Source organism: Schistocerca nitens, chromosome 10 (genome assembly GCF_023898315.1).
Source record: "Schistocerca nitens isolate TAMUIC-IGC-003100 chromosome 10, iqSchNite1.1, whole genome shotgun sequence".
Classification (NCBI taxonomy): Eukaryota; Metazoa; Arthropoda; class Insecta; order Orthoptera; family Acrididae; genus Schistocerca; species Schistocerca nitens.
The window spans coordinates 42,305,790-42,377,878 of record NC_064623.1 but is presented as its reverse complement, the minus strand read 5'-3'; the positions used below and the strand labels follow the sequence as shown (position 1 = coordinate 42,377,878).

At 43.2% G+C, this 72,089-nt stretch overlaps 1 pseudogene; it reads right to left on the bottom strand.

The window, feature by feature from the left end:
- Positions 1-41,188: 41,188 nt before the first annotated feature.
- Positions 41,189-41,306, bottom strand: LOC126210726 (5S ribosomal RNA; annotated as a pseudogene).
- Positions 41,307-72,089: the final 30,783 nt, after the last annotated feature.

The window sequence follows — 72,089 nt, the reverse complement described above, 5'->3', positions numbered from 1 at the left end:
CCCATTGAGCATGTTTGGGACTGGATGAAGCGTCGTCTCACGCGGTCTACACGTCCAGCACGAACGCTGGTCCAACTGAGGCGCCAGGTGGAAATGGCATGGCAAGCCGTTCCACAGGACTACATCCAGCATCTCTACGATCGTCTCCATGGGCGAATAGCAGCCTGCATTGCTGCGAAAGGTGGATACACAGTGTACTAGTGCCGACATTGTGCATGCTCTGTTGCCTGTGTCTATGTGCCTGTGGTTCTGTCAGTGTGATCATGTGATGTATCTGACCCCAGGAATGTGTCAATAAAGTTTCCCCTTCCTGGGACAATGAATTCACGGTGTTCTTATTTCAATTTCCAGGAGTGTAAGATAGCATGCAGCTATTTACTCGTTAAGTAAGAGAGAACCCCGACGTGTAACAATCATTATGGGTGAACACCTTAACAGTGTTAAAGACATTAAACAAAGAACATTACACCTATGGCAGCAGCAGTAGCAGCTATACGACACAGGAAGGAGGGTCTATGGCTTCCTTCCTAATGTTCAGGAAAGGTTAAGAATGAAACATTTTACACCAACACCAGGTATTGTTCATTTTTTAACAGGAGACGGTCCCTGCCCTATATACCATGTGTACCGGTATGAAATGTGTATTTGTGAAAATTAAACACTAATTTTGTATTGAAAAGTAAAAACAATTTATTCAAAGTACTGACCACTGCTTTCTATACATTTTGACCACCTCTCTGGAAATTTGTGGACACCACGCAAATAGAAATGTTCGTCTTTTGAAGCAAACCAATCAGACACCCAATTTTCGACTTTTTCTTAGGAATCGAAGTATTCCTCAGCCAATACGTGTCCCATTGATGAAAACAAATAGTAGTAGGAAGGGGCCAAGCCTGGTGAATACGGCGGGTGGGGTAGCACTTCCCAGCCAAGTGGTTTGATTGTATCCTGAACCAGTTTTGCTTTGTGTGCACGTGCATTGTCGTGTAAAAAAATTACTTTGCCATGTCTTCCGACCCATTCTGGTCTTTTTTCGATCAATGCATAATTCAAATTGATCACTTGTTGTCTGTAGCGATTAGTATTCACAGTTTCACCAGATTTTAGAAGCGCATGATACACCACACCTTTCTGATCCCACCAAACACAGAGCATTGTCTTCTTGCCGAATGGATCTGGTTTTACAGTCCATTTTGATGGTTGACCCGGATTAACCCATGATTCTTCCAGTTTAGGATTCTTAAAATAAATCCATTTTTCATCGCCAGTAACAATTCGATGCAATACTGATTTTCTTTCATGTCTTTGAAGCAAAATTTGACAAATGTTTTTTCGGTTTTCCATCTACCTTTCACTCAATTCATGTGGCACCCATTTTCCACACTTCTGGATCTTTCCCATATCTTTCAAACGGTCAGATATTGCTTGTTGTGCAACATTTAGCATTGCTGCCATTTGCTTCTGACTCAAAGTATCATCTTCGTCCAATATTGCTTGCAATTCAGCGTCTTCGAACTTTTTTGGTGGCCTTCCACCTTCTTCATTTCTTACATCAAAATTATTATTTATGAACGGTTGAAACCATCTTTTGCATGTTGCTTCCGATAGAGCATGATCACCATATGCCTCGACAAGCATTCGATGCGACTCTGCAGCACTTTTCTTCAAATGAAAACAAGAAATTAATGCTTTCCGCACATCATCACTTCCTGGTACAAAATTCGACATTGTTAACACGATGAAAACATATGTTCTTTGCTCCATGACTTGATATATACTAAATATCTTTGACAGATGTCATACCAACCAAACAAAAAAAATTTAAGGCTCGTTCACAACAAATGTTCCCTATCGACAAATTTGTATCTTAACGCTCATTTCATACCAGTACACCAGGTATATCTATAGGATAGGGAGCCGTCCTACACATGAATAAGTCTGTGGTGCCCCTGTAGGGACGCCTGAGCATATTGTCCTGGAATTCGCAGAGTTCGAGCTGGTTGCCTCTGAGGCAGGGCAAGAACCACAAAATACACCAATAATGGTAGTATTAAGAAACACGGAAACACAACATATTACGAAATCTGGTTGACCAAGTTTCACGGTTTGCAAAATTAATATTTGAATAAAGTTACTGAATTACTTCAGAGAAGCCGTACTCCTCAGGACTTACTGAGGAGTATTGTGCATCATCAGTTGCAAAAACTAACAGTCAAACCCCACGGAGAACGGAATGGCGGGTTCTAGTCTTCTGGATTGCCGTTGGCGAGGGTGTCTGCCCGCCTATCTTCAATGGGGGACATACACGGTCTGGGGAACGCAAAGAGGGCAAGGTGGAAGATGATGGAGGGGCTCCCCAGTCTATGGAAACATAGACATGAGCGATGCCCCAAGGGAGGTTTCCAATGGAAGGGTTGCCTTCTTGCAGTCCAAACTAATCCCGATCGAGACACATAAAATCAACCAGACACTCAGTTGTAATTTGGAACTGTACACATTGTTAACACTTCGTAGGGGAACTCGGGGCAGAACGGGATAGCGAGGCACAATGGGAAATAGATCTTTTGTAGACTGGACAGTGCTGCAACCTGTTGTATGGGCATGTAACTATTTCTCCTAATGGAAGGGAAGTGAGGGCAGCCATTCTGATTTAGTTTGAAGTGCGAGATCTAAGTGAATTGTTGTTCGCCACGTTACCGCTTGCATTGTTCTAACGTTTGGTGAATTTCAAAGCCAAGTAAGCTGTTAATTGTTAATTGTATACCCTAAAATGACACATTCCCTTAAGGTGCATGACATTTGTTATACTTTGGTTATTTAATGCGTTTAAATACGTTAACCTCAAAAGTGCTCTTGGGGCGGAACGGGACGGGGCAGAAATGCGATAGTGTCCCATACTGCCCCGTCACATTATGCTGCAAGTAGAAAGCAAACCCAGCCTGGATGTTCATGGATGCCAGACTCGCCCAACCACCTATGTTCGCCGAACAACTCAGCTTTCCACGAGCGGTTCTAGGCGCTTCAGTCTCGAACCGCGCGGCCGCTACGGTCGCAGGTTCGAATCCTGCCTCGGGCATGTATGTGTCTGATGTCCTTAGGTTAGTTACGTTTAAGTAGTTCTAAGTTCTAGGGGACTGATGACCTCATTTGTTAAGTCCCATAGTGCTCAGAGCCATTTGATCCTTTTATCCTTTTTTTTTCAGCTTTCCAGATATCGCCCAAGGCTCTCATTCGAATCCCACTAATCTGTCAAAATACTCAGCGGACTACAAGACGAGAAGGAAAAACCGTCGTATTAAGAGATTCTCCATATAAGAAGGAACTGTAGAATGCTGTCGCACGTAAAGTAGGCCTACAGAAAGGAGTAGGGTGCACAAATATGAACAATGTCAGGACAGAGACGTCAGTTGCAATGCAACGTAAGGCAAAAACATCAAACTGTACACTCAAAAAAACCAAAACAGGGGACATCAAAGACCTTTAGAAAAATAAAAGGAAGAAGATGATGGAGAAGAGAGAATCAGAGAGATAGGATGCTGAGTGTCTCTACTGTAGGGACTTCGTTTCCAATGAGGGCTGGGTCGCATGCCAGAGTGGGCACACAATTCATGTGCTGGCATAGACAGTGAAGATGAAATACTGATTTGTGACTATTGTCGAAAGGGCTAGTAGTTAGTGGTTTGGTGGTTATTAAGCAATGTACATTTTTCAGAATGACATTAATATATTTTCTTATTTTGAAGAATGACCTTTTAATTGTTTAAATTACACATTCCTTAGTCTGAATTCCCTGTTATAGAACAGTTTGTCATAGTTTAATACGATATTCGTAATTCAAATTCAACGTTTATCCAATAATTTAAGGGGCTCCGGAAAGGCTCAAAATCATGAAAAGTTCAATTTTTACTTTTTTGCGTTTTCTGAATCTGCAGACTATTACCTTTTAATAGATACATAATTTATTAAATTCCGAAGACTACAACTATTTTTAAATTTTTTTTTAAATGTGTTCTACATGGGCGTGACCCACTTTGGCGCTGTTAAACTGCTGTCAAATGGTGTTATTATTAACGTCCGTGTTCATCAGGTACATTTTAGTGATGTGAGATAAAGTATATGTTGTGGCTAACCTGTGATGGTTCAATATATATCGCTGGTGTGATTGTCGATTGTTTCAAGTTTATTTACTCTGTCGTTATCTCGAAAATATTCGTAATTAATTCTGTTTCTTGAGTCTCTGTTTTGTTGAAGTATAATAATGAGTAAAAGTAAAGTTACTAGAAATCCTCTGAAGGCTTTTAAGAAAAGGAGAAATGTTGGAAGGCCAAAGGTATTTAGAAATATGGGAATGAAGATAGGTTCTAACATGGTACGAGCGATGCTTGCTTTAGACAAGGAACGCCTTCGGGCTGCAGACAGGGCTGTAAAGAGTCTAGAAATACAAGCAAGAGTAAACAGGAGGAGGAACAAGAGGAAGCTGGAGGAGGAGTTTGCAGAGGATGAAGATAATCCATCCTATGGACCTGGAATGCACTAAAAATTTAATCCAATCTTTGTCGCTCGATTCCCAAAACTTTTATTTTCTCATAATAATTACATGTTTTCTAAGGATCTTCCAAACATATTTGTTTCAAACTTTCAGTAAATGTTACACAGTACCTTCTGCATAATTTAACACAGCCTTTTTTCCAAAAAACTTTATATTTCTGAATATATAAATAAAAAATTGCAAAAAAATGTTGTGAATTTTCATTACAATTGAAAAAAAAATCATCTTTAATAACTGAACTAAAATTTTGTAAAATCCCTGTGTTAAGTTGTAGCCCATATTCCAATAAATAATCTGTAAAAAGTTCAACTTCCTACCTCAAATACTTTGTGAGGAAAGATGTAATTTATAAGCGTTATTTTAACATTGCAAGTATAGGGCGTTCCGGAGCCCCTTAACAAAAAATACCTTTATCCTATTCTGCACGGTTGGTGGGGCGGAACGGGAAATATGCAAGACTTTCTTTGAAAAATTGTAAAAAATGCAAAATGTATTGTTTTAAGTGATTTTTAAAATAAGGTACATTAGATTACACTACAAGGTATTTTTTATGACTTTAAGAAGTGTTTCCTTGTGTTCCCTTATTTTATAAATGGTTCAAATGGCTCTGAGCACTATGGGACTTAACAGCTATTGTCATCAGTCCCCTAGAACTTACTACATAAACCTAACTAACCTAAGGACTTCACACAACACCCAGTCATCACTAGGCAGAGAAAATCCCTGACCCTCCCGGGAATCGAACCCGGGAACCCGGGCGCGGGAAGCGAGAACGCTACCGCGCGACTACGAGCTGAGGACCCTTATTTTATAGAAATTGTTAAACATTAAGTATCCCGTTCCGCCCCGAGTTCCCCTACATACTGATTTTCTCTATGGTCTGTTTGTTTGTAAAAATCTTTGCTTTGGTTATGTTAGCGCAGAAGCGCAAGTTTGTAGTAGTAGTAGTAGTAGTAGTAGTAGTAGATTTGTTGTAAATCAGCTTTGTATACACAGCAGAAGCGCAAGTTTTGTTTTAGATTGTGTAGCAGTAGATTCTTTTGTAATGTAGTCTTTGTGGTAAATAAGGGTGGTGGAGGGAAGAAAAACAAATGCAAAACGGCAGTGGTTTTTTAAGATAGTAAACGGACCACCTCCTCGCGGTTAGGGACGGACAACGCTCTCGGAAATCCGGAGCGGCTAAGTGGCCGAGAACTGTAATACATTTGCCCATTGTAAATAGCAAGTTAGGTAGTAACCACTGTATAATGTAACAAAGTAGCTATTGTTTACAACTTACCACCCACTTCTGTATCTAGATAGTGGGTTTTGTATGTTATAGTAAATTTGTAAAAAGAAAATTGTTGCCAAATACGGCGCATTAACAGAATCAGACGGCCGCGCGGGGTAACCGAGCGATCTAGGGCGTCTCGTCACGGTGCGCGCGGCTTTCTCCGTCAGGGGGTAGAGTCCTCCCTCCGGCATGGGTTGTGTGCCATCCTTAGCATAAGTTAGTTTAAGTTAGATTACGTATTGTGTAAGCTTAGGCACCGATGACCTCAGCAGTTTGGTCCCATAAGACCTTGTAACACCATAGCTCTAATGCTGTACTGATTTATTTTGCTTTTGTTTCATTTAATATTACATCGTTAAGCTCCTGTAAATATTGTTTGATTGAACGATAACACAAAACTGTATATTCCTTTCTTTGTTAAAACTTTGATGTCATGATTTGATTATATGCAAAGTAGTGTATCTGTCATTTAAATTCTTTGTCCCATTTGGAGGGAACAAAACTTACTGTGTATAATTGTAATTCGGTGTGAATAATTTTTTGTAGAAATGTTAATATGTTGTAATTAATGTTTGTTTACTGTTATGTTAACTGCTGATCCTCACTTAGGGTTCTTAGTTAGTTTGTATGTAAAAGGTGTAGTGGTTCCCCTCGGGAACGGAACTGTGTAGCGCGCGCAAATTGTGGTTGGCCTATGTATAAAAGGTGGAACGAGAGTCAGTCGGGGACGAGCTACGAGTCGGGGACGAGCTACCAAACTGTGCACTGCCATGTAAAAATTGCATATTGTGCTGGTTCCGAGAGAAGCTTTTCTGCTACTTTCCAATGCCTCGGATGGATGGATAAATAGCTGGAACTATTCTGGAATTTGTATCTATCATCGCCACCAAGAAATGACAGAGTCCAGCAATTCTGTCTGCGAATCCACCTACCAACATGCAGTTGCCACCACGTTGCGCAATCACTGTAACGTAATACTATAATGATGTACAGTGAAGGATCAGCTTAATGTATGTGTTATTGTGCTCAAATATAAGGTAATTTATATCTGAATTTATGTACCTACCTTGATTTTTCTCCTCATCGTAACACATCTCAGGTTCCTCTCCGTTTGAACTAAAGTGATTACCGAGTGTCCCTACTGAAATGCCTCTTGAATATAGTAAAAAGAAAGTTAAAGTTAATGTAGCTTGCTGAAAATAATTTTCCCAGTAAAACTGCTTATTAATGTGCTGATGCCAACTTCAAAATTATAAGTTCTGAAGATTGAGGCTTATAAGGTTTTGCTTGGTGAATGATCACATTACTGCCTGTTGTAAATCGCAGAAGGTGAGTCAGTATCTTACACATATGTTAATTTTGTCTGTCAATGTAGTAAAAGTGGAAAACTGCAGTTGTGAAAAGTTATATACTCATGTTTGCTAAGTGTTTGTCTCTCTTGTGTATTGGAAGTGCATATTAATAATATAACAGGATCCACAGTTTGTCTATTGTGTTAATGCTGGGTAACAAGTAATGGGAAGACGACTAATTATGAAAACTATAATTTCTTTATTCAAATGATAGTGAGAAGCAACCTGTTAGTTGATTCCAATTAACTTTCTTTTTAAATAGTAAAGTATTTAACCGAGAGAGACTTAACCTATAGCCAATTAATGATTCTGCAGTGAATAATAATAATAACGTTATAAAGACCATTCAGTTTGTATAAGCCCTGAAAGTGATAGTGTTTTTCTGTACCTGTTATAATTTTGCAAATAGTTTGTGCTGCTCTAAGTGTTAGTTTCAATCTTACCGTAAACATATGTATGTGTCAGAGTTCACTGCACTCGCGTGTGACAAAGTATAGAGTGTGTTTATCCATTAAAGTTACTAATAACTACTTTCTTAAACGAGAACGTTAATATTTCTGTTGCCTAATTAGGCTGGCGACCGTTTACCATTATCAGTTAAACAGTGCAGATATTCAAAATTTTGTTTGTTACTGTTCAAACATTTACGTAATTCTGACTTTCATTTCCGATAAGCCAACTACGTTAGGTGCAACACGGTCGACATAACAAAATTCCTCTCAGAGGGTAACACTGCTCTGTTGCTCTATACCATAATTGCTTTACCAAAATAGTTTTATTTCACAACCTGTTTCCAGTTTTAAGGTTATGGTACAGTAGTAGCAGACGGGAGTGTTATAACCTTACCACATATTTCCAATTTTCCAGGATCAGACTGCGTCTGACGAAGGTCAATAGACAAGAAGTGCACATTAAAACCAAGAACTACGCACCACGAAGGAATTATTGGAATCGGATGGAAATCAGTAGAAATGAAGTACCTGTACAGACAAACAGATGATTATAGTTTCAGAAATAATTGGATGATTTACTCAAAAGATACGTCTTCAGAAGTGGAGCAAGTCAATAAGGCGTTCATTCGCCTCTATTCCTCATGTCAGCAATCAGTACTAACAGACGGGTTTATATTGTCCTGAGGATTTTCGTGGAAAGTTCTGACCATATGGCGAGTGAGATCGTCAGAGACCCGAACTGGGTGGAGGATCTGCCCATAATGCTTGCTCCAAACGACCTCAATAATAAAGTTCCTGGAAAATGAAAAGTGTGTGCCGGACCGAGACTCGAACTTGGGACCTTCGCCTTTCGCGGAGATAATGAATTTCATTCTGGAAACATATTCCTAGCTGAGGCAAGTCCTGTCTCCACGATATCTTTTCCTCCGGGAGTGCTAGTTCTACAGCATTGTAGGAGAGGTTCTGAGAAGCTTAGAAGGTAGGAGATGAAGTACTGGCAGAATTAAAGCTGTGAGGACGGGGTGTGAGTCGTACTTGGGTAGCTCCGAGTCTCTGTCCGGCACACAGTTTTAATCTGCCAGGAAGTTTCATATCAGCGCACACTCGTCTGCAGAGTGAAAATTTCCTTCTGTCCTCATTATTCTTCGCCAGGTTTTGCTGGCCTTCATAGCAAGCCATCCAGGGCTTATACACTCCTGGAAATGGAAAAAAGAACACATTGACACCGGTGTGTCAGACCCACCATACTTGCTCCGGACACTGCGAGAGGGCTGTACAAGCAATGATCACACGCACGGCACAGCGGACACACCAGGAACCGCGGTGTTGGCCGTCGAATGGCGCTAGCTGCGCAGCATTTGTGCACCGCCGCCGTCAGTGTCAGCCAGTTTGCCGTGGCATACGGAGCTCCATCGCAGTCTTTAACACTGGTAGCATGCCGCGACAGCGTGGACGTGAACCGTATGTGCAGTTGACGGACTTTGAGCGAGGGCGTATAGTGGGCATGCGGGAGGCCGGGTGGACGTACCGCCGAATTGCTCAACACGTGGGGCGTGAGGTCTCCACAGTACATCGATGTTGTCGCCAGTGGTCGGCGGAAGGTGCACGTGCCCGTCGACCTGGGACCGGACCGCAGCGACGCACGCGCACGGATGCACGCCAAGACCGTAGGATCCTACGCAGTGCCGTAGGGGACCGCACCGCCACTTCCCAGCAAATTAGGGACACTGTTGCTCCTGGGGTATCGGCGAGGACCATTCGCAACCGTCTCCATGAAGCTGGGCTACGGTCCCGCACACCGTTAGGCCGTCTTCCGCTCACGCCCCAACATCGTGCAGCCCGCCTCCAGTGGTGTCGCGACAGGCGTGAATGGAGGGACGAATGGAGACGTGTCGTCTTCAGCGATGAGAGTCGCTTCTGCCTTGGTGCCAATGATGGTCGTATGCGTGTTTGGCGCCGTGCAGGTGAGCGCCACAATCAGGACTGCATACGACCGAGGCACACAGGGCCAACACCCGGCATCGTGGTGTGGGGAGCGATCTCCTATACACTGGCCGTACACCACTGGTGATCGTCGAGGGGACACTGAATAGTGCACGGTACATCCAAACCGTCATCGAACCCATCGTTCTACCATTCCTAGACCGGCAAGGGAACTTGCTGTTCCAACAGGACAATGCACGTCCGCATGTATCCCGTGCCACCCAACGTGCTCTAGAAGGTGTAAGTCAACTACCCTGGCCAGCAAGATCTCCGGATCTGTCCCCCATTGAGCTTGTTTGGGACTGGATGAAGCGTCGTCTCACGCGGTCTGCACGTCCAGCACGAACGCTGGTCCAACTGAGGCGCCAGGTGGAAATGGCGTGGCAAGCCGTTCCACAGGACTACATCCAGCATCTCTACGATCGTCTTCATGGGAGAATAGCAGCCTGCATTGCTGCGAAAGATGGATATACACTGTACTAGTGCCGACATTGTGCATGCTCTGTTGCCTGTGTCTATGTGCCTGTGGTTCTGTCAGTGTTATCATGTGATGTATCTGACCCCAGGAATGTGTCAATAAAGTTTCCGCTTCCTGGGACAATGAATTCACGGTGTTCTTATTTCAATTTCCAGGAGTGTATTTCAACAAGGTAATTCCCACTCACACGTGTCTGCCTCGTTAGCTGAGGAACACACATCAAGGATTTACTGGATGATTAATTTTGGTCTGGGAAATGATGATGAGGAACCGGCTGCAGAAGAAGAAAATGTGGCCGGCCGAAGTGGCCGTGCGGTTAAAGGCGCTGCAGTCTGGAACCGCAAGAACGCTACGGTCGCAGGTTCGAATCCTGCCTCGGGCATGGATGTTTGTGATGTCCTTAGGTTAGTTAGGTTTAACTAGTTCTAAGTTCTAGGGGACTAATGACCTCAGCAGTTGAGTCCCATAGTGCTCAGAGCCATTTGAACCATTTTTTTTGAAGAAAATGTGCTTGCTGAACTGCCACCAGTTGAAGGTGACAGTGAAGGTGCTAAATTGTGCTGCTGCTAAAGACTCATTTTTTGAATGCTGTAATTTATGACTGCAATTATCTGTCACCTTATTTATGTCATTTCATTGTAGCCATTTTTGTTACTGTTTTTGGTGAATAAAAAAAAAGTGGTCAGTGCGGCGGAATGCGACGCCAAGCAGCCCGGGTTCGATTCCAGGCTGGGGCAGGAGATTTTCTCCGCTCAGAGACTGTCAGTTATGTTGTCCTCATCATCACTTAGTCCCCATCTCCGACGCGCAAGTCGCCCAATGTGGCGTCGAATGCAATAAAAACTTGCCCTCGGCGGCCGAACTTCCCCGAATGGGGGACTCCCGGCCCACAATGCCATACGCTCATTTCCATTTTTCCAACCCACACGTACTTGCCGAACCCTTCCTTGGCGACCAGGCTCGCAGTATCTCTCCTCTCGTGGCATGTGTTACAACACATCACCTGTAGCATGGAGCGGTCATCGCTGGACAGAGATGAGCGCGCTGACGATGTCCGCCGCATTCCACGTGTGTGGGGGAAAGTGACGGAGATGCAGGGCGATCATATTGAGCGGCATTTAATACGGTGAACGATTGTCAATAACATATTTTACGAATTATAGCAGTGTTGTCAGTACTTTATCCAACGCATGTATTGTTGTTGTTGTTGTGGTCTTCAGTTCTGAGACTGGTTTGATGCAGCTCTCCATGCTACTCTATCCTGTGCAAGCTTCTTCATCTCCCAGTACCTACTGCAACCTACATCATTCTGAATCTGCTTAGTGTATTCATCCCTTGGTCTCCCTCTACGATTTTTACCCTCCACGCTCCCCTCCAATGCTAAATTTGTGATCCCTTGATGCCTTAAAACATGTCCTACCAACCGATCCCTTCTTCTAGTCAAGTTGTGCCAGAAACTTCTCTTCACCCCAATTCTATTCAACACCTCCTCATTAGTTATGTGATCTACCCACCTTATCTTCAGTATTCTTCTGTAGCACCACATTTCGAAAGCTTCTATTCTCTTCTTGTCCAAACTGGTTATCGTCCATGTTTCACTTCCATACATGGCTACACTCCATACAAATACTTTCAGAAAAGACTTCCTGACACTTAAATCTATACTCGATGTTAACAAATTTCTCTTCTTCAGAAACGATTTCCTTGCCATTGCCAGTCTACATTTTATATCCTTTCTACTTCGACCATCATCAGTTATTTTACTCCCTAAATAGCAAAACTCCTTTACTACTTTAAGTGTCTCATTTCCTAATCTAATCCCCTCAGCATCACCCGATTTAATTTGACTACATTCCATTATCCTCGTTTTGCTTTTGTTGATGTTCATCTTATATCCTCCTTTCAAGACACTATCCATTCCGTTCAACTGCTCTTCCACGTCCTTTGCAGTCTCTGACAGAATTACAATGTCATCGGCAAACCTCAAAGTTTTTATTTATTCTCCTTGGATTTTTTAATACCTACTCCGAATTTTTCTTTTGTTTCCTTTACTGCTTGCTCAATATACAGATTGAATAACATCGGCGAGAGGCTACAACCCTGTCTCACTCCTTTGCCAACCACTGCTTCCCGTTCATGCCCCTCGACTCTTATAACTGCCATCTGGTTTCTGTACAAATTGTAAATAGCCTTTCGCTCCCTGTATTTTACCCCTGCCACCTTCAGAATTTGAAAGAGAGTGTTCCAGTTAACGTTGTCAAAAGCTTTCTCTAAGTCTACAAATGCTAGAAACGTAGGTTTGCCTTTTCTTAATCTTTCTTCTAAGATAAGTCGTAAGGTTAGTATTGCCTCACGTGTTCCAACACTTCTACGGAATTCAAACTGATCTTCCCCGAGGTTGGCTTCTACCAGTTTTTCCATTCGTCTGTAAAGAAATCGCGATAGTATTTTGCCGCTGTGACTTATTAAACTGATAGTTCGGTAATTTTCACATCTGTTAACACCTGCTTTCTTTGGTATTGGAATTATTATATTCTTCTTGAAGTCTGTGGGTATTTCGCCTGTCTCATACATCTTGCTCACCGGATGGTAGAGTTTTGTCATGACTGGCTCTCCCAAGGCCATCAGTAGTTCTAATGGAATGTTGTCTACTCCCGGGGCCTTGTTTCGACTCAGGTCTTTCAGTGCTCTGTCAAACTCTTCACGCAGTATCTTATCTCCCATTTCGTCTTCATCTACATCCTCTTCCATTTCCATAATATTGTCCTCAAGTATATCGCCCTTGTATAAACCCTCTATATACTCCTTGCACCTTTCTGCCTTCCCTTCTTTGCTTAGAACTGGGTTGCCATCTGAGCTCTTGATATTCATACGCATGTATTAGCTCGCCTTCATTTGAGAAATTTACTTCCCGTTAGTAACTGTGTTGTAAGTGATTATATTCAAAGGAAATTGATGTGGGAAATCAAAGTCCATAAACAGGTCCATTAGCGGGGGCGATTAAATGACCGATAGCACAAATAGTTTATCTGTAGTACGATTGCACCTAACGTCCTGTAGATACGCTGATAGATAGCATGGTAACGTCTTTCAGAATGCCCCCTTTCCATCCACTACACCTGTACGCTGATTTTCATCGGGAATGAATACGACACGAACCTAATGAATGAAAATCACTCTTAATCCATTTATCTAATTCAAATTTCCATTAACCACTAAGAATCGGATGTAGTCTATGCTGTCAGTGCATAAAACATTTTTCTTTCATTGTGAAATTTAATTGCAGGTCCAGTTGTTTTGATGTTAGACGGTTGACGTTAATTTCTCTGAAATCTGGAACTGACTAACTCTCTCAGAAAAATACATATTGCATTAGATTTTAAACTCTTCCTTGAAGATGAAAAGTCCATACATTCAACACGCACGCTGATTTTCAACCTACGCTTAGAAATACAAACTTGTTTTCGTCAGACGTACTATTCCACTTACACAGCCAAAATTTTCCTAAAAATTGTATACCAAGTCCACTCATCAGAAAACCAAACATATCACGAACGTTCATACTGTTAGTTACGCTGACATTGTTTATCAACAGTCACAATTTGCTTTCGCTATAGATACTTTAAAAGTAAAGTAAAAAATAATTATTACAAAACAGAATTTCAGGCTGAAAACAAATGTGCACACAGCTCCAAAACATTTGCCACTCTTACAGAGTACTGACTGCGTACCCACCAAATTTTTGTGAATTCTGTCCGTGATCCTAGACTGGCGCTCCCGAGTAAACAACGAAGCGATGCCGTTCAAACAAACCAAGAGTGCCATGCCAACACATAGCACGGTTCAGTCCTACGCTGCAATAGCTAGCACGACAGGTGGAATCCATAACAGGCAAGGAATCAGACCAGCCTTCTGGCCACCCACAATAATTAAAGAAATAGGGCGATCAATCAACGATTAAGTTGGACTAAGAGTTCCGAGCATTTGTGATATTTTTTGTGAGTGTGGTGACAGTTTTGTGGACCAGTCTATGCGGACTGTTGCCGACCGCTGGGTGGAGCACTTATTTTTTTAATTTTTTATTTTTTTTTGGGTCATCAGTCTACTGACTGGTTTGATGCGGCCCGCCACGAATTCCTTTCCTGTGCTAACCTCTTCATCTCAGAGTAGCACTTGCAACCTACGTCCTCAATTATTTGCTTGACGTATTACAATCTCTGTCTTCCTCTACAGTTTTTGCCCTCTATAGCTCCCTCTAGTACCATGGAAGTCATTCCCTCATGTCTTAGCAGATGTCCTAACATCCTGTCCCTTCTCCTTATCAGTGTTTTCCACATATTCCTTTCCTCTCCGATTCTGCGTAGAACCTCCTCATTCCTTACCTTATCAGTCCACCTAATTTTCAACATTCGTCTATAGCACCACATCTCAAATGCGACAATGCTGTACTCCAGATGTACATCCTCAGAAATTTCTTCCTCAAATTAAGACCGGTATATGATATTAGTAGACTTCTCTTGGCCAGAAATGCCTTTTTTGCCATAGCGAGTCTGCTTTTGATGTCCTCCTTGCTCCGTCCGTCATTGGTTATTTTACTGCCTAGGTAGCAGAATTCCTTAACTTCACGGACTTCGTTACCATCAATCCTGATGTTAAGTTTCTCGCTGTTCTCATTTCTACTACTTCTCATTACCTTCGTCTTTCTCCGATTTACTCTCAAACCATACTGTGTACTCATTAGACTCTTCATTCCGTCCAGCAGATCATTTAATTCTTCTTCACTTTCACTCAGGATAGCAATGTCATCAGCGAATCGTATCATTGTTATCCTTTCACCTTGTATTTTACTTCTACTCCTGAACCCTTCTTTTATTTCCATTATTGCTTCCACGATGTACAGATTGAAGAGTAGGGGCGAAAGGCTACAGCCTTGTCTTACACCCTTCTTAATACGAGCACTTCGTTCTTGATCGTCCACTCTTATTATACCCTCTTGGTTGTTGTACATATTGTATGTGACCCGTCTCTCCCTATAGCTTACCCCTACTTTTTCAGAATCTCGAACAGCTTGCACCATTTTATATTGTCGAACGCTTTTTCCAAGTCGACGAATCCTGCTTCCATTATTAGCCGTAACGTCAGAATTGCCTCTCTCGTCCCTTTACTTTTCCTAAAGCCAAACTGTTCGTCACCTAGCGCATTCTCAATTTTCTTTTCCATTCTTCTGTATATTATTCTTGTAAGCAGTTTCGATGCATGAGCTGTTAAGCTGATTGTGCGATAATTCTCGCACTTGTCAGCTCTTGCCGTCCTCGGAATTGTGTGGATGATGCTTTTCCGAAAGTCAGATGGTATGTCGCCAGACTCATATATTCTACACACCAACGTGAATAGTCGTTTTGTTGCCACTTCCCCCAATGATTTTATGAAATTATGATGGAATGTTATCTACCCCTTCTGCCTTATTTGACCGTAAGTTCTCCAAAGCTTCATCTAAATACAGGCATTTGGATAAGTCAGCAGTGACATTTTCCTTTATTGTTATTTTATCCCCCCCCCCTCCCTCAAATGGACGGGGTATGGGCTGGCAGTGAAACAGCAACGCACTCTTCAGTCAGTAGACATTACTCAGTAAGTAATATGCGAAACACAAAATAAGAAGATATATTTACCTTGATTTGAAGTTTTTTATAAGTAATGTCAATGTGAGAATGAATGAATTAATGCTACATTCATGAATAATTCAAAAACAGTGATAGAGTTTGGTTAAACGACACAGTTAAAAAAAACTTTAAAAACACTTGAAGAACACTAAACACTTGAAAAACACTGAATACACAGAAGACACACCTGCCACTGAAAACGCTTTCACCAAAACTGGAAAATGACCTCACCTGAAATGGTAGATCATTGATGAATAGAATGATGTGGGTGTGGATGATGACGATGATATTTGGTTAGTGTTGCACTCAAATGTGTAGTTATCAGAACCTGTACGAATTCCCAGTCTTTTCACAATCCAGTGTCACCACTTCCCCGAATGATGATGAAATGATGGGGCAATGCGAACACGCAGTCCCACGGGCGGAGAAAAATCACCGCTTGGTCGGGAATTTAACACGCTATGCTGTGATCCAGAGGCACCAACGGAAGGCCATAGAGTACAAGCTGCGGATGTGGGTATGAAGTGAGATAGGAGTGTTGTGGTGATGAGGACTGATGACTTATAACCGGTTGAGTGGTGGTGATGAGGCAGGGCTGGCTGTGGGGGACAAGGAGAGGGGAGGGTGTAGGTGTTGATATCGATGAAGCTGAAAGGAGATGGAGAAGAGGAAGAGGAGGGCGTGTGTGATGGCGAGAGGGCTGAGGGCTGAGGGCTGAGGGCTGAGGGCTGGGGCGAAGCCCTTGTGTTGGGGGGGGGGGGGGGGACTGAATAGAGTGGTTTCAGGATTGGTTACATGGGTATACGCCGCATGTAGGGAGTGGTTTCACGATTGGTTACATGGGTATACGCCACATGTAGGGAGAGCCGAGGCAGCACACTAGGATTCGAGAGAAGAGGAGACACAATAAGATTGTTGGAGTCGATTGTGAGGATGTTGCAAGTTATTCAGAGGTGTTCAGTGTCAGTCATGAGAGGTGAGGATTTTGTGACTTACTAAAGGTCTCGTGTGTTGGGAAAGTAAGCGGCTGCGGAAAGCAAAGTGCATATGATAGTTTCGAGAATGTGAAGGGACTTGGGCGGGGTGTGCGTCAATGCGACCTTTACATAGCAAAGGAAGAGGTGCATCAGGCATTTTATGCGTGAAAGACGATGTAGCGGTGTAGTCCCTATGTTACACCATTTAGTAGTTTTAGTCCACTGTGGGCTTCCTTTTGGATGGTTAGCAGTTGCCGGTGGAATGGTCGAAGGTTAGACCGAAGTGTATTAGTGTGTTACTTAGGTGGATAGGGCGGTCGTAAATGCTGAGGTGGAAGCCTTGGAGATGGAAAGTTAGTATTTCCTGGAGATAAGGACACAGGGTGACGAAAGTCGTCTCATCAGTATTCTGAAAGAAGTGGTCAAGAGGAGACGGGTTGTGCATGTCAGCAGAATATAAGAGATTAGGAGAGGAGAGAGAGTGGTTCGTTGGGGCACTCGTGCAGTGAGGTGGAAAGCCGGAAATTGGTATTATTAACATTGACATAAGATGGGGGATGGTCGCCGGTGACGGATAAGAGCTTGTTAAATGAGCACAAGATTTTGTTTGAACAAACGAGAGTATTTGCGAAAACAGCTTTAACAGAAAAACCTGCTTTGCGCAAACAACTTCAATAGAAACACCGGTTATGCACTTTGTGTGGAAGCGTGCACTTGATAAAAAAGAGAAAGTAGAAAAGAGTACAGAGGAAAACTTGTCTTAGTTTACTGCGTGATGTGGGGGAACTCACAGTTTTACAGAATTTTAGTCCAGGACAGCCACTTCCGATAACTTTTTCCATTTGAAGAAAGTGATGCCAGCGTGTCATCTTCATTTATTATGCTGATTACAGTGACAGATAATGGTTATGTCATGTGAATAATCAATATGAGCGATATACTCTATAAATATGACACATTCCAGTTCAAAATGTGACACACCTGATTCCCAAAAGTTACACTCCTGGAAATTGAAATAAGAACACCGTGAATTCATTGTCCCAGGAAGGGGAAACTTTATTGACACATTCCTGGGGTCAGATACATCACATGATCACACTGACAGAACCACAGGCACATAGACACAGGCAACACAGCATGCACAATGTCGGCACTAGTACAGTGTATATCCACCTTTCGCAGCAATGCAGGCTGCTATTCTCCCATGGAGACGATCGTAGAGATGCTGGATGTAGTCCTGTGGAACGGCTTGCCATGCCATTTCCACCTGGCGCCTCAGTTGGACCAGCGTTCGTGCTGGACGTGCAGACCGCGTGAGACGACGCTTCATCCAGTCCCAAACATGCTCAATGGGGGACAGATCCGGAGATCTTGCTGGCCAGGGTAGTTGACTTACACCTTCTAGAGCACGTTGGGTGGCACGGGATACATGCGGACGTGCATTGTCCTGTTGGAACAGCAAGTTCCCTTGCCGGTCTAGGAATGGTAGAACGATGGGTTCGATGACGGTTTGGATGTACCGTGCACTATTCAATGTCCCCTCGACGATCACCAGTGGTGTACGGCCAGTGTAGGAGATCGCTCCCCACACCATGATGCCGGGTGTTGGCCCTGTGTGCCTCGGTCGTATGCAGTCCTGATTGTGGCGCTCACCTGCACGGCGCCAAACACGCATACGACCATCATTGGCACCAAGGCAGAAGCGACTCTCATCGCTGAAGACGACACGGCCCCATTCGTCCCTCCATTCACGCCTGTCGCGACACCAATGGAGGCGGGCTGCACGATGTTGGGGCGTGAGCGGAAGACGGCCTAACGGTGTGCGGGACCGTAGCCCTGCTTCATGGAGACGGTTGCGAATGGTCCTCGCCGATACCCCAGAAGCAACAGTGTCCCTAATTTGCTGGGAAGTGGCGGTGCGGTCCCCTACGGCACTGCGTAGGATCCTACGGTCTTGGCGTGCATCCGTGCGTCGCTGCGGTCCGGTCCCAGGTCGACGGGCACGTGCACCTTCCGCCGACCACTGGCGACAACATCGATGTACTGTGGAGACCTCACGCCCCACGTGTTGAGCAATTCGGCGGTACGTCCACCCGGCCTCCCGCATGCCCACTATACGCCCTCGCTCAGTCCGTCAACTGCACATACGGTTCACGTCCACGCTGTCGCGGCATGCTACCAGTGTTAAAGACTGCGATGGAGCTCCGTATGCCACGGCAAACTGGCTGACACTGACGGCGGCGGTGCACAAATGCTGCGCAGCTAGCGCCATTCGACGGCCAACACCGCGGTTCCTGGTGTGTCCGCTGTGCCGTGCGTGTGATCATTGCTTGTACAGCCCTCTCGCAGTGTCCGGAGCAAGTATGGTGGGTCTGACACACCGGTGTCAATGTGTTCTTTTTTCCATTTCCAAGAGTGTATATACTGTTGCCTACGGCCCAGCCGCCAGCCACACAGCGGTGAAGCGCGGGTTGCCGCTCTTTCCACACTCTAACAACACAACCGCGGTGGACAAACCTCTAGTGGTAAATTCATGACCGAAAAAGAGAAGCCTCCGAAAAAAAAGTAGTAGGCTAAAAGCAAGAGAGCCTAGGAGCTGTACCTGTGATTCAAACTGTGGCAAGTACACATAAAAGAAACGCAACTAAGGAGACTGATTCTGATCCCATCACCTCTTTGAAGAGTGACGTTAGCATTGATGATATCCATCAATTTGGAGAATCCACCCAGATTCTGTTTTAGTGACGGACCCAGCACATTTAAATTGGTGTGGTTAAATCTTGGCTTAATTTCGAAGGGACAAGAGAAATTTCTACAGCTATAAATACGTCTGCACCATACAAAATGTGCTGTAAACTGACCTAGAAGTTATGCTTCTAAAATCTGTGGACAAAGACAAAAAGAACTTTAATTAAAAGAATAAAAATATTATCTTAATAATGTGGTATGATAAGAAAACGGGCTATTCCTCGCGTTGCTACTGGGGTGGGATATATCAGATGAGTAATTAGCTTTCTGTTTAACGGTCTAGTTGATCTCCATGAAAAACTAGAAGATAGTTTGTCTTTTATGTATCTCGTGTTTACCTATTACTGTAACTAAGTTAGTATAATTACAAACAGTTCGTGCCAATGGTTGGCTGAGTTTATAGTATTAAACACAGAATACCAATTAAGAAGTTCCTGCAATTCTCAGTGAGATACGTTTCATGCAATACATATCATATAAATGTCTTCCAAAGAAATACCTCAATTACACGTATGTATCGTTTTGTATGTTCTCTCTCTCATTTTCAAGACTTCGACCTTCAGTCTTCAGGGTACATAGTAATATTAAATCTGAATCATATTTTGGACGAGGCGTGTCATATTAAACAATTTCAGTCCAAAAATGATATAAAATTTTCCTTTTTCCTAGACCACACTTGCAAGCTTAAAGAATTATAGTCTCATTTTGGAGCAGGTTATATTTCCTACCATTAACAACATTTTCCAAAGATTTGATCTTTATCTTTCAAAAATTCAGATTAATTCGCTGATTTTGTGTTACATTTAGGTAACCTATATCTTTTACGTGTGTAAAAGATATATATTTCCGTGATCAAAGCTTTCGATCGTAAAATAAAATTCACGCGAAGGTTCTGTCTTAGTTTACGAGAAAGATATACTCTTGTGAGAGTGAATGAATATTCTTGAAAAATCTGTGTTTGCATGGCTATCATCACATAATACTTCATTGCTCTTGAAATACAGCCTGTCGAATCCCAGTGTAGTCCAGCTGTCAGTATTAGAAACAGGGGTAACTAAAAGTACGAACACTTTTCGAAATTCCTGCTGGAATATGTAAATTCTGCCAGGAATCTACATTACTGAACTGCTGTCCTGGAACAACGTAACAGTGTCAGGTTTCCTATGTAACTGATTCGGGAGGCGCAATAACATGATTCCCAATATTTTATGTAATTATAGGCCGAATTTAAAAATTTAAAATGCTCTCACTATCTATTCATAATCTGTAGAATACAGGATCCGCCTTTACGCAAACACACTGTTTTTCTTTTTACCTAAACATATTTCAGCGCCTCTGTGCCATCACCAGTGTGTGTAGAAAGTGAAAATTGTTTAGGATGTGACTGATCTATTAAATTAAGGCCTGTTTTCTTACGTGGTTTTACATTATATGGTTTTGGAGGACCAACTGTATGGGGTTCTGCGCTGATAGCTTCTCATCTGCAAACCAAATGATGTAAATGTGAATCTCATTGGCCCCTTGATTAAAAAAACATGATTTTGGCGTGCCAAAATGTTTTGAGCACACACTTATTATTATTGAGGTTTTGTTGTGACTGATCCTTCTCCCTTTGTGTTCTGAGGATACTGTACATACACATTAATGTAATTCGTGTAATTTCGTTCTTTCTAAACGCCTTTTCATTTCGTAAAACGCGGTGAGCACTATGTTGTTTTATTTCCTCACCCCGTCGGCGTTCATTTGTTTTCGAGAGAGTTTGGTGCCGAATTTTAATTTTGTTTACTTCTCTCTCTTTCTCTCTCTCTCTCTCTCTCTCTCTCTCTCTCTCTCTCTCTCTCTGTGTGTGTGTGTGTGTGTGTGTGTGTGTGTGTGTGTGTGTGTGAGCTCCTGTAACTGCTAGTGTTGCCTTTTCTATGAAGTTGCTTTTATGTGTTAAATAATGTGCATTTACAGAGTGTAGTGTTTTCATTTAAAATTTGTTTGCTTTCTGTATGTGGACGTTCTCTTCTGTTGCCAGTTTGAGGTATAGGCTTTGGCAGGATTTCTGTATTTTTTAGTCTGTTGCTGCTGTAGTTGGGTGGAGGTTATGGGCTATCAGGTGGTCAGCAAATGTGCTATGTATGCCGTTAGTTTTTAGGCATCTGAGGTGTTATGAGTATTTTGTAATGTTCCTGCATGGTTTGTCCTATGTATACTGATTCACAAGTACTGCATGTGACTTAATCTATCTTTCTAACTCAGGAAAAGCTCAGAACACAGTCGTGGGTTAAAAGAAAAACGGTGTGTTTTTAAAAAGGCGGAACCCTGTCCAAGAATTACGAGTAAATTGCAAACTTGGAAAGAAAGGACTAGAGCTGCGCATCCTAGAGGTGAATAAATCCACTCATTACATTGTACAGATGCTTAGCGTTTAGCAGAGTAAAGTAAGTACTACAGTTGGAAACTAAGTTTTATTATTGAGGCAGCGTAAGTAATGGTGAGCAAATAACTGGATTATATTCTTCCGTTATTTGAGGATGAGAGCACTTCACGACTTCCAACAAACTTTAAACACAATTTCAAACCTTTTCTACACTAATCCGCTCTTACATACTTAACATCAACTGTTTAACACACTAACTTACTTTTAAGGTAATCAGACGTTAGAAGCTGATTTATGGATGGGAATTCAACTCACTAGGCTAGGGGGACGGGGGTTACTGGTAAAGTTCGTCCCAAGCCACTAAGTGCTTCTGTTCTCAAATACGCTTGAACAGAGTAAGAGTAATTAGGGCTCCATTTTAAACGAAATTTAGTTTTTACACATCTTGATATTTATGACGTCATAGCTATTGAACTACAGGGTGTTTATGAATGAATATCTGGGATTTAACGCTTTATAGTATTTATTACATTAAAATTACAGTTATAAATGATATGTCAAATGAAAGAGCAACTCAAACAGTCTTACGAAGAACCTTATAAACCCCTAAAGTGACTGTTTCTTGTGCCGTACCCCGGCGGAAAGGTTATGTGTCTTTCTTTTTTGGTGAACCTACTGTAACTGGTACTTCTTACCTTGATATACTAGAGAAATGGCCCTTCCCTCAGTTGGAAGAAGATGAGCCAGAGAACTTTATTTTCCAGCAAGATAGTGCACCAGTTCACTGGCATAGCCAAGTACGTGATTAGTTTAACTTCACTGTACCCAAACGCTGGATAGGCTGCAAGGGGCCCCATGACAGGGCCTGCTTTGCATGGCCTCCACGTTCACCGGACCTAACGCCTTGCGATTTTTTCCTTTGGCGCTTCATCAATGATCGTGTGTACGTGCCTCCGCTACCAGCAGACCTCCCCGAATTAAGGAACTGGATTGAAGCTGGTGTTGCTACAATCACTGAAGAGACACTTATCAACGTTTTGGAAGAACTCGGCTATAGGCTTGATGTATGTCGTGTGACAAATGGTGCTCACATTGAACACATATAAGGTTCTTGATAAAACTGTTTGAGTTGCTCTTTCATTTGACATATCATTTATAACTGTATGTTTAATATAATAAAAATTATGAAGCGTTAAAACCTCGATATTCATTCAATAACACCCTGTATTTGTCACACAGTAATATACTTACACCGGCACATTCAGTGGAACATGTGGCTGCCGTGTGAAAAACCTGTTGCACGTTGTGCTGCTAGTACAGGAATCATACATTACAGTGGCATGCCTCGTATTCAAGCTATACTGCAAGAACAGTGAAAATGTACGAGGGCAGTTCAATAAGTAATGCAACACATTTTTTTCTGGAACAGGGGTTGTTTTATTCAGCATTCAAATACACCAGGTTATTCCCCAATCTTTTAGCTACACAACACTATTTTTCAACGTAATCTCCATTCAATGCTACGGCCTTACGCCACCTTGAAATGAGGGCCTGTATGCCTGCACGGTACCATTCCACTGGTCGATGACGGAGCCAACGTCGTACTGCATCAATAACTTCTTCATCATCCGCGTAGTGCCTCCCACGGATTGCGTCCTTCATTGGGCCAAACATATGGAAATCCGACGGTGCGGGATCGGGGCTGTAGGGTGCACGAGGAAGAACAGTCCACTGAAGTTTTGTGAGCTCCTCTCGTGTGCGAAGACTTGTGTGAGGTCTTGCGTTGTCATGAAGAAGGAGAAGTTCGTTCAGATTTTTGTGCCTACGAACACGCTGAAGTTGTTTCTTCAATTTCTGAAGAGTAGCACAATACACTTCAGAGTTGATCGTTTGACCATGGGGAAGGACATCGAACAGAATAACCCCTTCAGCGTCCCAGAAGACTGTAACCATGACTTTACCGGCTGAGGGTATAGCTTTAAAATTTTTCTTGGTAGGGGAGTGGGTGTGGCGCCACTCCATTGATTGCCGTTTTGTTTCAGGTTCGAAGTGATGAACCCATGTTTCATCGCCTGTAACAATCTTTGACAAGAAATTGTCACCCTCAGCCACATGACGAGCAAGCAATTCCGCACAGATGGTTCTCCTTTGCTCTTTATGGTGTTCGGTTAGACAACGAGGGACCCAGCGGGAACAAACCTTTGAATATCCCAATTGGTGAACAATTGTGACAGCACTACCAACAGAGATGTCAAGTTGAGCACTGAGTTGTTTGATGGTGATCCGTCGACCATCTCGAACAAGTGTGTTCGCACGCTCCGCCATTGCAGGAGTCACAGCTGTGCACGGCCGGCCCGCACGCGGGAGATCAGACAGTCTTGCTTGACCTTGCGGCGATGATGACTCACGCTTTGCCCAACGACTCACCGTGCTTTTATCCACTGCCTGATCACCGTAGACATTCTGCAAGCGCCTATGAATATCTGAGATGCCCTGGTTTTCTGCCAAAAGAAACTCGATCACTGCCCATTGTTTGCAACGCACATCCGTTACAGACGCCATTTTAACAGCTCCGTACAGCGCTGCCACCTGTCGGAAGTCAATGAAACTATACGAGACGAAGCGGGAATGTTTGAAAATATTCCACAAGAAATTTCCGGTTTTTTCAACCAAAATTGGCCGAGAAAAAAAATGTGTTGCATTAGTTATTGAACTGCCCTCGTAGCTAACGAAAATCACCTTACCTTCCACTATTTTCTGTTGGATGTCAGCGTAAAACAATTTCTTTAGGGTTCGAAGTTATGCATAACATTTGACGGGAATAGCTAATAGCTATAAAATACTGGATGAACACAGTCATAATACTTTTCCCGCTATCAGTTGCGCTGCCTCAAGGCATTTATACAGTTTCCTACTTCAATACACGGAACATTCTCTTAAATATTTAAAGTATGATAACGCCATCTGACGAGGAGATTATGACAGCATTTTAAACTTTTAAATTCGGTAAATAATTACACGAAGGATTAAAAAAATGTGTTATTGTTACCCGAGGAAGCACTCAGATGAACAGCCTGCAATTACTGAAGGATTAAGTGCGAGATAGCCGTTTACTGCTATGGACTGATCCCTGGAGATTATGGCAGTACAGTTCTTTCTCCTATAATTATTGGGAGCTTAGGAAGCGTCAGCGAAGACGAAACAATCGAGGCACAGATTGGCTTGAGCGCGACAGTGTAGAGGCAAAGTTTAGCGAGAAATACATTTTTGTAAAGATTAAATTTGTAAGCCACTGTTCGGTTCACTTGTTCCACGTAAAAACAACCCGCACAATTACGGAGCCACTATCCCCCTGCACAGTACCTTGTTGACATCTTGGGCCCATGGATTAGTGAGGCCTGCGCCACAATCTAACCCGCTATCAGCTCTTACCAACTAAAATAAACAGAAGGCCGACATTCTGAACCCCGCTTTCACAAACTCCTTTACGGTAGAGGACTGAAGCACCATTCCCCCTTTTCATTTATCGAACAAACGCGAGGATGGCTGACATAGTGTTTAGTGTATCTTGGATTGCAAAACAGTTAACATCCTTACACGCCAGGAAGGTATCTGGCCCGGACGGTATACCCGTAAGATTAAATGTTGACTAAAAAAATGGTTCAAATGGCTCTCAGCACTATGGGACTCAACTGCTGTGGTCATTAGTCCCCTAGAACTTAGAACTACTTAAACCTAACTAACCTAAGGACATCACACACATCCATGCCCGGGGCAGGATTCGAACCTACGACCGTAGCAGTCGCACGGTTCCTGACTGCGCGCCTAAAACCGCGAGAACACCGCGGCCGGCTGTTGACTGAGCTACAAATATTGCACCATTCTTATCCACCATCTGTGAGAGATGATTTGAACCGCGTTAAGTTCCATGGGACTGGAAGAAGGCCCAGGTCATACCAATCTATAAAAAGGGAAGAAAATCGGATGCACATAATTACCGGGCAATTTCACTAACATCGATTTGTTGTAGAATCATGGAACATAATTTGTATTCAGACATAATGACCTTTCTAGACTCTGAGAAGCTCATCTCCAGAAACCAGCACGGTTTTAGGAAACAACGGTCATGCGAGACACAGCTGGCCCTCTTTGTGCATGATAAGTAACAGGCTCTAGATACCGGCTCCCAGGTTGATGCCATATTTCTCGACTTTCGAAATGCGTTCGACTCCGTACTGTCGCTTGCTACAGAATGTGCGCCCTTACCGTCTATCCGATGACATATGAGGTTGGATAGAAAGTTTTCTAAAGGGAGCAATACGTCGTCCTGAATGGGGTGACTTCAACAGAAACAAGCGTAACTTCAGGTGAGTCCCAGGGCAGCGTAATAGGTCCACTGCTTTTTACGATTTACATAAATGATCTGGTTGACAGCGGCATTAGACTGTTTGCCGATGATGCTGCAGTCAGCAGGAAAGTTGTATACATGTAAGTTATGAACAAAACCAATGAGAATTTGTAGAAAATAAATGCTTCGAGTAATGACTGGCAGTTATCTCTCAATACTAGTAAGTGTAACATACTGCGTATAACAAGGCGAAAATCATTGATGTACCAGTACAAAATAAATGTGCAGTCTTTGGAAGCGGTGACATCCGTCAAGTATCTGGCTCTGACTGTTCGAAATGATCTCAAATGGAATGATCAGATTGCACAAGTAACGGGCAAAGCTAACTCTAAATTGCGGTTTATTGGTAAAATTCTGAAGCGATGCAGTCTTTCAAAAAATGAAATTGCTTACAGTAGGTTAGTTCGTCCAGTCTTAGAATTGTTCACGTGTATGGGACCCTGAACAGCTGGGTGTGCATCACGAAATTGAGAAGGTCCAAAGAAGAGCGGCAAGATTTGTGACTGGAACATTTAGCAATCGCGAGAGCGTTACAAGTCTCATAGAAAGTTTGAAATGGGACACACTTGCAACAGGCTACGCGCTAAATGAAATGGGTGCTTACTAAATTATGAAATGTGGTCTTCGCCGAGGATGTAGAGCGTATATTGTTACTGTTGTTGTTGTGGTCTTCAGTCCTGAGACTGGTTTGATGCATCTCTCCATGCCACTCTATCCTGTGCAAGCTCCTTCATCTCCCAGTACCTACTGCAACCTACATCCTTCTGAATTTGCTTAGTGTATTCATCTCTTGGTCTCCCTCTACGATTTTTACCCTCCACGCTGCCCTCCAATGCTAAATTTGTGATCCCTTGATGCCTCAAAATATGTCCTACCAACCGATCCCTTCTTCTAGTCAAGTTGTGCCACAATCTTCTCTTCTCCCCAATCCTATTCAACACCTCCTCATTAGTTATGTGATCTACCCATCTAATCTCCAGCATTCTTCTGTAGCACCACATTTCGAAAGCTTCTATTCTCTTCTTGTCCAAACTATTTATCGTCCATGTTTCACTTCCGTACATGGCCACACCCCATACAAATACTTTCAGAAACGACTTCCTGACACTTAAATCTATACTCGATGTTAACAAATTTCTCTTCTTCAGAAACGATTTCCTTGCCATTGCCAGTCTACATTTTATATCCTCTCTACTTCGACCATCATTAGTTACTTTACTCCCTAAATAGCAAAACTCCTTTACTACTTTAAGTGTCTCATTTCCTAATCTAATTCCCCCAGCATCACCCGATTTAATTTGACTACAGTCCATTATCCTCGTTTTGCTTTTGTTGATGTTCATCTTATATCCTCCTTTCAAAACACTGTCCATTCCGTTCAACTGCTCTTCCAAGTCCTTTGCTGTCTCTGACAGAATTACAATGTCATCGGCGAACCTCAAAGTTTTTATTTCTTCTCCATGAATTTTAATACCTACTCCGAATTTTTCTTTTGCTTCCTTTACTGCTTGCTCAATATACAGATTGAATAACATCGGGGAGAGGCTACAACCCTGTCTTACTCCCTTCCCAACCACTGCTTCCCTTTCATGCCCCTCGACTCTTATAATTGCCATCTTGTTTCTGTACAAATTGTAAATAGCCCTTCGCTCCCTGTATTTTACCCCTACCACCTTCAGAATTTGAAAGAGAGTATTCCAGTTAACATTGTCAAAAGCTTTCTCTAAGTCTACAAATGCTAGAAACGTAGGTTTGCCTTTTCTTAATCTTTCTTCTAAGATAAGACGTAAGGTTAATATTGCCTCACGTGTTCTAACATTTCTACGGAATCCAAACTGATCTTCCCCGAGGGCCGCTTCTACCAGTTTTTCCATTCGTCTGTAAAGAATTCGCGTTAGTATTTTGCAGCTGTGACTCATTAAACTGATAGTTCGGTAATTTTCACATCTGTCAACACCTGCTTTCTTTGGGATTGGAATTATTATATTCTTCTTGAAGTCTGAGGGTATTTCGCCTGTCTCAAACATCTTGCTCACCAGATGGTAGAGTTTTGTCATGACTGGCTCTCCCAAGGCCGTCAGTAGTTCTAATGGAATGTTGTCTACTCCCGGGGCCTTGTTTTGACTCAGGTCTTTCAGTGCTCTGTCAAACTCTTCACGCAGTATCTTATCACCCATTTCGTCTTCATCTACATAATATTGTCCTCAAGCACATCGCCCTTGTATAAACCCTCTATATACTCCTTCCACCTTTCTGCCTTCCCTTCTTTGCTTAGAACTGGGTTGCCATCTGAGTTCTTGATATTCATACAAGTGGTTCTCTTCTCTCCAAAGGTCTCTTTAATTTTCCTGTAGGCAGTATCTATCTTACCCCTAGTGAGACAAGCCTCTACAGCCTTACATTTGTCCTCTAGCCAACCCTGCTTAGCCATTTTGCACTTCCTGTCGATCTCATTTTTGAGACGTTTGTATTCCTTTTTGCCTGCTTCATTTACTGCATTTTTATATTTTCTTCTTTCATCAATTAAATTCAATATTTCTTCTGTTACCCAAGGATTTCTATTAGCCCTCGTCTTTTTACCTACTTGATCGTCTGCTGCCTTCACTACTTCATCCCTCAGAGCTACCCATCCTTCTTCTACTGTATTTCCTTCCCCCATTCCTGTCAATTGTTTCCTTATGCTCTCCCTGTAACTCTCTACAACCTCTGGTTCTTTCAGTTTATCCAGGTCCCATCTCGTTAAATTCCCACCTTTTTGCACTTTCTTCAGTTTCAATCTGCAGTTCATAACCAATAGATTGTGGTCAGAATCCACATCTGCCCCTGGAAATGTCTTACAATTTAAAACCTGGTTCCTAAATCTCTGTCTTACCATTATATAATCTATCTGATACCTTTTAGTATCTCCAGGCTTCTTCCATGTCTACAACTTTCTTTTATGATTCTTGAACGAAGTGTTAGCTATATTTAAGTTATGCTCTGTGCAAAATTCTATAAGGCAGCTTCCTCTTTCATTTCTTGCCCCCAATCCATATTCTCCTATTATGTTTCCTTCTCTCCCTTTTCCTACTGACGAATTCCAGTCACCCATGACTATTAAATTTTCGTCTCCCTTCACTGCCTGAATAATTTCTTTTATCTCGTCATACATTTCATCTATTTCTTCATCATCTGCAGAGCTAGTTGGCATATATACTACTGTACTACTGTAGTAGGTGTGGGCTTCGTGTCTATCTTGACCACAATAATGCGTTCACTATGCTGTTTGTAGTAGCTAACCCGCACTCCTATTTTTTTATTCATTATTAAACCTACTCCTGCATTACCCCTATTTGATTTTGTATTTATAACCCTGTAATCACCTGACCAAAAGTCTTGTTCCTCCTGCCGCCGAACTTCACTAATTCCCACTATATCTAACTTTAACCTATCCATTTCCCTTTTTAAATTTTCTAACCTACCTGCCCGATTAAGGGATCTGACATTCCACGCTCCGATCCGTAGAACGCCAGTTTTCTTTCTCCTGATAACGACGTCCTCTTGAGTAGTCCCTGCCCGGAGATCCGAATGGGGGACTATTTTACCTCCGGAATATTTTACCCATGAGGACGCCATCATCATTTAATCATACAGTAAAGCTGGATTTCCTCGGAAAAATTACGGCTGTAGTTTCCCCTTGCTTTCAGCCGTTCGCAGTACCAGCACAGCAAGGCTGTTTTGGTTAATGTTACAAGGCCAGATCAGTCCATCATCCAGACTGTTGCCCCTGCAACTACTGAAAAGGCTGCTGCCCCTCTTCAGGAACCACATGTTTGTCTGGCCTCTCAACAGATACCCCTCCGTTGTGGTTGTACCTACGGTACGGCCATCTGTATCGCTGAGGCACGCAAGCCTCCCCACCAACGGCAAGGTCCATGGTTCATGGGGGGATATTGTTAATACCAACTTTAAAATCGCGCAATGATCACCATTCAAAGGTAAGGGAAATTGGAGCTCGTACTGAGGCGTTCTGACAGTCGTTTTTCCATCCCGCGATCCGCGAGTGGAGCAGAGGGAGGGGGGGGGGGGAGGAATATGACTTTGGCGCGTTTTGTGCCCTCCGCCACGCCACATGCCGCTTGGTGGCTGGCGGAGTATATATGTAGATGCAGAAATTGGGACTCATCTGAACAGGCTGTGTTTCTCCAGTCGTCTCAGGTCGAAACGTTATTGTCACGAGCACATGAAAGGTGCTGCAGGTGATGTCTTGCTGCTATCAAAGACCCTCGCGTCAGTCGTCTGCTGCCATGGCCCAATAACGCAAAGTTTCCCCGCATTGTCCGAAACGGTAAGTTTGTTGTACGTCCCACACTGATTTCTGCTGTTATTTCACTTTACGTAAATGCCGCTGCTCTCGGTCGTTAAGTGAAGACCGTTGTCCACTCCGTCGTTCAGAATGGTTCAAATGGCTCTAAGGACTATGGGACTTAACATCTGAGGTCATCAGTCCCTTAGAACTGCTTAAACCTATCTAACCTAAGGATATCACACACATCCATGTCCGAGGCAGGATTCGAACCTGCGACAGTAGCAGCAGCGCGGTTCCGGACTTAAGCTCCTAGAACCGCTCGGTCACAACGGCCGGACACTCCGTTGTACGTGGTGGGAGGTAACCTTTTGCTCGGTACACTCCTGACGCTAGGGATTTCGGAATATTGAGTTCCCGTCAGAAACCTCTTCAAATGAATTTACTGAATACAGATGACAGCTACACCAATGCACTGCCCTTTTACACCTTGTGTACGCGCTACTGCAGCCATCTGTTTACGTGCGTCGTACAGATACTAAATTGCAGGTCCCAGCAACAATGTTATACTTTGTGCTTTGATCATATACGGAATGTTGGTTGGTTGGTTTTGGGGAAGGAGACCAGACAGCGTGGTCATCGGTCTCATCGGATTAGGGAAGGATTGGAAAGGAAGTCGGCCGTGCCCTTTCAGAGGAACCATCGCGGCATTTGCCCGGAGTGATTTAGGGAAATCACGGAAAACCTAAATCAGGATGGCCGGACGCGGGATTGAACCGTCGTCCTCCCGAATGCGAGTCCAGTGTTTAACCACTGCTCCACCCCGCTCGGTATATACGGAATGTATGTCACAGAAATCGGTGAGACAGATTTAAATAAAGGTCGGCCAACAGTATGCGCAAATTTTGTTCACCGTAAGATCCATAGAAGGCTGGAGTGTTCGTACGTACTACGATCGCAAAATCGACGGTCGTCTGCTTTCGACCCTCATGGTTCTCAGAGCCTCAATTCCACGTGATGTGTAAGGGATACCACATATGCGAAATACTCGCCAATTACAAGAAGGCAAAGCTATCGAAGAAACCACAATGAAGAGCCAAAAAAAATTCGTGCACTTGCCTAATATCGTCTAGGGCCTCCGCGAGCACGCAGAAGTGCCGCAACACGGTCATGGACCTGATTAATTCCTGAAGCAATGTTGGAGGGAACTGACACTATGAATCCTGCAGGACTGTCCATAAATCCGAAAGAGTACGAGGGATGGGAGATCTCTTCTGAACAGCACGTTGCAAGACATCTCAGACATGCTCAATAACGATCATGTCTGGTGGTGAGTGCAGGTGTTTAAACGTGTGCTCCTGGAGCCACTATGTAGAAATTCTGGACGTATGGAGTGTTCCACTGACGTGCTGGGATTGCCCATGTCCGTCGGAATGCACAATGGCCACGAATCGATGCAGGTGATCCAACAGGATGCTTACGCACGTTTCACCTCTCAGAGTCTTATCTAGACGTATCAGGGGTCCCATAACACTCCAACTGAACACACCCCCATATCATTACAGAGCATCCAGCAGCTTGAACAGTCCCCTGCTGAAATGCACAGTTCACGGATTCGTTATGTCGTCACCATACCCGTACACGTACATCCTCCCGTCCAACTTGGAAACATGTTTTCAGTCATCAACAGTCCAATGTCGGTGTTGACGGGTCCAGGCGAAGCCTAAAGTTCCAAAAGCCCATATCGATGATTTTTTTTTAATGGTTCACACGCGACACTTTTTGATGGCCCAGCACTGAAGTCTGCAGCAATTTGCGGAAGGGTTGCACTTCTGTCACGTTGAAATATTCTTTTCAGTCGTCGTTCGTCTCGTTCTCGCAGAATCTTTTTCCGGCCACAGCGTTTTGGAGATTCGATGTTTTACCAGATTCCTCATAATCATGGTACACTAGTGAAATGGTCGTACGGGAAAATCCCCACTTCAATGCTGCCTTGGAGATGCTGTTTCCTACGGCTCGTGCGCCGACTATTACAGCAAGTTCAAACTCACTTAAATCCTGATAAACTGCCATTGTAGCAGCGGTAACCCATCTTACAACCGCACCAGACACTTGTTGTCTTATATAATCGTTGCCGACCGCAGAGCAGTATTGTGGCTGTTATCATATCCCTATATTTGAACCTGCACGTCAATAACTGTTTGTTTGGTGCTTCAGTGTAACAAAGGAGGCAGTTGATACAATTGTCAGTGTTACTCATTTATCGGTTTAAATGTATTGCATTAACAATACCGACAATAATTATTTACAGAAGAGTGCAATGGCTCATAGAGACCACCCTCGTTGGGGATTAAATTGGGTTCTGGAGATCTGAAGAAACCCAGTAAGCAGTACTGACTGTACATCTTACGTTAGAAGATGGACTGAAGAACGGCAAAACTACCTTTATATAATTTGTACGTTTAGATTTAGCTATTGGTAAATTTGACTGGACTACAGACTGTAATTGTGAAGGAAGCAGAGATAAAATATAGTGAACTGTAGGTTATGTAAAAGTTGTACAAAAATGAGACTGCAATAGTAAGAGTCGAATGGCATGAAATGAAAGCGGTGGTTGAGAAGAAAGTGAGTCTAGTCCAAACTTGAAGTTACAGAATTTGTGCGTTGAGCAACAAATAAAAGAAATCACGGGGAAATTGGGAAACGGAATTAAAGTTAAGGGAAAATAAATAAAAACATTGAGGTTTGCCGATGACATTGTCATTCTGTTAGAGACAGCAAGGGACTTGGATGAGCACTAGAACATAATAGACGGTGACTTCATAAAAGGTTACAGGATAAACATAAACAACAGTGAAATAAGTGTCATGGTATGTACGAGTACAAATCAGGCATTGCTAAAGGAATCAAGGAGGAAAACAGAAACTAAAGTACATGATTTTTTTTTCTGTTTGGGCAGCAACTAAATGATGATGATCGAAGTAGAGTGGATGGAAAATGCAGACTGATTATGGCAAACATTTTAAAAATATATGAAAAGAGAGAAATTTCTTTACATGCATTGCGTATTTCTGTGGAAATCTTTTCTGTAGGTATGTTTGGCCAGCATAACCATGCTTAGAAGTGAATCCTGGGCAATAACCACTTTAGACGAGAGGAGTGGGTTCTGTAATGTGGAGCTATATACAATACTGAAGATTGTATGGGTTGATCGAATACCTGATGAGGAGATGCTGAGTCGTGTTGAAGAAAATAAAATTTGTGGCACTATATGACATAGAGAAGGGGTCTGTTGATGTGTGTCCTGATGCATCGAGCAATCGTCAACGTGGTGCTCGGGGAAAGCGTGGAGTGTAAAAACTGAGGTAAACCAAGATTTGAATACATTACGAAGGTTCAGATGCAGTAATGAGCGGAGATGAAGATACTAGGACAAATGGGGTAGCTGGGAGAGCTACACAAAACCAGTCATGGGACAGAAGAACACAATTGTTTGTACTATTCTGTTGGCCTTCTACATTTCGGAACGAAAAATAGTAACAAATGTTTTGGTATGTGAAAGGTACCGCAACTTATTCGTCGTTGCACAGATGGCAGATGAAATCCAAAACACTGGTTAAAAAATTAGCATAGACAAGTAGTCTGGCAGAAACATAATTACCCTTGTATGTCGCCAGTGTTCAGTAGGACGTATTGTGGCTGAGGGAGTGATATGTGATGAAGTGGAGGAAAGTCGAAAGGCGGGAGCAATAGACGCTTCCATAGGAACATAATTTCATTTGCAGGGTACAGACAGAGCGTCGCTAGGGATTGAAAGGGCTTTGGACGGATACCTCCAGAAAGGCCTGGGGGTGACTGTATATCACAGGCGTGACATCAGCTGACAGATGCGAGAGAAATATACGGCAGCCAAAGGGGCTCGGAACGTCATTCCAGCCTGTCTCTGCATCCACCTCTATCCTCATCCTGGTAATGCACTGTGCATGTCTCTGGTTTCCGTCTCCGTACGTCTGGTGTGTGTGTGTGTGTGTGTGTGTGTGTGTGAGAGAGAGAGAGAGAGAGAGAGAGAGAGAGAGAGAGAGAGAGAGAGTGTGTTTCGGTAAAAGAAGAGCAGCGTGTCCCGAGTTTCGTAACGTGTAGAGACGGAGATATGAGTGGACTGAGAAAGGAACGAAATAAAAACAAGGAGTGGGGAGTGGGAGTGACTGAGGACAAAGTGGATTACGACGACAGAGGAGCGGTCAGTGATGGAGGAGGCAAGCTTGTCTCCAGTGGGAGCTGTTGCAGGTTCTCCCTTGTCCAGACCGCACCTGCACTTACCAGATGGCGGTGCTGCCGACAGCATCCATCACTCGGCCTGCATTTATTTGGCTGCACTGCATTACCGCGTACTCTAGCTTCTGTTTTAAATGGAGTGCCACAGTTTGTAGGGGAGAGCAGGGCAAGCTGACAAGCGTTTAAGATGACTAAATCTCTTAGTTTAAGTACACTACTGGCCATTAAAATTGCTACACCAAGAAGAAATGCAGATGATCAACGGGTATTCATTGGACAAATGTATTATACTAGAACTGACATTTGATTACATTTTTACGCAATTTGGGTGCATAAACCCTGAGAAGTGAGTACCCACAACAACCACCTCTGGCCGTAATAACGGCCTTGATACGCCTGTGCATTCAGTGAAAGAGAGCTTGGATGGCCTGTACAGGTACAGCTGCCCATGCAGCTTCAACACGACACCACATTTCATCAAGAGTAGTGACTGGCGTATTGTGATGAGCCAGTTGCTCAGCCACCATAGACCAGACGTCTTCAATTGGTGAGAGATCTGGAGAATGTGCTGGCCAGGGCAGCAGTCGAACATTTTCTGCATCGAGAAAGGCCCGTACAGGACCTGCAACATGCGGTCGTGCATTATCCTGCTGAAATGTAGGGTTTCGCAGGGATCGAATGAAGGGTAGAGACACGGGTCATAACATATCTGAAACGTAACTTCCACTGTTCAAAGTGCTGTCAATGCGAACAAGAGGTGACCGAGACGTGTAACCAATGGCACCCCATACCATCACACCGGATGATAAGCCAGTATGGCGATGACGAATACACGCTTTCAATATGCGTTCACCGCGATGTCGCCAAACACGGATGCGACCATCATGATGCTGTAAACAGAAACTGGATTCATGCGAAAAAATGACGTTTTGCCATTCGTGCACCCAGGTTCGTCGTTGAGTACACCATCGCAGGCGCTCCTGTCTGTGATGCAGCGTCAAGGGTAACCGCAGCCATGGTCTCCGAACTGATAGTCCTTGCTGCTGCAAACGTCGTCGAACTGTTCGTGCAGATGATTGTTGTCTTTTAAACGTCCCCATCTGTTGACTCAGGGATCGAGACATGGCTGCACGATCCGTTACAGGTATGCGGATAAGATGCCTGTCATCTCGACTGCTGGAGATATGAGGCCGTTGGGATCTAGCACGACGTTCCGTATTACCCTCCTGAACCCACCGATTCCATATTCTGCTAACAGTGATTGGATCTCGACCAACGCGAGCAGCAATGTCGCGATACGATAAACTGCAATCGCGATAGGCTACAAAATGATCTTTATCAAAATCGGAAACGTGATGGTACGCATTTCTCCTCCTTATACGAGGCATCACAACAACGTTTCACCAAGGAACGCCGGTCAACTGCTGTTCGTGTATGAGAAATCTGTTGGAAACTTACCTCATGGCAGCACGTTCTAGGTGTCGCCCCCGGCGCCAGCCTTGTGTGAATGCTCTGAAAGGCTAATCATTTGCATATCACAGCATCTTCTTCCGGTCGGTTAAATTTCGCGTCTGTAGCACGTCATCTTCGTGGTGTAGCAATTTTATTGGCCAGTAGTGTATGTAAGGGGTGCGACCAAAAAGACGGTGAATTAATTCCTTAGAGGCAAAGTTGAGGAAATTGGAGTATAGTGGGGTAGCTAAGGAGAAAGTTACACAACAGTGACAGTTTCCACGTTAGGGACTTCAAATATATTGCATTCAAAGGTAAACAATGCATGAACTATAGATATATGCAGTATGAGGGATTAGTTTTCATAGTTGAAATTGTATATAATATAGGTAAGCAGTATGCAGTATGTGGTTATAACCCGTACCTTGGAGTGCGAGTAAAAGCAGGTAATGCATAAACGGGCAATGTTATATTTCCCGTCTGGAGCATGCGATACATTGATACGCATACGATTCATCTTCAATTCACCCTCCTCACAGGCCAAGTTTACACACTTTAAATACTTAACCCAATCATCTGATTCTGTTGTTGACGAGTAGGTCTCTTTCCAAAGAATACCGGGCGTTTCATAATCATCTTCAAACGATCTGTTTGCCTCACGCAACGATACAATTCTCTATCTGCAGTAATCTTGGCGTTAACGGAATGTTAAATTCTAACATCACTTTCTTGCGGTTTGGCACTGTAACGCCGCTTCCAGTGTCCGTTGCACGTAGTGTAGTTAAATTAGTATCTGCTGCCAAAGGGGAAGTTTCTTTCATTTCTCCTCCCGACCTTCGTCCAACCTAGCAGTCTCCTTGACGTAAACCCGTTGTCGTTAAAATTTTTTTTAACCCGCCGGGAGTTTGCTTTTGTCGCGTTGAGTTCATTTTTGGAGAGATTCCGTGATTATGGCGAAGTTTCATCTTCACCTGGTTGATGATGGTCTCTCATAATGAGTAAATGGCTCTACACTCACTGATGATGCAGTGAATGAAGACTGTGTTTCCGCATGACCACGATTTGGAGAAGAAGCAACAACGTACTCTTTTGTGTACTGGGAATCTGTCATTGTGCTTTCTGTGGCATCTGATTGCTCTCCCCAAAATGAATTTGCATTAAATAGGAATGATCCAATATTTTGTAACCCAGACAGGTCATTTTGCATTGTAGCTGTTCTAGTACATTCAATTTAGAAGAACTGAGCTATGTGGTACTCTTCCTAGAGTGCTATCGAGCCATGTCCAAACTTCCTGATCGTATAATGCGCTTAATGGTCCCAGATGAAATGAAAATATACTTCTTCAGTAGGGAATAATTAATAAAATTATTAGTCACAAATTAGTCTAGAAACTGGCGCAAAATAATTGTAAATTAGAAATGTATTTATTAATTTCTAGCTATTAAAACATCTACGCACAAGTAGCGTAAATATAATAGCATATACTACTTACGTTACACATATAAGTTATATGTAACGAAGTCATGTGGTAATATCAGGTAGTTCCGCTTTTACCTTATTGCTTTTACCCGGTTTTACCCGAACTGCATCTCATTTGAGAAATTTATCTGCATAAGAAAGAAGGTCAAGAATCGTCGAACATGGTGTATGTTCACAAAGCCGATTAAAAATATTGTTATTGTGTTGTTTTTTTCAGCTTGTAGTTCCTTATTGAACACAAAATGTAGCGAAGTAAGATAGACAACCACAAAAATCTAGCGAACTCATTTGCTCAACAAAGACCTTTTTGTCATGTTACACACACGACTGGTGATGCTCTTGTGCTTGTGCTACGCCTGCAATTGGATTTCTGGAGACGTAGGTAATCCCAAAGGCGACATGCATGCTTTTTGATCAATGAAGTCATCCTTCACATTCTGTATGACTTTATATGCGACCTAGTCCGTTTAACTACAGATTTGCGCATATTTAGCAGAGTACATGCCAGCCTTCTACGCGACTTTACGTCACACCTTTCTCTAGAAAATATTTTACGTTATCAAGCCTTGTGGTGCTACTGAAGTTGGTAACTGTCTTTGCGGGTAACACCCAAAAACCAACGTTACCAACTCAACTCATAAAGGAAAATATGAGGGTTATCAACTTCATCCCCATCCCCGATAATACCCCAACTTCCCCTAATAAACTTAAATGGAATTTGATTTAATCCCCCCCACATACTGTCCATGACTAGCAGTGGACTACTCCGAACGTCGGATCCATGACAGAAAGAATTTCTGGAAGGGTTCATTCGGAAGGTCTTTCAGCTGCTTTGTCGTGATCTTATCAACGTCAGGAATGGTGTCAGGGTGCTTTCTTTAAGCAGGGTTTTAATTTTCGGGAAGAGCCAGACATCCCAAGGTACTAAATCCGGTGAGATGGCAGATATGGACAGGACGGAGCAACATTTCCGTCCAAAAACTCGCGAAATAAAAGCGAGATACTGCGCGGCGCGTTATCGTGATAAAGAACGAATCAGTTGCACTTTTGCGGCCTCTCTCATCGTACAACCTTTCGCAAACGTTGCAGTACGCCGTTGTAGAACTAGGCATTTACGGCTGTTTCCCCCTGATCGCGCTACGCAATCAGTGTTGAGCAAAAAGACAACAATTAGCTTGACTTTTATATTCCGATTTTACTGACGTGAAGTTTAAGGGATAGGAGATTCACTGTTCTATCGGAGGTCTGAATTTTCGTCTTAGGAGCATACACATGGAAGTAAGTTTCACCTCCAGTTACAGTTTTGGTCATGAAGTCCGAATCTTAATGAAAACAAAGATTCAGCTCCGTAAAAACTGACACGCCCCTATCCTTCTGTTCATCACTAAAAGGTCTATGAACAATTTTGCACTCACTCGTCTCATATGCAAAGTATCTGTTGAAATGATTTGCGCAGACCCGTACGAGATGCCAACTTCTTCGGTATGCTGTAGAGTAGTTGTTCGCCTGTTTGAAGAAAAAATTTTAGCCAGTTTTTGCCCTTTTTCTTTCGTTTTCAAGGTTAATGGCTACTACAGACATTGCTCGTCTTCTACCGAGTTATTTCCATTTTTGAACAGCTGGTACCACTTGTAAACTATTACAGCCTTATCGGCATATACAAATTCCACATTTCATGAGCGTCTTTGGCATTTTTTCGCAAACTGAAGCAAAACTTAATGTTCACGCCTTGTTCTAAATCCATGAATGCGCGACCAACTGGGTTCACACAACCTGACTCTAACATTTCTGGACGCTGACCTACAAGTCCCAACGTGTTCCATCTCGACGCCGCCTGTCTCACCGGATCAGGCTACCGGATAAATTACTTCACACGGTTGTAGTTGCAGCTAAAAAATATCCATTCATTGTATTTTTCGTTCTCACCTTGTACTTCTAGGTGACGTCAACATACATAATCTACAAACACTTCGCACAATAAAACAGTACAAAGTCACACCGTGAAATCATTACCTCCAGTTCGGAGAGTGTAATACAACTAAGTGCGTGCGTGAGAATCACTACCTGCCGCTCATTAAACTTATCTGTGTTTCGCGTTATAGAGTGGGGTTCACGGGCGTCCCATAAGGGGCAGTGCAGCCGTGCGTCGAGCGGGTTTAACAGTGCGTGTGTTATCTCCGGTCTGAATGTTTACTTGCTGTTCCACATAGTAACTAGTGCTGCTCACTGAGATTTTAGGTCCTTTCTGCTGTGCTATGGCTGGTGGTTCATTACTATGAACATTGTGCCCATTACGTTAGACGAATTACTGCCTCCGTCAGTTTTCAAGGTCGCAGGTCCCCGTCTACACGCTATGCTCATTTCTTATTTCTGCTCTTTTCCTTTGTGAACGATGAGCTGTCAATATTTACTATACTACCCAGGATTAGAGTAGAAGGAAGATGGTGAGCACTTTTTGTAATGTGTGAGTGAAGTAGTGATAATGGTTAGTGTGACCCCCCCCCCCCCCCCACACACACACACTTTTTGAGGGATGCTTTGTAATCTAAATGTAATTGGGTTTCTCGCGTGTAGCGCTGCCTACCTTTAATTGTATTGGTCTTAGCCCTCAATGTTGATCAACATTCATAATTACCAAGGCGACCCCGAAACATTTTTGGCTTACTCGTAAAAAGCAATACCATGCCCAGCTGAAGTACTTTTATAAATGGTGCAATAACGGCTGGACGTTACAAGCTTGGTCTTTTTTTTTAATTGTGTACAAAGTCTTCAAGGCCACGTGTTATAACGGTTATGGAAGGTTAATTTTCGAGTTAGTTTTTCTCTTAAATCTTCCATGAGGTAAATTGCCACAGTTATTTTCATGACTACTGAGTCAAGAAAAAATGGTTCAAATGGCTCTGAGCGCTATGGGACTTAACATCTGGGGTCATCAGTCCCCTAGAACTGAGAACTACTTAAACCTAACCAACCCAAGGACATCACACACATCCATGCCCGACGCAGGATTCGAACCTGCGACTGTAGCAGCCGCGCGCTTCCGGACTCAAACGCCTAGAACCGCTCGACCACCACAGCCGGCGAGTCAAGAAATAGTAAAACTTGTATTTATTTATATATGGTTCTATGCTAAAAGGGCTTGATGAGATCTTTTAACGTCCGATTTCTGCAGTAGTTTTATTGTTGTCAACTTCTGACCATGTGGTTTTAAAGTTTTTTTTTTCTTTTCCTCTGTTCTAGAATAAAGCACTCCGTCATCAGGCCACAAGTGGCCCATCGGGACCATCCGACCGCCGTGTCATCCTCAGTTGAGGATGCGGGTAGGAGGGTCGTGTGGTCAGCACACCGCTCTCCCGGTCGTTACGATGGTTTTCTTTGACCGGAGCCGCTACTATTCGGTCGAGTAGCTCCTCAGTTGGAATCACGAGGCTCAGTGCACCCCGAAAAATGGCAACAGCACATGGCGGCCCGGATGGTCACCCATCCAAATGCCGGCCACGCCCGACAGCGCTTAACATCGGTGATCTGACGGGAACCGGTGTATCCACTGCGGCAAGGCCGTTGCCTATTTTCTAGAATACCCAGTGTAAATTCAATTAACGGAGAACAATGTTTGATCTAAATTTAACCTAGTCACCTTATTCTCATGCTTGATTTTTAAATAAATGTAATCGCAACACCAAAAAATTATTAATACACAGCAGTGATGTTTCTGGAATACATTTATCTAGGTAACATACTGAAGTGATTGACGTTATAAGGTTACAGGTTAATATAATCGCGAGGTAACTCATTGCACATGTGAAATGCTGATACATTAACAACCGGAGTAACAGTCAAAGTATTGAATACAAGCAAGCAATGGTGCATGCATTGTGTTAAACAGGTACTGGAAGTCAGTTTGTGGGCTGGAATTCCATGTCTGTCGCTAGACTTGTCTTCCGGCGATGCCACGTATGTGCTCGATTAGAGACAGCTTAGGTAATGTAGCACGCCAAGGGAACATGAGGACACCCCGTAGAGAGTGTTGGACTGTCATGCCGTTCACGAATGGCAGCACAACATGTTTGATTACCAGGCTAACATTCACATTCGCAGTTAGGGTTGGTGAGACGATCATGAGAGTGCCCCTGCTCTCATACTAAATCACACCCCAGACCATTTTTTTTTCTACTGACTGGTTTGATGCGGCCCGCCACGAATTACTTTCCTGTGCTAACCTCTTCATCTCAGAGTAGCACTTGCCACCTACGTCCTCAATTATTTGCTTGACGTATTCCAATCTCTGTCTTCCTCTACAGCTTTTGCCCTCTACAGCTCCCTCTAGTACCATGGAAGTCATTCCCTCATGTCTTAGCAGAAGTCCTATCGTCCTGTCCCGTCTCCTTATCAGTGATTTCCACATATTCCTTTCCTCTCCGATTCTGCGTAGAACCTCCTCATTCCTTACCTTATCAGTCCACCTAATTTTCAACATTCGTCTGTAGCACCACAACTCAAATGCTTCGATTCTCTTCTGTTCCAGTTTTCCCACAGTCCATGTTTCACTACCATACAATGCTGTACTCCAGACGTACATCCGCAGAAATTTCTTCCTCAAATTAAGGCCGGTATTTGATATTAGTAGACTTCTCTTGTCCAGAAATACCTTTTTTGCCATAGCGAGTCTGCTTTTGAAGTCCTCCTTGCTCCGTCCGTCATTGGTTATTTTACTGCCTAGGCAGCAGAATTCCTTAACTTCATTGACTTCGTGACCATCAATCCTGATGTTAAGTTTCTCGCTTTTCTCATTTCTACTACTTCTCATTACCTTCGTCTTTCTCCGATTTACTCTCACACCATACTGTGTACTCACTAGACTGTTCATTCCGTTCAGCAGATCATTCTTCTTCACTTTCACTCAGGATAGCAATGTCATCAGCGAATCGTATCAATGATATCCATTCACCTTGTATTTTAATTCCACTCCTGAATACCTTTCTTTTATTTCCATCATTGCTTCCTCTATGTACAGATTGAAGAGTAGGGGCGAAAGGGTACAGCCTTGTCTTACACCCTTCTTAATACGAGCACTTCGTTCTTGATCGTCCACTCTTATTATTTCCTCTTGGTTGTTGTATATATTGTATATGACCCGTCTCTCCCTATAGCATATCCCTACTTTTTTCAGAATCTCGAGCAACTTGCATCATTTTATATTGTCGAACGCTTTTTCCAGGTCGACAAATCCTATGAAAGTGTCTTGATTTTTCTTTAGCCTTGCTTCCATTATTAGCCGTAACGTCAGAATTGCCTCTCTCGTCCCTTTACTTTTCCTAAAGCCAAACTGATCTTCACCTAGCGCATTCTCAGTTTTCTTTTCCATTCTTCTGTATATTATTCTTGTAAGCAGCTTCGATGCATGAGCTGTTAAGCTGACTGTGCGATAATTCTCGCACTTGTCAGCTCTTGCCGTCTTCGGAATTGTGTGGATGATGCTTTTCCGAAAGTCAGATGGTATGTCGCTAGACTCATGTATTCTACACACCAACGTGAATAGTCGTTTTGTTGCCACTTCCCCCAATGATTTTAGAAATTCTGATGGAGTATTATCTATCCCTTCTGCCTTATATTAAGGCGCTGCAGTCTGGAGCCGCAAGACCGCTACGGTCGCAGGTTCGAATCCTGCCTCGGGCATGGATGTTTGTGATGTCCTTAGGTTAGTTAGGTTTAAATAGTTCTAAGTTCTAGGGGACTAATGACCTCAGCAGTTGAGTCCCATAGTGCTCAGAGCCATTTGAATCTTCTGCCTTATTTGACCGTAAGTCCTCCAAAGCTCTTTTAAATTCCGATTCTAATACGGATCCCCTATCTCTTCTAAATCGACTCCTGTTTCTTCTTCTATCACACCAGACAAATCTTCACCCTCATAGAGGCTTTCAATGTATTCTTTCTTCCTATCTGCTGTCTCCTCTGCATTTAACAGTGGAATTCCCGTTGCACTCTTAATGTTACCACCGTTGATTTTAATGTCATCCGTAGTATGACCACAGCACATTCCAATACTAAACATCAGTTCTAATATATCACTGCACTTTTTGATGGTTTTTTGTATTGAGGTTTCTACCACGAAACATGTTGCTTTATTAAAGAGTTTAAGCAAGTGAATCAAACCCTCTGACTCGTAGCAGTCTCTAAAAATACGTTTTCGTATTTTGAACCAGTAACGGTCGAGTAACATCAATATGGCTTTAATGTATAAGCTTTCGTGGAACAACTGGTGGTTATTCTTTTTTATAGATTGCTAAACAGACAAATGCTTTTCACAGTCAGTATTTATTCATGAAATATTCTTGTTAATTCTACTCCCAAAATAAAACATTTTTAATATGGAAGACTGGATTGGGTAAACGGGGGAAAGCTGACAGCCTCATTGTCTATTAAGTTCTGCTTACATCAAATCAGTTGCAGTTGCTGATGCAGTTAACGCATTCAAAGAATGCGAGATGAAGTCATATTTTTGCCCTGTATTTAACGAATGTTATTCTTCAGTAGGAAACCATGACGAAACCGATAAATCTCCTGCTTAGGCTACAGATCACAGGATCTCCAGTCAAACTTACGATAACATTAAAGGGAACAAAATGAAGGAGCAATAAAAGTAATACCTCTGTATTACTGCTTTTGATCAAAGGAAACACAAATTTCCCAGGTTCAGAGTCTGAGTTATCTTCACCGTACATTCTCTCATAATATACAATCTTCTTTTCCAGTACAGGACATTGTAATTTACTTGCTTAGGAAGGTTTAATTTGTTGTATTACGTGATCTTGTTGCACTTACTCTGTTTCCTTATCAAACGACAACGGTTCTATTGACGAGATTATTCTAGGAATTGGATACTGATGTCTGTAAATGTTCTTTTAACAATGGTTTAAAACGAAAAATACGAAATCAGCGTCTTGGCTTGGGGGAGTATCATTCTTGAAGCTGCGATGAAGACAGCTCAGATAAAAGGAGAGAAATTTGTGACTTTTTTGTTGATCAAAAAAACACTTATCTACAGACATGAAAATTTGAACTCAATTACAGTAAATATAGTTCAGTGAGAAATCCTTAGCAATATTCAATCAATATTCTGTCTTATATTTATCAAGAATTAATATGTATCCATCTTTTATCAGTAATGTTGTTTTGCCCTGTCATCAAAATCATCTTACCGAATTATATGAGGAAGATGACACCTTTTGATTTCTTTATATTACAGAGCACTGAAAAGATGCCTAGAATGAGTACGCGGAACAGGTTTGGTGGATGCAAATAAAAACATTCAGTTGCAAAATACGTAATTTTTCTTACTTATATGATAAAGCATAAATTTTGCATTTTGGTAGGGCAACTGTCATTGTATTGAAATAAAAATTTATAAAACTATTCGCAGTACAACGAGAGACTGTTTTCTAACAACGTTTGAAGAAAATCAAACCGTCCCCGAAAACGAATTTACTGAAACCGGTTGACTGCAAAACCAACTTCTCCTGACTTCCTGTAAATATTTTTCTGGGAAAACAGATGTAAAGGTATAAAGGTAATCGACAGTAATATAAATCTGTTTTCACTGATTAAGATGTTAATGCCGTTTCTATTTTCAGCTGACATGCAGACCGAAGTACATCGTTTTCATCGTGTTTAACGATAACTGAATAGTCTGCAGGTACTCGACAGAACATGAAACAGGAACAAACAGAGGGCCTTTCCTGGTGTTGTGCTATACAGGGTGAGTCACCTAACATTACCGCTGGATGTATTTCGTACACCACATCAAATACTGACGAATCGATTCCACAGACCGAACGATAGGAGTGGGGCTAGTGTAATTGGTTAATACAAACCATAAAAAAATGCACGGAAGTATGTTTTTAACACAAACCTACGTTTTTTTTAAAAATGGAACCCCGTTAGTTTTCTTAGCACATCTGAACAAGTAAACAAATATGTAATCAGTGCCGTTTGTTGCATTGTAAAATGTTAATTACATCCAGAGATATTGTAACCTGAAGTTGACGCTTGAGTACCACTCCTCCGCTGTTCGACCGTGTGTATCGGAGAGCACTGAATTACGTAGGGGTCCAAACGGAACGGTGATGGACCTTAGGTACAGAAGAGACTGGAACAGCACATTACGTCCACATGCTAACACCTTTTTATTGGTCTTTTTCACTGACGCACATGTACATTACCATGAGGGGTGAGGTACACGTACACACGTGGTTTCCGTTTTCAATTGCGGAGTGGAATAGAGTGTGTCCCGACATGTCAGGCCAATAGATGTTCAATGTGGTGGCCATCATTTGCTGCACACACTTGCAATCTCTGGCGTAATGAATGTCGTACACGCCGCAGTACATCTGGTATAATGTCGCCGCAGGCTGCCACAATACGTTGTTTCATATTCTCTGGGGTTGTAGGCACATCACGGTACACATACTCCTTTAACGTACCCCACAGAAAGAAGTCCAGAAGTGTAAGATCAGGAGAACGGACTGGCGAATTTATGCGTCCTCCACGTCCTATGAGACGCCCGTCGAACATCCTGTCAAGGGTCAGCCTAGTGTTAATTGCGGAATGTACAGGTGCACCATCGTGCTGATACCACATACGTCGACGCGTTTCCAGTGGGACATTTTCGAGCAACGTTGGCAGATCATTCTGTAGAAACGCGATGTATGTTGCAGCTGTTTGGGCCCCTGCAATGAAGTGAGGACCAATGAGGTGGTCACCAATGATTCCGCGCCAAACATTTACAATCCACGGTCGCTGTCGCTCTACCTGTCTGAGCCAGCGAGGATTGTCCACGGACCAGTAATGCATGTTCCGTCGATTCACTGCCCCGTGGTTTGTGAAACCCCCTTCATCGGTAAACAGGTAGAACTGCAACTCATTCTCTGTTAATGCCCATTGACAGAATTGCACTCGATGATTAAAGTCATCACCATGTAATTGCTGATGTCTCGACACATGAAACGGGTGAAAGCGGTGACGATGCAGTATGCGCACGACACTACTTTGGCTCAGTCCACCGGCTCTCGCAATGTCCCGTGTACTCATGTGTGGGTTCATGGCAACAGAAGCTAACACCAACTGCACCAGCTTCTCCTGTGACGGGCCTGTTACGGACCCGTTTGCGTGCTACGACATACCTGTTGCATACAGTTGGCGGTAGATGTTTTGCAATGTGCGGCACGTTGGATGCTTTCTGTCCGGGTACCGTTCTGCATACACCCTGCAGGCTTCAGCTGCATTTCGTCGACACTCGCCATAGATGAGTATCATCTCTGCCTTTTCAGTGTTCGAATACACCATGGTCACAGTTCCTACAACACTACACTATCAGAGACGTCTGGTAACACGGTGTACTACAGTTGGTCTGCGTGAAGAGACGAATGCAGAATAACAATAGCAGCAAGCGCTACATGCGGACACTCCGACAGCTAGACCGAACCACAACAGTGCACTACAGCCACACTCGTAAACACGGTCGTCATCGTAAACATGTCCCTGCAGATGCTGCTCGCCGACCGTGGCCCGTGTTTGTTACAACACGCAACTGATCGTCGGAGGTTTCAAGCGTCAACTTTAGGTTACAATATCTCCGGACGTAATTAACATTTTACAATGCAACAAACGGCACTGATTACGTATTTGTTTATATGTTCAGATGTGCTAACAAAACTAACGGGGTTCCATTTAAAAAAACGTAGCTTTGTGTTAAAAAACATACTTCCGTACATTTTCGTACGGTTTGTATTAAACAATTACACTAGCCCCTCTCCTCACGTTCGCTCTGTGGAATCGGTTCGTCAGTATTTGATGTGGTTTACGAAATATATCCAGCGGTAACGTTAGGTGACTCACCCTGTATATGATTTATTTGATCATAAATCTGGCCACGGCCTCTTTGGCCACCGACAGGTGACAACTAAATGAGACACCCTCACATAAAATAACGAGTGACATATATAGATACTACTGATACAGACACAAAAGACACATGAAACAAAGAGATACAGTCTTTTCACATTGGAAAGAATTAACAAATAAAAAAATTAAATTTTCGTTGTATTACCATATACGGAATTCATTATATTTAACGAAAGATGAAATAAAAACTTAGTTTACTATTGTTATCTGACATGCGTGTAACTGAAACTTAATGTATTGATTCACTGTTGCGTAGTTTGAAGTCGCCACCAAGTTTTCCTTGTTAGGACTGTGTCTGAGGTTATTCGGCGCTGGAAACCGTTCATGGGAACGCGCTCCGTCTGCCAAACGGATCAGATAGTTTGCTTGCAGGGGATCAGCAAATGGACCAGCTGACCCAAATGCGTGAATCATTGCCGAGAGGACTGCTGTACTAGGGATGTCCGATACCGCAAGGTCACTGGAGGGTGCTCACTGACGTGGCAAGGCAGAGCAGACGCATCCCGCGTCCAAAAGCGCCCCATGTCAGTGGGCAGGCGAGGGCATATAGTACGTCAACTGCAGCTACGAATACCTCACAGTAGGAAATAGACAGAAATGTTTGAAGGTGTTTCACTGTCTTTAATCGGCTCGTGAAAATGTTTAAAGGGCATTGGAGTGACAGAAAAAAGAATGGAGATGTACTTCTGGGAATTGGAGGTGAAATGGAATTAATGGAAATGTATAAGAATAAGGAAAACGTTTTTGGCTAGCTGAATCACACTGCCATGCGGCGGAGAGTCACGGGAGAAGGGATTGCTCTGAAGAAGGGCATAAGAAGAAGAAGGGATAGGAAGGAGAAGACAATGCTTGAGAAGAACCCAATTTAGAAAGCTAGACTATACACTCCTCTACGAACTGAACAACCGCCAGACAAGAAATAAAGGCACGCAACGGATGAAATGGAAAATTGCCTACTAGATCCCTGGCGGTAGACAGATATCCCAACAGAAGAAGAAAGTAGAATTGATATGCACACCAAGTTGTTTAAAGGTGAATCAAAATGGTGATTCAAACAGTAAAAATCGCTGATCAAAGGAAATCGGTTGTAAGACGAGACTGCTGTTTAATTTTTAGAGCTTTGAAGAACCGTTAGAGTTCTTTAAAATATTATATAAGGTTTCTAACAAATGCTACTAGGCTTCCGTAAAATGCTTAACACACCGTGCGAACACGCAATTAGCTGACCTGATAAGGTTATTATCAACAATTTTGTTAATTAGTTAACTGACCTGTTGGCCTAAAAAAGTTTAGGGTTGGCACAATTCCAGAGGATCGCCGATACATTTTGCGCCATACTTAAACAATGAGAGTTTCACTTCTGTTGCTTATGCTAGTACATATATATATATATATATATATATATATATATATATATATATATATATATATATATATATATATATATCCCGTGTGGGGTTGCTAGTCCCCCATCGGGCGCCTCCCCAGGTGGCGGATAGGGGAAAGCCTCCCAGATATGGGTGGCACCGGGGAAATGAAATACCCGGGGTGGACCAAAACTAGCAGCGTGGTGGCGTCTGTACTCTAGTGGAGCGGCCTACCAAAGGCGTCTGTACCCCATGTCAGGGGCGGCCTGGAAATTATATCGCCAATCCGTTCTGAAGCAAGCGTGGTGATTATGCTTCTCCCCTTCGAGTTATGTTGTGTGACATTAATGTTAAATTTTCCGGAGTAATAGCCCCACATTCGGATCTCCGGGTGGGAGCAACTTTGATGTCCCAAACTCCAAGTGGTGCTGAGAAGAAGATACGGACTCTTCAAGTTTGCACATATAACTGTCGCTCTCTAATAGGCAACGACAGACTAGAAGAGATCGAGAAAGAGCTTACAAAAATCACCTGGAGTATTGTTGGTTTAAGCGAAATACGCCGAAAAGGGGAAGACTGTCTCCGTTTGCACTCTGGCAACTTGTTTTACTTTTGTGGCGACCCTGAAGGAAAACTCAATGGAGTTGGGTTCTTAATCAACAAAAATATTGTTGATAGAGTATCTGTCTTAGAAGGAACTTCCATCTGGACAGCTCGAATGGTCCTGAAGGTGTCGAATAGGTATAAAATACAGATTGTTCAGGTGTACGCTCCCACCTCAAGTCACCCTGACGAAGAAATTGAATCCTTTTATGAAAGTCTGGATAACACCTGTAAAAAAGGAAGCGATCCTCACTTCCAGATGGTCATTGGCGATTTCAATGCAAAAGTTGGCACCAAGAAAAAAGGCGACATCGTGGTGGGCAACTATGGGATTGACGACCGAAACGATAGAGGTGAGAGATTAGTCCAGTTCGCTGAGTATACCAGTATGTCCATCATGAATACGTTCTTTAAGAAGCACACTGACCGAAAATGGACTTGCAGGAGCCCAAATTTCAGTGTCAAAAATGAGATAGACTTTATTCTGTCAAATATTCCGCAGATTGTAAAAGACATATCAGTGCTAAATCAGTTCAACACTGGCAGTGATCACCGTCTTGTGAGAGCAAGGGTCGAACTCAATGTAAGAAATGAAAGGAGTAAACTTATGAAGGGGAAGAGAAGGGTACTCAACCTCAAAAACCTGGAAGAACATTCCTCGAAATTCTAAGAAGTCCTCGAAAGATTGTGATTTGGCGGAAATGATTGTTTCAAGTGCACAAGAAGCCGGTGGCCTATGCCAAAAAAATTAACAACCAAAGAAATTCAGTGCCAAAACTGAAACCCTTTTACAACAGAGGAGAGAAATGAAAATCCAAACCGATCGTGACATGGTTGCGTATTCCCAACTATGTAAGGCAGTGCGAAGAGAAATGAAAACTGACATACAGAAATTCACTGAAGACACCTTACGAGCAAGCTTGGAGAACAAGACAAGTTTAAAGTCAGCCAAACGCAAACTCACAATCGGTAAAAAGCAGATTATCGCACTCGATGGAAATGACAGTCGAATCACTGAAAAGGAGGCGGTTTTGAAGTTCATCAGAGACTTTTATAGCAATTTGTATAGCAATCCAGGGGAAAATTTGAGTGTATCTAATTTAAATGATATACCTAGTGTTCCAGATATACTCCCATCGGAAGTCTAGTGTGCTCTAGATAGCATGAAGAAGGGAACAGTGCCGGGTGATGATGAGTTAAGTGTTGACATCCTCAAACTGGCAGGAGAGGTAACAATAAATCACTTGGCAAAAGTATTTACTTCCTGCCTGCACTATGCTTCAATCCCACTATCGTGGAACAAGGCTAAGACTATTTTGATACACAGGAAGTATTCACAATATTAAAAACTACCGTCCTGTCAGCTTGCTCTCAATTTTGTACAAAATTTTCACAAAGATCTTGCTAAACCGAATAAGTTCCACCCTAGACTCAGCCCAACCTATAGAACAAGCTGGATTCCGAAGCAATTTTAGCACTACTGACCACATTCTGACCGTTAGTGAAGTGATAAGCAGAGCGAATGAATACCAACTGCCTCTCTGCATTGCCTTTGTTGACTCTGAAAAGGCATTTGACTCTGTTAGCCATGTAGCTGTCCTCCAAGCTTTGAGTGAGCAAGGAGCGGGAGCAGCATACATTGCTCAGGAAAATCTACGAGAATTCTTCAGCTTATGTTAACATCGGCGAATCAACTCAAGAATTCCTCATCATGAGGGGTGTCAAGCAAGGCGATCCCATCTCACCAAAACTGTTCTCTGCTGTATTGGAAATGGCTGTGTCAAAGTTGAGGTGGAAAGGTAAGGGAATTAGAGTTAATGGAAGAAGGCTTACCAACTTGAGATTTGCCGATGATATTGCATTACTGGCCAAAGACTTCGCAGAGCTCCAAAACTTAGTTACAGATCTTGCATCGGAATGTCAGCTGGTTGTCTTGAACATGAACCTTTCCAAAACAAAAGTAATATCAAACAAATGGGTCCCAGCTGGAGATGTGAAAGTCAAGGACAGTCTACTAGAAGAGGTCAGTGAATATGTCTACCTTGGCCAGATTATAAATATGAAGGGAGACATAAGGCCAGAAATCTATAGACGCATCAAGCTTGGCTGGCAAGCATTTGGGAAGAATTCAAAAGTGTTCAGATCAAAAATGCCAGTAAATCTGAAGAAAGCAGTATTTGATTAATGCATTCTTCCTGTGATGACGTATGGCTGCGAGACATGGACACTGAACTCATTCACAAAAGGGAAACAGGACAGCACAGAGAGCCATGGAGAGATCAATGGTGGGCTATACAAGGAAGGACAGGAATAGGGCAGATGACATCCGGTCTGTGACGAAGGTTAATGACATCTTAGAGAGAGTAGGTTCCTTGAAATGGCAGTGGGCTGGCCAGGTTGCAAGAAGAAAAGACAACAGATGGACGAAGCTGGTACTGGAGTGGAGTCCGAGAGAGCACCGGAGGCCTAGAGGAACACCACCAGACACCGTGTCCTGTGCCGTACAGTCCAGAACTGCTGCACTGCCCAGAAGTACCTCGTGTCCTCTCCGGAAACGATGCTCCTCCCCAACCTCCATACGTCTCTCATAGTAACGAGCGCTGTGATTGGCTAGAACGCTCCCTCCATGTCTCCAACCAAACGTGCACTCACAAACATATTGAAACACACACGAAATACTGGATTTAAATTTAAATAACTTGAAATTAAATAAATATTCCTATGGCTGGACCATAACACGCTCTAATACACATTATTATATGCATAAACAAATTAAATAAACATATATGAAAGAAATAGCAACAAAAGGTAGGTCAGTAGCCTAATGTCTCTGTGCTCTGTAAAACACAGTAAATATTTAACCAACTTCTTCATGAATAATAAATATCGGATATAAGGAAAGACATGGCCGAATAAATATACGTATTTATAAGCATGCTGCTACAGTATTTTCGTGTAACTGTGGAGTACTTATCGGCCACATTGACCTCCAATAGGTCATGTACTATTTAAGTTACATGCCTGTAATTCATACCAATTTGGGTTTAGACTAACAGCTTTCTAAAGACACGTAGATCGACGAAATCGGCTGAACCGTTTAGATTTGGGAAATTCGTTGCTGGGTGTTACTTGCATAATTTCGTGATTCATCTGGCTACTATTAATTTCTATACGAACTGTGAAATGTCTGCCATTAAGGTTTCACAAAGTCCACCATCTTTGGCACTCCCAGCGTGTCTGCTTCATCGACACAGCGTCACAGTGGAATTCGCAGCCACGTGGCTGGACCATGAGCTGGGGCTACCCCTCTCGTCCGGCTAACGTTCACCACCACGTGTTTGCTTGCTGCGGAGCCCCGGTTGGCCGAGGGGCCCGTGCGGCCACGTCAACTCCGAACTTTGAATATTTTCAGGGCGTCACAACTCGCCCGTTACCTCACAAGACGATGAAATCCATTTTTACCTGATGACCTCGACCAGTGTATCTACCAGCATATTCACGAGCGGAAAACCACCCCGGTCACCAGATGCACCAAGGACCAAAATCTTATCCACATATTCATAGGTTGTGCATGCCAAACTTCTGCCATACTCTTTTAGAATAGCACAAGAAGAAAATACGATATGTGTACAAATGTACCAGGAGTCTGTCACAGGCGCGGTACCACGCGAGCAACAAACTCCTGCCTGGCGAGTGCCAATACAGTAGAAACGCGTCATTAGTCGCAGCGCGCTCTTCCAGCAAACGCGCAATACCTCTCTTACAGCTTTTGCGCCTCATGATTCATCCCGACTTCGCGAATCACACTCTTTCCATAACGATAATGGGCGTGGTGTTTCCATATTACCATCGAGAATAATAATAATAATAATAATAATGATAATAATAATAATACAGATAATAATAATAATAATACAGATTAAGCGTGGAATATACCAAGGAGACTCATTAAGTCCTTTCTGGTTCTGCCTTGCTCTGAACCCACTATCCAACATGCTAAATAATACAAATTATGGATACAATATTACTGGAACATACCCACACAAAATCACACATTTGCTATACATGGATGATCTAAAACTACTGGCAGCAACAAATCAACAACTCAACCAATTACTAAAGATAACAGAAGTATTCAGCAATGATATAAGTATGGCTTTTGGAACAGACAAATGTAAGAAAAATAGCATAGTCAAGGGAAAACACACTAAACAAGAAGATTACATATTGGATAACCACAGCGACTGCATAGAAGCGATGAAAAAAACGGATGCCTATAAATATCTAGGATACAGACAAAAAATAGGAATAGATAATACAAATATTAAAGAAGAACTAAAAGAAAAATATAGACAAAGACTAACAAAAATACTGAAAACAGAATTTACAGCAAGAAACAAGACAAAAGCTATAAATACTTATGCCATACCAATATTGACCTACTCATTTGGAGTAGTGAAATGGAGTAACACAGACCTAGAAGCACTCAATACACTTACACGATCACAATGCCATAAATATAGAATACATCACATACATTCAGCAACAGAAAGATTCACATTAAGCAGAAAGGAAGGAGGAAGGGGATTTATCGATATAAAAAACCTACATTATGGACAGGTAGACAATTTAAGAAAATTCTTTATAGAACGAGCAGAAACTAGCAAAATACACAAAGCAATCACTCATATAAATACATCGGCTACACCACTACAATTTCATAACCACCTCTACAATCCTTTAGACCACATAACATCAACAGATACGAAGAAAGTAAATTGGAAAAAGAAAACACTTCATGGCAAGCACCCGTATCATCTAACACAGCCACACATCGATCAAGACGCATCCAACACGTGGCTAAGAAAAGGCAATATATACAGTGAGACAGAAGGATCAAACAATAAACACCAGGTATTACAGCAAGCATATTATTAAAGATCCCAATACCACAACAGATAAATGCAGACTTTGTAAACAACAAATAGAAACAGTAGATCACATCACAAGCGGATGTACAATACTAGCAAATACAGAATACCCCAGAAGACATGACAATGTCGCAAAAATAATACATCAACAGCTTGCCTTACAACATAAACTTTTAAAACAACAAGTTCCTACATACAAGTATGCACCACAAAATGTACTGGAGAATGATGAATGCAAATTATACTGGAACAGAACCATTATAACAGATAAAACAACGCCACATAACAAACCTGACATCATACTCACCAATAAAAAGAAGAAATTAACACAACTAATCGAAATATCCATACCCAACACAACAAATATACAAAAGAAAACAGGAGAAAAAATTGAAAAATACATCCAACTGGCTGAGGAAGTCAAAGACATGTGGCATCAGGATAAAGTTGACATCATACCAATTATACTATCAACTACAGGAGTCATACCACACAATATCCACCAGTACATCAATGCAATACAGCTACATCCAAACATATATATACAACTACAGAAATCCGTAATTATTGATACATGTTCAATTACCCGAAAGTTCCTAAATGCAATATAACACATACCGTACAGTTAATAGGAAGTGACGCTTGATCAAGGTCCGCGTCACTTTCCATTCTCAACCAGACTTAACGTCTGAGAAAGTAAAGAAATAATAATAATAATACCCGTGGAGGCCCGGGAAAAGAATAGGCCTCCGGTATGTTCTGCCAGTCGTAAAAGGCGACGAAAAGAGCAAACCACTAATAGGGCTAACCCCCCTTTTAGTGTGATTAGTTGGTTCAGGACAGAACTAAAGAAGCCTCGGACAAGCGCCGTCATGGTCGGGGACGACGCTTGAACCCTATGCCCGCCCACAATGGTAACGACACTGCTAGCCAACTGGAAAATGATTTAAATCCAAATAGAGGTGTTCTGCAGGATATGCTTCCTGCAACCACCCTAGAAGGAAAAACAAAGACAGAGGATGAGATGGTCAGATGAAGTTAATCGACACCTCATGGTCTGTTATTACCAAGCAACAAACCTAGGAACCAACACAACTGGATACAGATCACAAGTATACACAACATTTATCACCAGATACCCAGAATTAAAAATTTTAACAGAACAACGACTAGCTGATCAGATCCGTGTAATAATCAAAAATAACAGGATACCCCAGTCAGAATTAGAAAACATCAAACAACAAGTTCAACAAATACTGGAACAAAATAATGTGCAATCAGAAGAAGAAGAAAATACAGTAATGGACTCAAACATCCCAGAGCAAACAAACAAAGAACAACACGCATCAATTAAACAATCAGAGGAAAACGAAATCTTGCGACAGCCACCAGAACAAGCACAAATAGAACACGAAGTGACACACATGTTAGATATAGAAGAAAAATTTCAGCTAACATATATAGAATACAAAGACACAAATACAGACATTAGAACATTCTTGCATAGACCACCAAATAACCCACAAGACGAAACAACAATAAAAACTATCAACACAATCATACACAACAAAATAAATGAAAACACAACTATGGAAGAGTTACAACTACTGGTTTATATAGGAGCACTCACTACACTAAATATACACACTAGGCAGAGATCAGAACCAACCAACACACAGAAGAAACCCACAAAACCAGCATGGCAACACAGGATACAGATCAAAATAGAAAAACTGAGAAAAGACATCGGACAGCTAACACAATTTGTAAGAAATGAAATCTCGGAAAAAAAACGAAAAAGGATAGGTAAAATCTCACAACAAGAAGCGACAGAGCAATTAGACGAAAAGAAGCAGAAATTACAAGCATTAGCCAAACGACTCAGAAGATACAAAAAAAGTGAAAATAGAAGGAAACAAAACCAAACATTCAACACAAACCAAAAGAAATTTTACCAGACAATAAACACACACATTAAAATAAACAATCCACCAAACATAACAGACATGGAACACTTCTGGAGCAACATATGGTCAAACCCGGTACAACATAACAGGCATGCACGGTGGATACAAGCAGAAACAGACACATACAAGATGATACCAGAAATGCCTGAAGTGATAATTTTGCAACATGAAGTCACCCAAGCAATTAATTCTACTCACAATTGGAGAGCCCCTGGAAATGATAAAATAGCAAATTTCTGGTTAAAGAAGATCACCTCAACACATTCACATCTAACTAAATTATTTAACAGTTACATTGCAGACCCATACACATTCCCTGATACACTTACACATGGAATAACTTATCTGAAATCTAAAGATCAAGCAGACACAGCGAACCCAGCTAAATATCGCCCCATAACATGCCTACCAACAATCTACAAAATATTAACTTCAGTCATTACACAGAAATTAATGACACATACAACACAGAACAAAATTATAAATGAAGAACAAAAAGGCTGCTGCAAAGGAGCGCGAGGATGTAAAGAGCAACTGATAATAGATGCAGAGGTGACATATCAAGCTAAAACTAAACAAAGGTCTCTACACTACGCATACATTGATTACCAAAAAGCTTTTGATAGTCTACCCCACTCATGGTTACTACAAATATTGGAACTATACAAAGTAGATCCTAAATTGATACAGTTCCTAAACATAGTAATGAAAAACTGGAAAACCACACTTAATATCCAAACAAATTCAGATAATATGACATCACAGCCAATACAGATTAAGCGTGGAATATACCAAGGAGACTCATTAAGTCCTTTCTGGTTCTGCCTTGCTCTGAACCCACTATCCAACATGCTAAATAATACAAATTATGCATACAATATTACTGGAACATACCCACACAAAATCACACATTTGCTATACATGGATGATCTAAAACTACTGGCAGCAACAAATCAACAACTCAACCAATTACTAAAGATAACAGAAGTATTCAGCAATGATATAAGTATGGCGTTTGGAACAGACAAATGTAAGAAAAACAGCATAGTCAAGGGAAAACACACTAAACAAGAAGATTACATATTGGATAACCACAGCGACTGCATAGAAGCGATGGAAAAAACGGATGCCTATAAATATCTAGGATACAGACAAAAAATAGGAATAGATAATACAAATATTAAAGAAGAACTAAAAGAAAAATATAGACAAAGACTAACAAAAATACTGAAAACAGAATTTACAGCAAGAAACAAGACCAAAGCTGTAAATACTTATGTCATACCAATATTGACCTACTCATTTGGAGTAGTGAAATGGAGTAACACAGACCTAGAAGCACTCAATACACTTACACGATCACAATGCCATAAATATAGAATACATCACATACATTCAGCAACAGAAAGATTCACATTAAGCAGAAAGGAAGGAGGAAGGGGATTTATCGATATAAAAAACCTACATTATGGACAGGTAGACAATTTAAGAAAATTCTTTATAGAACGAGCAGAAACTAGCAAAATACACAAAGCAATCACTCATATAAATACATCGGCTACACCACTACAATTTCATAACCACCTCTACAACCCGTTAGACCACATAACATCAACAGATACGAAGAAAGTAAATTGGAAAAAGAGAACACTTCATGGCAAGCACCCGTATCATCTAACACAGCCACACATCGATCAAGACGCATCCAACACATGGCTAAGAAAAGGCAATATATACAGTGAGACAGAAGGATTCATGATTGCAGTACAGGATCAAACAATAAACACCAGGTATTACAGCAAGCATATTATTAAAGATCCCAATACCACAACAGATAAATGCAGACTTTGTAAACAACAAATAGAAACAGTAGATCACATCACAAGCGGATGTACAATAATAGCAAATACAGAATACCCCAGAAGACATGACAATGTCGCAAAAATAATACATCAACAGCTTGCCTTACAACATAAACTTATAAAACAACACGTTCCTACATACAAGTATGCACCACAAAATCTACTGGAGAATGATGAATACAAATTATACTGGAACAGAACCATTATAACAGATAAAACAACGCCACATAACAAACCTGACATCATACTCACCAATAAAAAGAAGAAATTAACACAACTAATCGAAATATCCATACCCAATACAGCAAATATACAGAAGAAAACAGGAGAAAAAAATTGAAAAATACATCCAACTGGCTGAGGAAGTCAAGGATATGTGGCATCAGGATAAAGTTGACATTATACCAATTATACTATCAACTACAGGAGTCATACCACACAATATCCACCAGTACATCAATGCAATACAGCTACATCCAAAAGTATACATACAACTACAGAAATCAGTAATTATTGATACATGTTCAATTACCCGAAAGTTCCTAAATGCAATATAACACATACCATACAGTTAAAAGGAAGTGACGCTTGATCAAGGTCCGCGTCACTTTCCATTTTTAACCAGACTTAACGTCTGAGAAAGTAAAGAGGAACAATAATAATAATAATAATAATAATAATGCTTGGAGGTACTAAACAGCATGCGTTTATCACACTCAGTGTTGAGAGACGTAATTAGTGGCCGCATGGTGATAATATATGCAAATAGTAACTGAGTTTAGAAATTCTTTGGAAAGCACGTTGCTCACCCTATTCGGGACATAAGACCCTGAATAAATGTAATGGATCTAACATGGCAAGAAAAACAAGAAAAATAGCTGGCAGTAGTCGATCGGACCACTGGGGAAGGATACATAGAAATCAGGTTTGGAATCTAGTAGATGCAGTGGTGCAAATCAGTTCGCGTCCAAGGTGTGGTAAGCGCCGTCGATCAACCAAAGTCGTCCCCCACTCAAATCACGGGTGTCGGCAATCAAAGGAGGGTGATGGCTATCCGAGCCTCTCTGGCACTGCATGCCCCACTGGTGCCACGACGCGACTGCGCCAACCGACCAACTGCTACACATCAGCACGGCGACAGCACTAAAATAACTGGGCAGTCGACATCACAGGCGCTACACACAATTTCACAAACACTTGGACGAAGAACGCGACCAATGCAATGACTGTGGAATCACAAGGACGAACCACGAGTTGAGACACACACCGCTGATCCCTAAGCCATCGGCGAGGAAATACACGTCGTCCGGTAAGACGACAAACCGACGATCAACAGGCAGTCCTCACTGAGGCCATGGGTGCCTTCGACGGTCGGGCGAGTCATGGCTACCTGAACCTCACTGCCTCTCCAACCTGACCGAACTTCTACATCTACATATATACTCCGCTAGCCACCAAGCGGTGTGTCGCGGAAGGCACAATTTTCCCCGAAGTCATATCCCCACCCTCTGTTCCACTCGCGGATCGCGCGAGGGAAAACCGACTCTCTGAATGCCTCAGTACGAGTTCTTATTTCCATTATCTTTGAATGATGATCATTACGCGATTTGAAAGTTGGTGGTAATAATATATGCTCTACATCCTCCGGGAAGATTGGATTTCGGAATTTAATGAGCAGCCCCTTCCGTTTAGCGCATCGTCTGTCTGCAAGTGTGTCCCACTTCAAACTTTCTATGAGATCTGTAACGCTCTCACGTTGGCTAAATGTAACAGTCACGAATCTTGCCGCTCTTCTTTGGACCTTCTCAAACTCTTGTATCAGACCCAACTGGTAAGGGTCCCATACAGATGAACAATAAGACTGGACGAACTAACGTATTGTAAGCCATTTTCATACTTGAATGACTGCATCGCTTCAGGATTCTACCAATAAACCGCAATCTAGAGTTGGCCTTGCTCGTTGCTTGTGTAATACCGCCACTTCCCAGCAAATTAGGGACACTGTTGCTCCTGGGGTATCGGCGAGGACCATTCGCAACTGTCTCCATGAAGCTGGGCTACGGTCCCGCACACCGTTAGGCCGTCTTCCGCTCACGCCCCAACATCGTGCAGCCCGCCTCCAGTGGTGTCGCGACAGGCGTGAATGGAGGGACGAATGGAGACGTGTCGTCTTCAGCGATGAGAGTCGCTTCTGCCTTGGTGCCAATGATGGTCGTATGCGTGTTTGGCGCCGTGCAGGTGAGCGCCACAATCAGGACTGCATACGACCGAGGCACACAGGGCCAACACCTGGCATCATGGTGTGGGGAGCGATCTCCTACACTGGCCGTACACCACTGGTGATCGTCGAGGGGACACTGAATAGTGCACGGTACATCAAAACCGTCATCGAACCCATCGTTCTACCATTCCTAGACCGGCAAGGGAACTTGCTGTTCCAACAGGAAAATGCGCGTCCGCATGTATCCCGTGCCACCCAACGTGCTCTAGAAGGTGTAAGTCAACTACCATGGCCACCAAGATCTCCGGATCTGTCCTCCATTGAGCATGTTTGGGACTGGATAAAGCGTCGTCTCACGCGGTCTGCACGTCCAGCACGAACGCTGGTCCAACTGAGGCGCCAGGTGGAAATGGCATGGCAAGCCGTTCCACAGGACTACATCCAGCATCTCTACGATCGTCTCCATGGGAGAATAGCAGCCTGCATTGCTGCGAAAGGTGGATACACACTGTACTAGTGCCGACATTGTGCATGCTCTGTTGCCTGTGTCTATGTGCCTGTGGTTCTGTCGTGTGATCATGTGATGTATCTGACCCCAGGAATGTGTCAATAAAGTTTCCCCTTCCTGGGACAATGAATTCACGGTGTTCTTATTTCAATTTCCCGGAGTGTATTTGGGAGACAATCTGAGTAGCCGCCTTCAGTTGATTTTAATATGACGCTGTCGTTTATCGACTAATAAAGTCATCAGAAAATCACAACACAATGCAAAACGGTTTAGAAAGATATCTGAATGGTGCGAAAAGTGGCAGTTGACCGTAAATAACGAAAAGTGTGAGGTCATTTACATGAGTGCTAAAAGGAACTCGTACACGATAAATCAGCCTAATCTAAATGCCGTAAATTCACCTAAATATGTGGGTATTACAATTACGAACAATTAAAATTGGAAGGAACACATCGAAAATGTTGTGGGGAAGGCTAACCAAAGACTGCGTTTTATTGGCAGGACGCTTAGAAGATGTAACAGACCTACTAAGGAGATAGGAGACAGCCTATACTACGCCTGTCCGTCCTCTTTTAGAACACTGCTGCGCCATGTGGCATCCTTACCAGACAGGACTGAAGGAGTACATCGAAAACAAAGAAAGGCAGTACGTTTGGTATTATCGCGAAATATGGGAGAGAGTGTCTCAGAAATGATACAGGATTTCGGCTGGATATCATTAAAAGAAAGGCGTTTTTCGTTGCGACGGAATCTTCTCACGAAATTCCTATAACCAACTTTCTCCTCCGAATGCGAAAATATTTATTGACCCCGGCCTACATAGGCAGGAACGATCACCACGATGAAAGAAGGGAAATCAGAGCTCGTACGGAAAGATGTAGGTGTTCATTCTTCCCGCGCTCTATACGAGATTGGAATAATAGAAAATTGTGAAGGTCAATTGCAGAGTATCAATGTAGATGTAGATTTTTCTTAATTTTCTCACGGTGTAGAGCAAGAAGCTCAAGGTATTAATGTTGATTAATAGTTGGACCTCCAGGAAGCCAGGCAAGCCACACAATTCCATGAATATCGTGAAAAACAGTTATCATTGCTTTCAATCTTGATTTGCTCTTTCGAGCTATTTGGACCCGGTGAAGTGAGTGACAAATCAAGATTCGTCACATGTTGTCATTCGTTTCAACAAATTAGGATCATATTCTGTGGCATCCAAAATGTCATTACAAACATTTTCGATATATTCTTTCAGTTCGGGTCAGAATTTTCGGCGCCATCTTGCACACACACCTCTCATGAGTGTAAATTTTTCCTCTGTCAATTCCTACAGTTTCAGCAGTCTATCGAAAACTCATCCGCCAGACAGATCGTATCACATTGTCTCCTGTCCAGACATTTTCATTCGTTTTTTATGTAAAAGGCATCCCGGATGTTGGTAATCTTCATCGGCCTCTCGGCCGCCTCGCAAACGGAAGGACCAGTCAAAACCTGGCGTACGTGATTAAACGTCTTCGCCGTAAACTTCTTAGAGTTACTGAGCAGATTTTCCATCTTTCTCTGTTATTCCGGCAAAACGAAATAACAGATCTACACGAGCGTTGGCCTTCGTTACACCGATGTGTGTACAGACCCTAGAGAGAGGCCGCATTCTACAGAAGAGGCTTGAAGCTTTACACCTATTGGTCTCTCCTCTTTGGCGCATGCGTACTTACTCTGTGACAGCATCAGTACCGTAATTTTATAGCCACCACATCTCGTATATGCAGCCGAATTTCTCTAGCTTCATTAGTTGATGGAGCAGGCAAGGGAATAACTAGTGCTGCTAGAAGGTACCCAGAGCCATGCACCATAACTGGGTTGCGGAGTATGTATGTAGATGTAGATACCTGTAAGTCCATGGCAGACGGAACGTGTCTCGCTAGGGCCCCGTTATTGCCTTGGTGTAGTCTGCCTCGTGTGCAAAACAGACACACACACACACACACACACACACACACACACACACACACACTGTATCGACCGCTGCCGACTCGGCAACGCCGTAGCGTCGCACACACAGTTGCAGGCACCCTCCTCCACTCTCTGCAAGTGGAGCCGCCGCGTGCCGCCACGTGTACCCTCTGTCTACCACGACGGGGGAGCGGGGCTTCCGCATGTGTCACGCGTTACTCGACGCTCGCATTCCTCGCGAATCGCTCGTCCAGGGGCCGTCGGGAATGCCAGCCCCACATTCCCCACCCGATTCAGACGGCGCCGCGGCATCTGCGATGGAGACCGCTTGTAGGAATCTCGCGTGGCGTCTGAAACCGGGAAGAAACCTATCCCGCAGTGGCCCTCACACACTCAGTACTACCGACACCGTAATATTGTGTCACTGTACCGGCTGAAGGAAAAACTTGCTCACTCGGGGTTCCCAGCACAATTCCTCACATAGTGACAATACCGAAATACACTACTGGCCATTAAAATTGCTACACCAAGAAGAAATGCAGATGATAAACGGGTATTCACTGGACAAATATATTATACTAGAACTGACATGGCATTTCATTTTCACGCAATTTGGGTGCATAGATCCTGAGAAATCAGTATCCAGAGCAACCACCTCTGGGCGTAATAACCGCCTTCATATGCCTGGGCATTGAGTCAAACAGAGCTTGGATGGCGTGTACAGATACAGCTGCCCATGCAGCTTCAACACGATACCACTGTTCATCACGAGTATTTACTGGCGTATTGTGACGAGCCAGTTGCTCGGCCACCACTGACCAGACGTTTCAATTGGTGAGAGATCTGGAGAATGTGCTGGCCAAAGCAGCATTAGAACATTTTCTGTATCCAGAATGGCCCTTACAGGACCTGCAACATGCGGTCGGGCATTATCCTGTTGAAATGTAGAGTTTCGTAGGGATCGAATGACGGGTAGAGCCATGGGTTGTAACACATCTGAAACGTAACTTCCACTGTTCAAAGTGCTGTCAATGCGAAAAAGAGGTGACCGAGACGTGTAACCAATGGCACCCCATACCATCACGCCGTGTGATACGCCAGTATCGCGATGACGATTACACGCTTCCAATCTGCGTTCGCCGCGATGTCGCCAAACACCTATACGTCCATCATAATGCTGTAAACGGAACCTGGATTCATCCGAAAAATTTACGTTTTGCCATTCGTGCACCCAGGTTCGTCGTTGAGTACACCATCGCAGGCGCTCCTGTCTGTGATGCAGCGTCTAGGGTAACCGCAGCCATGGTCTCCGAGCTGATAGTCCATGATTCTGCAAACGTCGTCGAAATGTTCGTGCAGATGGTGGTTGTCTCGCAAACGTTTCCATCTGTTGACTCAGCGATCGAGACGTGGCTGTACGATCCGTTACAGCCATGTGGGTAAGATGCCTGTCATCTCGACTGATCGTGATACGAGGCCGTTGGGATCCAGCACGGCGTTCCGTATTACCCTCCTGAACCCACCGATTCCTTATTCTGCTAACAGTCATTGGATCTGAACTAACACTGGCAGCAATGTCGCGATACGATAAACCGCAATCGCGATAGGCTACAATCCGACCTTTATCAAAGTCGGAAACGTGATGGTACGCATTTCTCTTCCTTACACGAGGCATCACAACAACGTTTCACCAGGCAACGCCGGTCAACTGCTGTTTGAGTATGGGAAATCGGTTGGAAACTTTCCTCATGTCAGCACGTTGTAGGTGACGCCACCGTCGCCAACCTTGTGTGAATGCTCTGAAAAGCTAATCATTTGCATATCATAGCATCTTCTTCCTGTCGGTTAAATTTCGCGTCTGTAGTAAGTCATCTTCGTGGTGTAGCAATTTTAATGGTCAGTAGTTTATATCTCGCAAAATTTGGTTCAACACATATTTCTGGCAGTAAATGGTCATCACGGTCATCACATGTACGGTAACTATATCTGGCACCACATCGAACGTCCGCCCCGGTAGCTGAGTGGTCAGCGTGACCGACTGTCAATCCTAAGGGCCCGGGTTCGACTCCTGGCTGGGTCGGAAACTTTATCCGCCCAAGGACTGGGTGCTGTGTTGTCCTAATCATCATCATTTCATCCCCATCGACGCGCAGGTCGCCGAAGTGGCGTCAAATCGAAAGACCTGCACCAGGCGAACTGTCTACCCGACGGGAGGCCCTAGCCACACGACATTTCCATTTTATACCACATCGAACTAGTGCTGTGAGGTTTGTGCAGTGGGTAGAGATTCGGGTTAGCAGGCAGGAGGTCCAGGGTTCGAGGGGCATTTGTTTCTATTTACTAAATGTTGTCTGCGTCGTACGATATCTGGCGTCTTAATCGCCACACAGCGATTACAGTGGTTAGCCGTGCGTGGCTCATGTGCGTGCCATCTCTTATTTAACGCCCTGTTTTATACCGTACTGTCGCCATCTTACGTTAATTTTCACTCAAGTGCTGCCTTGCCTGCCCGTGAGCGGCAGCAGCAGCGCTTATCGATATAGGCCCTGCCGTATTATATTTGCTGGACTGCTATTACTTCCTGGTCGTCGTGTGTCGTCCAAAGGGGGTTGGAAAGAGCGTGCAGTTCAGTCCGGACCTCGCAGTCGGACAGTAGGGACTCTGCAGAAGGCCGAAATTCTAAAAACTAGCTTTCAAAAACTCGTTTACGATAGAGGACTGCAGCAGCATTCCAGCTTACAGTCATCGAACAATGACTGACATAGTATTTAGTGTATATGGGATTGTGAAGCAGTTAAGATCCTTAGATGCCAGAAAGGCATCTGGCTCATACAGTATGCCCTTAAGATTTTATGTTGACTATGTTACAAATATAGCAGCATTCTTATCCGTCATCTATCAGAGATGATTGGAACGGAGGAAAGTTCCACGGGACCGGAAGGAGGCCCAGGTCATAGCAACCTATAAAAAGGGGAGAAAATCGGATGCACATAATTACAGGCCAATTTCACTGACATCGATTTGTTGTAAAATGATGTAACATATTTTGTGTTCAGACATAATGACCTTTCCAGACTCTGAGAAGCCCTTTTGCAGAAACGAGCACGGTTTTAGGAAACAGCGGTCATGCGAGACACAGCTGGCCCTCTTTGTGGATCATATACAACAGACTCTAGGTACCGGTTCCCAGGTTGATGCCATATTTCTCGACTTTCGAAAGGCGTTCGACTCAGTTCCGCACTGTCGCTTGGTACAAACAGTGCGCACTTACGGTCTGTCTAATGACATATGCGGTTGGATTGAAACTTTTCTAACAGACAGGGAGCAGTATGTCGTCCTGGACGGGGTAACTTCAACAGAAAGGAGGGTAACTTCAGGTGCGCCCAGGGCAGCGTAATAGGTCCTCTGCATTTTACGATTTACATAAACGATCTGGTTGATGGTATTGACAGCGGCATTAGACTGTTTGCTGTAGTCTACAGGACTGGCAGTTATCTCTCAATATTAGTAAGTGTAACCTACTGCGTATAACAAGGCGAAAATCCCCATTAATGTATGAGTACAAAATAAATGATCAGTCTTTGGAAGCGGTATCATCAGTCAAGTATCTGGGTGTGACCATTCGAAATGATCTCAAATGGAGCAATTCGGCGGTACGTCCACCCGGCCTCCCGCATGCCCACTATACGCCCTCGCTCAAAGTATGTCAACTGCACATACGGTTCACGTCCACGCTGTCGCGGCATGCAACCAGTGTTAAAGACTGCGATGGAGCTCCGTATGCCACGGCAAACTGGGTGACACAGACGGCGGCGGTGCACAAATGCTGCGCAGCTAGCGCCATTCGACGGCCAACACCGCGGTTCCTGGTGTGTCCGCTGTGCCGTGCGTGTGATCATTGCTTGTACAGCCCTCTCGCAGTGTCCGGAGCAAGTATGGTGGGTCTGACACACCGGTGTCGATGTCTTCTTTTTTCCATTTCCAGGAGTGTAGTATAGATAAGGAACAGCAAAGGACCTATGACGCCAGAAATCACTTCTGGTTTATTCGATGACTTTCCGTCAATTACTACGAACTGTGACCTCTCTGACAGGGAAACACAAATCCTGTCACATAACTGAGACGATATTCCATAAGCACGCAATTCCACTACGAGCCGCGTGTGTGGTACAGTGTCAAAAGCCTTCCGAATATACAGAAATACTGAATCGATATGAAATCCGTTGTCAATAGCACTCAACACTTCATGTGAATAAAGAGCTAGTTGTGTTTCAGAGGAACGCTGTTTTATGAACCCCTGTTGACTGAGTGTCAAAAGAAATTTTCTTCGAGGTAATTTATAATGTTTGAACACAACATATGTCCCAAAATCCTCCTTCATATCGACGTTAACGATATGGGACTGTAATTTAGTGGATTACTCCTGCTACCTTTCTTTAATATTGGTGTAACCTGTGCAACTTTCTAGTCTTTGCGTACGGATCATTCGTCAAGCACACAGTTGTATCTGATTGTTAAATATGGAGCTAATGCATCAGCATATTCCGAAAGATACCTAATTGGTATACAGTCTGGACCAGAAGACTTGCTTTTATTAAGTGATCTGAGTTGCTTCATTACTCTGAGGATATTTACTTCTACGTTACTCATGTTGGCAGCTGTTCTCGATTCGAGTTCTGGAATATTTACTTCATCATCATTTATGAAGGCATTTCGGAATGCTGCGTTTAGTAACTCTCCTTTGGCAGCACTGTCTTCGACATTATTCCCATTGCTATCGCGCAGATAAGGCATTGATTTTTCTTGCCGCCAACATACTTCACATACGACCAGAATCTCTTTGGATTTTCTGCCAGGTTTCGAGACACAGTTTCATTGTGGAAACTATTATAAGCATCTCGTATTTAAGTTCGCGCTAAATTTCGAGCTTCCGTAAAAGATCGCCAATCTTGGGGTTTTCGCGCCTGTTTAAATTTGGCATTTTGTTTCGTTGTTTCTGCAACAGTGTTCTAACCCGTTCTGTGTACCAAGGAGGATCAGCTCCGTCGTTTGTTAATTTATTTGGTATAATTAACTCAATTGCTGCCGATACTACACTCCTGGAAATGGAAAAAAGAACACATTGACACCGGTGTGTCAGACCCACCATACTTGCTCCGGACACTGCGAGAGGGCTGTACAAGCAATGATCACACGCACGGCACAGCGGACACACCAGGAACCGCGGTGTTGGCCGTCGAATGGCGCTAGCTGCGCAGCATTTGTGCACCGCCGCCGTCAGTGTCAGCCAGTTTGCCGTGGCATACGGAGCTCCATCGCAGTCTTTAACACTGGTAGCATGCCGCGACAGCGTGGACGTGAACCGTACGTGCAGTTGACGGACTTTGAGCGAGGGCGTATAGTGGGCATGCGGGAGGCCGGGTGGACGTACCGCCGAATTGCTCAACACGTGGGGCGTGAGGTCTCCACAGTACATCGATGTTGTCGCCAGTGGTCGGCGGAAGGTGCACGTGCCCGTCGACCTGGGACAGGACCGCAGCGACGCACGGATGCACGCCAAGACCGTAGGATCCTACGCAGTGCCGTAGGGGACCGCACCGCCACTTCCCAGCAAATTAGGGACACTGTTGCTCCTGGGGTATCGGCGAGGACCATTCGCAACCGTCTCCATGGGCTACCGTCCCGCACACCGTTGGGCCGTCTTCCGCTCACGCCCCAACATCGTGCAGCCCGCCTCCAGTGGTGTCGCGACAGGCGTGAATTGAGGGACGAATGGAGACGTGTCGTCTTCAGCGATGAGAGTCACTTCTGCCTTGGTGCCCATGATGGTCGTATGCGTGTTTGGCGCCGTGCAGGTGAGCGCCACAATCAGGACTGCATACGACCGAGGCACACAGGGCCAACACCCGGCATCATGGTGTGGGGAGCGATCTCCTACACTGGCCGTACACCACTGGTGATCGTCGAGGGGACACTGAATAGTGCACGGTACATCCAAACCGTCATCGAACCCATCGTTCTACCATTCCTAGACCGGCAAGGGAACTTGCTGTTCCAACAGGACAATGCACGTCCGCATGTATCCCGTGCCACCCAACGTGCTCTAGAAGGTGTAAGTCAACTACCCTGGCCAGCAAGATCTCCGGATCTGTCCCCCTTTGAGCATGTTTGGGACTGTATGAAGCGTCGTCTCACGCGGCCTGCACGTCCAGCAAGAACGCTGGTCCAACTGAGGCGCCAGGTGGAAATGGCATGGCAAGCCGTTCCACAGGACTACATCCAGCATCTCTACGATCGTCTCCATGGGAGAATAGCAGCCTGCATTGCTGCGAAAGGTGGATATACACTGTACTAGTGCCGACATTGTGCATGCTCTGTTGCCTGTGTCTATGTGCCTGTGGTTCTGTCAGTGTGATCATGTGATGTATCTGACCCCAGGAATGTGTCAATAAAGTTTCCCCTTCCTGGGACAATGAATTCACGGTGTTCTTATTTCAATTTCCAGGAGTGTATTTCTTCGAATTTAACCCACATCTGGTCTACACTTATACTTTTAATTTACAATGAGTGGAGTTTGTCTCTCAGAAAGCAGTCAAGTGAATTTTTATTTGATTTTTTAAAAAAATTATATTTTTAATTTTAATTTTAATAATTAACAGCCTCAGTTGCCCCGTTTACCTACAATTTACCTAGGTTTCAGTCGTGATAACCAAACCTCCTCCAGAATAACAGTAACTAGCGTTTGTCCATTGTGGACATCGTCACGCTAAAACTACAAATCCATAAATCATCGCCAGACTATGAAACATATCTGGAACTGCCTCGGCCCAACTTCGCGACCGCCATGCGGCAGCCACTAGTGCTGTACTGGAACTCCAGTAAAGCACTAGTGGCTGCCGCACTCAATCTTTGAGGTTCCCTGCTGTTTTCGGGTGGCATTATGTGGGGCCGAGGTACGCCGTTGATGGTCATGGAAGACGCCGTAACGGCTGTACGATACATGAATGCTATCCTCCGACTGATAGTGCAATCATATCGGTTGCATGCTGGCGAGACATTCGTCTTCACGGACGACAATACGCGCTCCCATCGTGCACATCTTGTGAATGACTTCCTTCAGAATAACGACATCGCTCGATCAGAGTGGCCAGCATGTTCTCATGAGCCCTATCGAACATGCCTGGGATAGATTGAAAACGGTTGTTTACGGTCGACGTGTCCCACCAACGACTCTGAGGGATCTACGTCGAATCGCCGTTGAGGAGTTGGACAATCTGAACCGACAGTGCCTTGATTAACTTGTATGTAGTATGCCACAACGAATACAGGCATGCATCAGTGCAAGAGGATGTGCTACTGGGTGTTAGAGGTACCGGTATGTACACCAACCTGGACTACCACCTCTGAAGGTCTCGCTGTATGGTGGTACAACATGCAATGTGTGGTTTTCATGAGCAATAAAAAGGGCGGAAATGATGTTTATGTTAATCTCTATTCCAATTTTCTGTACAGTTTCCGAAACTCTTCGAACCCCTGTGATGCAATACTTCTTTTTTTGTGTATGTGTGTGTGTGTGTGTGTGTGTGTGTGTGTGTGTGTGTGCTGAGATGCACCCACATGCCTTGCTCATACTGTGGCATCAAGCAGTCAGGTCTGCAAGATGAGTGGTCTGCCAAGCGAGTGGATTCATTCTTATTTATCGAGTAACATGAACTCTCGTACTCAAAATTAAGTTACAAGTTATCCTCCTATATGATTAATACGCAACGGAAACACGCATCTGACTATCAGTAATTTACAGAACTCTGACGGTACACTACACACTGGCAATACCACATTTTCTTTCTTTTTTATTTAACGGCTTTTGTCAACACGTGGCCACCGCACTGAATATGAATGGCGCACACATTATAAATTCGGGACATTATGACAACATACAATTCGAAGGAAAAGTCCACCAATCTTTTTCTTTTCACTATCTTATTTATTCCGATAAATTCTCTAACCTAAACACACAAATTCTATAACCTACAACAATAACACATGAGAAATTCCGCCCAGTGGGCATGGCTTTACATTGGTGAATCTCTATATTATGGTCTCGTAATTATTTAACGCTACAGTGCACCTTCTGGATAGGATGGTGCATCTTTTATTATACTTCACACTTCGACTCTCACAATCATCATCACGAAACTATCCTCTAGACCGAGCAGTATAGAAGGAACAAGCATAACCCACTAATCTTTTGAAAGTACCTTGCTACTCTCCCATGCAAACCACACATACCCAAATTACGTGACATACACCACACTACGACATGAAATACAAAACACTAAATAGTCACAACATTATTTATCACTTTCAGCTTTCCCACTTCAATTAGTATTCATCCCAGTTTCACACGACACTGCCCCACTTTGTAATTCTACTTTCCTACTATGAAGTCTGGAGATATTTGCACATCTTCCTGTGCAATGCAAGCCAAGTGGCGTTGCTGGATAGACGGCCGACTCACCTTGCTTCTCTCACAGGGTTTGAATCTAGCGTCACACGGAATCATATCACGCAAAGTAATATTAAGAATGTATTCATCACACACGCGAGTCCTCAACTGATACCATGGACGAGTACTTCTCTTTATCTTCTGTGTCATACACAGTTTGAGACTCACACAGTACTCACCACGTGGAAGTACTCGTCTCTAATTTCAAGTCCTGCACACGCCATTTCTTAAATATTTCAACTTAAGGTACACACGCTATTTCTTAAATATTTCAACTTATTGTACACACACTAGTAATTCAGCTTAACTTAAGCACACGGAAGTATTTCAACTTATTGCTACACGTGGTTTCATTGTGACCGTTGGTCATTTCCGAAGATTACTACAATCCCATTAATATTACCTGCCTGACATTTATTTCTCCCCACAAAAGTTCCTGAAATAGAGAAATTATTATTTCAAACTACTCTTAAATAT